This window comes from Adiantum capillus-veneris, chromosome 15 (genome assembly GCF_014529385.1).
Source record: "Adiantum capillus-veneris isolate H3 chromosome 15, ASM1452938v2, whole genome shotgun sequence".
In the NCBI taxonomy this organism is placed as follows: Eukaryota; Viridiplantae; Streptophyta; class Polypodiopsida; order Polypodiales; family Pteridaceae; genus Adiantum; species Adiantum capillus-veneris.
Window position 1 is genome coordinate 109,482,651 of NC_140945.1, and position 72,089 is coordinate 109,554,739.

The window sequence follows — 72,089 nt, forward strand, 5'->3', positions numbered from 1 at the left end:
TTAGTAGATTCAAGAATCATTAGATTAGTTATTTCACTTTGGTCACCCGTTTGTGGATGCTAGGCCGAAAGAGAAATTTAATCTACTTCTTAGATTCCAAAAGAGACCCTTCTAGAAATTACTGGTCATTCTAGGATCTTTGTCCGACACTATGGATGTTGGAAAGCCATGATGCTTGAAAATTTGAGATCTGAAGAGGGTTGCCATTTGATGTGCCTTAATAGTCTTTTTGACAGGCATAGAGTGTGTTTTCTTGTTAAGTCTGTCGACTGAAACAATCCAAGTTGCTTCCCTCGATCAAATTTCAACTTTTGGTATACCACACATTTTGAAACATACTCTTGTATGTTTACTTTTCATGATAGACCAACAGAAATACATTTCTACTCCTCGAAGAGTAGACTATGGAATCCCTCTTTGCCCCGCATAAGGAGAAGTATGGGATTCATACATGACTTTCTTATTGTATGGGTGCTTAACACATAGCCTATTGCCATTTGGAAGATAAACCATCTTTCAAGGTGAATGGTTCTTTTTTCTTCCCTATTGCAAAGGCTGTAGTTACATACTTAAAGTCTCGCTCAATAGAATACTCATCTATCATAAAGATAGATTATTGTGAGTTGCTATAAACACCACATTTACCTTTGGTCATTGTGAAAGTGCATTGACCACTTGATTGTGCTTGCCAGCAATGTGAGTAATATGAAATTTAAATTGCAAAAGAAAATTTTTCCACCTCATTTGTTTGTCGAAGAGCTTGGTTTGCATCATGAAGTTCTTGAGACTTTGTGATCCATTTGTAGGATGAATAGAGTCCCCAAGAGATAGTGTTTCCACATGTTTAGGGCATATAGAATAGCTAGTAGCTCTTTTCGTATTTGCCCAATACTCACTTATCGAAGTTGAGTCTTGGACTCTCATATGCTATGGCATGCCCTTCTTGAAGCAAAATAGCTCCAAGGCAATTACCACAAGCATCACATTGGACCTCAAAAGGCTTTGAGAGATCTAGTAGTGTGAGCACACTTTGAGAGATAAGATTCTCCTTAAGCTTTTTCAAAAGCTTCTTGCACTTTTGCAGCCCATGAATACTTAACGTTCTTTTTTGTTAAGTCATGTAATGGGCTTGCTATTAGCGAGAATTTTTTTAATGAAGCTTCTATAGTATGCACACATACCTATAAAGCTTCGTACCTCTTGTAGATTCCTTGGATTAGGCCATCCTTTTATTATCTCTAACTTTGTTGGATCCATACGGGTGCCATCTTTAGAGATAACGTGACCTAAATATTGAATCTCTTGTAGGCAAAAATCACTTTTCTTTTGATTAATGAAAAGCTTATTCTCTCTCACAACTTGAAAGATTACCTGGAGGTGTCGCTTGTACTCCTCACGAGAATTTGAATGGCTTAAAGATTTTTGTCCATCATGAGTTTGAATGCGTCTGGAGCATTTGTTAGGCCAAAACTTGTAAATTATCAAATAGATCTTCTACCCGCGACTCTAATTCCTCTTGATTCCCTTTATTGCAAGGATATGGTGTTCCCCGACTCATTAGCATCTATGTACATGCTCTTTTCCCTATAGGTGGAGTAGATTCTCCTTTCAAGGAAATTCGTATTGGAAGCCATGCGGTTAAACCATGGTGCCCCAATAATAACATTCTCATGTTTGAGAGGGGAGATGAAGAAATCCTTTTTGTCCACATAGATTTGGAAATGAAGCCTTAATTTTCCCATTAAGAAAGTAATTGAGACGTTTTGTCCCTCGATAGCTCCATTGGCTTTGAATGCATCTCACATCTCGTGGGCTTGTATGCCTAGCTTGGTGGTCAACTCCGTGGATATGAAGTTGTGAGTTGAAACAAAATAAAGGAATCATGCTCTTGCATCTTTCCCCAAGCATAGGAAAGGAGAAATCCTTGGCAATCAGCATCCTCTTTTGGAGCTTCAAACATAGAGGCTCTAGGAGTCTCATTGCGGGCAATTCTCTTGTGGCAAGGATGATAACCATGGCCTTGCTTCCCACACTTAAAACATATGTGGTCCTTACGAAAAGCTTCTAGCTCTTTAGGAGAGAGTTTATATTTACCTTTGTAAACTCCCTTCTCCTTGGACCGATTGTTGTTGTTGTTGGAATAGCCTTGGTAAGAATTTTGGGCATTGGTTTTCCTCTTGGCACCCCTTTTGTCTTTTATTTTCCATGTGCTTGACATTCTGTCTAGCCCCTTGTTGGAAATTGATGCGCGAAGCAACCATGGTGTGGTGGATTACTTCAGTGATAGAACCAGGCGGTTGAGAGTTGACTTATTCGGCCATCTCTTTGGGTAATCCCACATAGAATTGTTGCTTTTGCTTGGCAAGTCTATCTTTTGAAAGATAGTAGCCTTGAGATGTAAATCCCAAAGCTTGTTCACATATTTGTGGATAGACTCATGAGAGAGAAGCTTTAAACTTCACCATTTGGTAAGCACTTTGTCCTTTGCATCACTTGCAAGGAATTGCTTCATGATGGAAACTCATAGATTTTTCAATGTCTTTGGGGCTTTGTCGTTGCCACGAAGGCTAGCCCACCATTGAAGAGCCGATTTTTGGAAGTGCATAGCTACATGGCATAGCTTGGAGGGCTCCTTGAAGACCTCGTTTCCAAAGGCCGCATCAAATTGTTGGATGAAGGCCAATACTTTGTCAGTAGCACCAAAGGTGCCATCATAGGTGAGAAAAGAGATACTCTTTTCTCCCTCTTTGAACTTCTTGAGCTTTTGGGACCTTCGGCATGCAAAGTAAGCTTTGCAATGTCCTCCCTCTTGTATTCTCTAGGAGATTAACCATAGCTTTCATCGGTAGAGGAGGAAGGTGAAGAAGAAGGAGAAGAGGGTGACCTCTTTCTTGCCATTTTCTTCCTTTGTTTCCTCTCTTCCTTTTTGAAGTGAACGAGGAGAAGGACTATGGGTTAACCGTTTCCTCTTGGGAGGAGTTCCCTATCGTTTAGTCCGCCTTCTTCATGGAGCCACATCTTCGGAGGAATTTAGGGACTTTCTTGATCTTTGGATTCCTCCTCTCGTATGGGAGAGAGTCTTCTTTTGGGGGGTCTCATCAAGAGGCCTCCTAAGCTCTCTCTCCTCTTGGAGAGGAAAGGAAATCCCATAAGCACAAATTTGTTGAGTCACTTCGGCTTACAAAGCGGGGTTTCCCATAGCTTGTTGCAACCTAGTGACAAGATAATTAACAAACATGGGGGCATCATCATTCGCACCTTCATGTGCAAAATCAAAGTTATCAATGTTCATTCTACTCTCTTGGTTATTGTCAACCATGTTAATTAAACTTATGTGTTTACTTAGTGTATGCTTTGGCAATTCAAAACCTTAGTTTCTACTCCTCTTAGCCTTTGAAAATAGGCACTTAAGTATCTACACCCACGGCTCGAATTGGTTAATTATAGAGAGTAAAGTGAGTCTAACATAGTGAAGTTGCTGAAGGATAGCTCATTTCGGACTTCTTATGGCTCAATAATGGTAAAGCCATAGGCAAGTTTAAAAAGACTCCATTGTTAAGACCAAAGCTCCCGATGTGTGCACCATATCCCACATAGTGGGCTCAACAAAACCGATAATAGATCCCAGTTCCACTTACCCTAATATAATTAACAAAAAAAACCATAAATAGGCTACTTAACGACCTCTCTTCTTAAGCAAAAAAAGAGAAACCAAATGCTCTGATACCAATGTAATGTAAATGGCCTATGAACTTTGAGAGTAGCGGAATTAGGAAATTAGATGAAGCACTTTTGTGAGATTACTTTGTGAGCATAGCGAGTGAACTTAATTGATGGTAGCAACATAAACATGGTTCTTAGTTAACTTGGCATGAACAATACTTTTGCAAGAGAGAGAGAGAGAGAGAGTATAGAGAACATGACAATAGTTGAGGACCGAATTCATATGGAGCTGGTCCCCCCTCCAATAGGCATTTGTATTATAGTTTCTCCCATCAAGAGAGACTTGGTACAATACAATCATTGTGTTCCTTGTGACCTATGTGATGCAATGAAGATGGAAAGCTTCATGCATCACAAGCATAACATAAAATTTGTAGAAAGCATTAACTATCCCAAGCCTCAGTCCCAAGGCCTCAAACACCTTCAAAGGTGGAAAGAGCTAGCGGGGAATGAGGATAGGGAAGAGGAAGAAGAAACATTCCATAGGAGAAAGAAAGAATTCCTCACTTATCATCACTCTTCTTGCTAGCATACATAATAGCATAGTAATGAAGATGGAGAAGATGGCAAGCTTAAGCATTGAAGCATGGCCCTTGGTTGGATTTGCATCCCATAGCCAAGACTATTGGTGTAGGCTCTCACTTCTCACAATCTTGAAGAAGAAGGTGGAGTTCCTCAACTTTCACCAAGTGAGAATTAATCCACAAAATGAGTGTGTATGTGGTGTATATCCCCCTAGCACCCCCGTTGCTTGCTTGGGGCGAGTTGTGACTTTTCCACATGTTGCAAGCTCATTGGACCCCTCTCCTCCTAGCCAATCACATGCAGCATGCAGTCAAATACATGGGTAGTCTTTTGACAAGTGTCCTCCTTACCCCTTAGAGAGAGAGCTTGAAAATATATAGATATTTGTTGGATGGAACTAGAAGCTCATTGGACCCCTCTTTAGCCCAACCAATAGCATTCAAGCACACCATGTGCTTAAGCTTAGGGAGAGTTTGACATGTGTCCCATGTGCCCTTTGAGAAAAGGGGTGCCCTTTGGGTGAGTGGAAGATTAGGTCAAAGACTACCCTAACTTTGGGACTTTCATGTATAGGAAGCTTCTCTTCTCAAGCACCTTCCTCATTAAGTTTGTAGGATCTCTTTTTGACTCAATCACCTTACCCCCCATGCATGGGAAGCTTCTCAAGCAGCTTCCTCATTAAGTATGACAAGTACCTCAAGTAGCTTAGTCATCAAGCATGAAAAGCACCTTAGTGGGAGTTCCCACCTGAAGCTCAGCCCTAGCTTGCCTAAGGTCAAAGGTAAGTTCAGGTCGGGTTCCCACCTCAAGCTTCATTGGAGGTCTTTAATGAAGCTAACCCTGAGGTCTTTTAAGCTCCATTAGATGCACATTGCTCTTTGATAGACTACCTCCTTTTGGACCCCTAATGATATGTAACCATCTCTCCTCTTGGTCCCCTGCTAAGGTAAGTCTAGAAGCACTTATTGCACATTGCTCTTTAATAGACCATCTCCTTTTGGACCCCTATTGAGATGCAACTATCTCTCCTTTTGGTCCCGTGTTGAGATAGATCTAGAAGCACATGTCTCTATTCTAACTCTTGTTCTCGTTTATTCTCCCACATTAAATGATCAGTTTAATATGAGAAAATCATTTGGTAAAGTTAGATATTATATTTTATGACATTAATCTTTCTTGGATAATAACTTTGTTAATAAAAAATAAGAGTGCCTGATGATCCACATAAAAATGAAATAATGTGCCCAGTAAGTAATGCCGAAACTTAGTGGCAACCATTTCCAGGGCTTCTCTCTCCATGGTAGTATATCCTTGTTCAGCTTGACTGAATCTTCGACTGGCAAAATACATTGGATAATCAGTCCTCCCATCTGGTTGAGCCAGTATTGCCTCCATTGCCAGTCACGAAGCATCGACATGCAAGTGGAATATAACATCCCAATCTGGTTTGTCGGAGTACTGGCTTACTTATAATGGCATTTTTAAGACATTGGAAGCTTTCCTCACATTCAGAAGTCCATATGAACTTACTAGTTTTCTTGGTAAGCTCATATAAAGGTAATGCCTTGGAAGCAAACATGAGAAAAAATCTTATATAAAAAATTATAAATCCCAAGAATGAACTTAGTTCTGATGCTGTGCGGGGTGCCTTGGCCTGTTGGACACACTGGATTTTATCATTGGCCATCTCTATGCCATTCCTGGAGACTATATGCCCCAGTAATTGTCCCTTCTAGACCAGAAAAACAGAATTGAATGGATTCAAACAAATCCTCTTCTCCTTACATCGCTGGAAGACCATTTCCAAAAATAATAAATGCTTCTCCTCAATTGAGAATACAGTGAAGTCATCCATAAATATAGCTAGGAATTGATGCAAGTATTCACTGAATATCTCCATCATGCAACGCTGGAATGTTGTTGGAGCATCGCAGAGACCAAATGGTATGACTAAATACATGAATGCACCCCATTCAATAATAAAAGTGGTTTTGCTCTGATCTTCAGGAGCAATCTTTAACTGGTTATAACCATTGTAGCCATCCATAAAACTATACATAGCAATCTCATCAAGAAGCATGTCAATAAAGGGTAATGGAAAAGGGTCTTTGATAGTTTGAGCATTCAATTTTTGATAATCCACAAGACTCTGAGTTCTCCATTCTTCTTTGGTACCACTACTGTAGGGAATAGCCAGTCATTGCTGGCGACTTCTGTGATGAATCCGGCTTTCAGAAGGTTATCGATTTCCTCTTTGACCTTCTTCGCATAGTTTGGATTCATTCTGTACCTTTGCAGACGTACTGGTATGGCATCTGGTTTCAGAGGTATTTTGCGTTGGCAAACCTTTGGGTCTACAACTTTTAAATTAGTATGTTCCCATGCAAATATATCTTTGTATTTTTGGAACATAAGTCGGGCTTTTTCTTTCATTTCTGGGTTCAGATGCTTATTCACTTTGATCAATCGAGGACTTTCTTCAGAACCCATATTCCATTCTTCAATTTCTTGATCATCTGGAAGCAACCAATTCGGCCCACCTCCTTTCCTTTTAGTTGACTCCTCAGCATAATCCCAGGACGGACCTGTTAGTTCTGGATTCTCATTCTGAACTCGAGTAACCTCTTCAGTGTGCACCTCTTCAATGTGCGCTGGTGTATTAGAATCTAAACATTCTTCTTTGGAGTCAGCTTGTTTCTCTAGCCGTCCAGTTAACTGAATTGGTCTTTCTCCAGGATTCAATTCAATGAACTGATCTGGAAATTGCCTCCTCTATTTCTCAGCCTGATCCTTGTCGAATAATACTGCATTTAAGTCTATTTCAGCCAATGGAAAAATGTTCATTGTTGCTAGCATCCTTTCAATCTTCTTAATCCCATACTTTTGGCAAAGCTCTTCTGGTCGAAGTGCCTTCTTCCAGCTTCTGATGTTATTTGTCTGGATCTGGATTCTCCTACTGGTTCCTTGTATTGTTAGGGTCTGATTGGCATAATCATGAATAGCATGCACTGTCCGTAGCCATGGGTGCCCCAGTAGCATACCATATGCTCCTTGAACCTCCAGTACCAGAAAGCTAGTTTTGAACTTTTCTTTACCCACCCTAATCTACGTATTCTCGATCATACGAGTTGCTTGAACAACTCTATGATCGGCCATTCAAACCTTAAAGGGTGATGGTTTCAAATTTGTGATACCAAGCCTTTGCTGAAGATGTGCCCCCAGGATATTCACACCTGCCCCTCCATCCAGTATAACACCGGATAGCGGCTCCCATTGTTTCTTGACTTTGTGGTCCACCTGGATTACCAGCACTTGATCATCTTTGACAGCTGCCAATTCAACTGCTTTGGCATCAGCTTCAGTCTTTCTCCGCTGTCTAATGAATTTTGTTGCTTCAAGCAAAGTCTTCCTGATATCTTCTGATTCAACTGTCAATTTCTGAATTTGTTCACAGATTTTGACATGAATTTCTTCTCTTTCTTAGTCAGAATTATTATCAGAACTCGAGGAATCAGGATTATCTTCACAATGCCAATCCTCTGTTCTGGTGTCTACTTTCCCCAGTTGAGTGTTGTCTTGCCCTAAATCATCTATCAGTCCTTGCACTGCAGCAAGCATGGTCTCAGAGATTCCAGATCCTGACTGATCTGGCTGCCTTTTCTTAGAAGACTAGGTTGGTATCTTTTGAATAACTAGAGCATCAAAACTCTCTGGCTGCTCTGGTAGCTTCTTAGCTAGATCCTGTGTGATCTTAGCTGCCATTTCTCGCTGCTCTTGCCATTCATCAACTACCTTCTCCTTGCCCGTAGCCTTTCAGACTTCTCTCTGCTGAGTCCATTTGCTGGTTTCGAACTCACTGGTTTCACACGCTTGTTTGGAATTTCTTCAATAATCACCCCTTTACTGCGAGTGACTGCCCGTATTGGAATTGGTTATGGGGCTTTCGCCTCAGTAGCCACAATACTGGGTGCTTTTGAACAATGTGCTGCAAAGTGCCCATATTTACCACAGGTATAACAACTAAGGCTTCGGTTTTGGAAATTACCACGACCTTGGCCTCAGCCAGTACCCCCTTGTGTATTTGCTGCGCCCAGTACCATTCCCACTGGTACCTGAATTTTCCTCTTGAGGTACACTGGTCATATCTACCTTGGCTGATTCAACATTTGTAAATGCAACTAGAGACAGATCCTTACCCTTCTTGAAATGATGGATTCGAATGCCACAGTTGTCCCACAGATGGCCATACGCTTTGCAGTATGTGCACCGTGGGCATTCATTGCAAACATGATCTTTGGATTTGCATTTTGAGCACCTGATTGATTGTCTAGTTTGGCTGATTTCAGCAATTTGTATGGCTATTTCATCAAGTTTCCTGGACCAAGACCCTTTCTTAGCCTTGTCCTTGCTCTTTTCGTCAGCACTGGTATCAGAGCTGTTGGAAGTCTCACTAGAATTGGATTTCTCAGTAGTACAACTGCTACTGCTAGACCTCCGCTTCTTATGGCTTCTCTCCTTCTTGGCTTGCTGCTCGAGCTTTAGAGCTCGCTGCACCAGGTCATTGAACTTCTTCGTGGGTGCAAGGACCTCTTGATCTCTCAGCTTCTTGTTGCGGACCCCATTCAGAAACCATGCACGCGGTCTTTTTTCTGAAGGTGGTTCTTGCAATTGTCTGGTTAACTCCTTGATCTTCTCCACATAGCTTCTTACAGACAATTTCCCTTGTCTGATCTTGTCCAGCTCATAGAGAATGTCTTCATCCCCTTTGTTGTCTGAGTATTCAAGCTTGAAAGCCTTGATCAGCTTGTTGTAAGACCTGAGCTAGCAAGTTGGATAATGGTAATACCATTTCCTTGCCGTGTTGTCCTTCAGTGTTTTGAGAAAAATATTCTCCCCAATCATCTTCATCAATATTCTTCAATTCATCATATTGCTCAGAGGCTTAAATATGGACATCAGGGTCATCTTTCTTTCCGCCTTTGAACACTGGAAAAGATATCTTTAATGAGGCAGAGTAATCATGCCTGTCTGAATCATCTCTAGTTCCTCTGGACGTGGTTGCCCGACTGCGTCTGGATGACTTTCTGTGATGATCAGTGTCGGCATCCCAGTGGCCATCTTCTTCAGTTTCAGTCTCAGTCTCTTCTCTGGCCTTCCTGCTTGTAGTGTGACGGCTACCTTTGCTACCCTTGGCCTCAGCTGCCTCGTGTGTGGATCGAGAACCTGAAGTCCTGGTTTTGTGTTCCTCACGCTCAGTCCTTCTACTCCTCGAGTGACTGGAATGCTGAGAGTCTCTGGCCTCTTCAACATTACTCTGCTCCTCATGAGCCTCAGTCTCACTATTGGGGTCCTTCTTAGTATCAGACTCTCTTTTTGGCACTTCTGGAATAGGGTCAACTTGGTTTTTGGTTGCAATCTCTAATCTCTTACTTTAAATATTCTTTAGGCAGGAATTTGGCCAAAGCTCTTGGAGACAATGCTTCACATGGAGATCAATATAGTGGATTGTGCCATGTTGAAACAAATATAAGTTACAATGATGCAAGGAAGAATCTTATTTAGAGACCTTTAATTTGCATCTAGCCACTCCACAAGCTTCCGTTGTGGGCTTCCTTTGTTTCTTATCTCAACACTTTCAGAAGTCATAAACTTTTCCTTTGCTTTTGTAGGTAAAGTTACATGCAAATCTGACACATACAAAGGGAGGATTCATATGCACACTATCTCAAGGCAAATTTGTTAGATAGAGAGTCAAGAATGTTGTAACTTTTGTTGATGCAAAAGGTTACAACCCTCAATTTATTGACTTATTTGCGATGAACACTAGAAGAGGCACGCGCGACAAAAATAGTGCACAATGATGGGGGTATCTCTAAATGAGCTCTACATGTTGACACAACAACAACACTTATTAAGGCTGAATCTCTTGAATGCCCTTATCTCTCTACCGTGGGAATCAAGAGTGATCGAAATGAATCTTATGGTTCTTTTGCGAGGTACACGGCTCAAAATTGTTGCATCACGATCATAGGGTACTTGAGATGGTACCAATTAAGAAACATCAAAACTTGCTTTGATGAAAGGTAACAAGCTCTCTCTCTCTCTCTCTCTCTCTCTCTCTCTCTCTCTCTCTCTCCATCTTCTTCTCTAGGAATATATACACTTGTTGAATATTCGAATGACACAACCACACTTGCATAGATGACAAGAATGGATGGAATAGAGCAAGATTGAATAAAATAATTTAAAAGCTAAGGACATATTTAAACATATCAAAATTGAGACATCAAGATCGTGGCATTGTAAACACAAGACCGTGTCACCTTAAGGTAATAGAACTTGTGGAAAACAAAGCACAAGCTTTTTCTCTCTCTCTCCCTCTCTCCCCAAGCTTTTCTCTTCTAGGTTCTTGTTTTCTCTTTACCCTTGGACTCCGAAGCACTCTCGTTCTTCTTTGGTTGATAGTGCCAAAGAAGGCTTGAATTGCCTAGATCCTTAAAGAAGACATTGTTCTGTTGTAGAGAACTTTGAACGCTTGTTTGTGGTAAATGGACAAGATATGACCATTGAAGTTATGGATGTGGTAGTGCATTGCCTCATTTCTTGGAGACATGATAAGTGGGAAGTAGTAAATATTGAATCTTGGGTGATGTATCCTCAGGACTATATAACACATAGCATTTAAAGAGGGGGGGTAAGGGGATCAATGGCAGGGAACTGGATTGGGGCTTATCGAAGGGATCTGGACCATGCATACCTGTAAAAACTAAACCTGGACAGCGGGGGGGGCTGGACATGCTGGCCAAATTCAAGCGGGATAAGGCTGAGGGAAGTGCCATGTCATCAGGGTGGAAATTTGAATTTGGGACGCTTTTCAGGGGGGTCGACAGGCGGGGAGGCCACGCTGTTGGGGTTTGGGCAGAGAGGCCACGCATTATCTCTGAGAGGCAGGAGGGTAGAGGGAAGAAGCCGCAACAGGTATGGAGAGCAGACAAATGCTGGACCTCAATGTACCTTGGGAGGCAAAACAAGTTATGCAGTCCATTGACCTAAACGTAACCTGGAAGGCAGAGGGAGATCGAGGGATGCCGGGCAGGATGGAGGCACGATTGGATGCTTTCGAGGATGGGGAGAAACAAAAGCAATATCGTATATTTGATTTGAATGAGGAGTTGGAGGAAGGCAGCTCGTCATCAACAGGCTCAAGTAGTGCTTCCATGGAATCAGGATCCCATTCTAGTGGTGGTGACCAAGTAAAGGAGTTTACCGAATTCCCTTCAACCTTCCTTGCAGATTCAATCCATAGGAGGAAACCCGTGACCCAATCTTTTGACCCAGAGTTGCATGCTTCTCACCATTTCTTTAGCTTTTATCGGGAGAGCTATGACCTTATGCTATTAGATCTTCAAGGGATTTGTAAGCCAACATTGGGTATGCTGCACAATGTCGGCATGCATGATGTAAAACGGTGGAACAAGATGAAGGACAATCTTGTGATCCGAGGATCCCCTCAGCATGGATCAGTTAGGATCTTCTTGAAGGGTCTCCCTCCCAGAGCCATTGCACCAAAGGAGGAGTGGACAACCATTACAGAACAATGTCATGTCGACCAGCAAGGGGCTCATTTGAGCATGTTGGAAACTATGAATCAGATGAAAACTGCATAGTGCACAGATATCAAAAGGCATGGCATACCTACTTCATTCATTAGAGATGCGGTCAAAAATTGTCAGGTATGTAAGAAGGATCCTATCCTCCAATCTCAATCGTTTATGTTTCAGAAGGTTGGAGGGAAGGGCAATGCCGGTGAGAAAACTCCAAGTGAAAAAATTATTACAGATAGATTTCATGTGTGTGATGTGCTGGAGAGTATTATGATAAACCATAAAGTCAGGCTTGTTAAGATAAGATCAGCCAAGGTAGGCGAAGGAAAGGTAGAGGACTACTATGTCTGTCATCGTGGTGGTTCAAGAAGGCATCATGGAGAAAACAAGCGTGGAGAGAGGAAAACGAAGAAGTGCGGTTGTCCTTTCAAGGCACAGGTGCAATTCAGTGAGGGAGTTCATGAGGTCACGATTTTGCTTCGTGCTACGCATGAGGGCCATGTTCCTGGCTCTCGGGCTGACTTATATCATCTACCTGTTCATCCAAGTGTGCTTCAATGTTGCATGGAGGATTATTTTGATGTTGGAACATGTCGCCATGTTGCCAAAATGTCAGTTTCAAAAGAAAACTTCCACAAGCAACGAGCATCCTTGTTAGATCGCACAACTTTTCGATTCTTCATGATCTCAAAGGAGGTCCAACAGTTGGCATATAGCCTACGGCATGAAGGTAGCAAGATAATTTTCTTTTCCTGTCACCCCTTTAATTACTTAACCATTTTGTTTTCTCTAGGTCGTGCATCTGGGAATGATTGGTCTGCAATGTACATGGAGGCTCTAAAGTTACAAGCCGCAGGGAAGGTACTTTGGAGTGCCCTATCTTCATTTTTATGTTTTCCTTTTTCTTATGTCCTTATTTAGTTGCTTATTGCTTTTGAAAGGTCGCATATGTGCAACCATACAATCCAAATGCTCTGCAAGACGTCAACAAGCCGTTTGTCGTCATCATTCAAGATGATTGGATGCTTCAGATGTGTATTCGATTCTCACAACATAATGCATGGGCCGTGGACATCACATTCAAGACAAACGTTTATGGGTTGCCATTGTATGCAGCTATTTTGCCAAATCAAAATGGTACAGGGATTCCTTTGTGGTTGATGATGTGCACAAGTGACCCTGGGACATGTCAGGAGAGCGTTGCCCTTGAATTGACCATCCGGATGATATTCTCGAGAATATGCAGCATACGACCGAATGCAATTGTGATAGACAAATGTCCCCAAGAATTGAATGCCATCTTGAGTGCCGTCAAAGATGATCCTGCTTGTTGGGCTGAACACAGTGAAGGACAACGAGTCCAAGTAGCATGTCATGTCCTGGTTTGTTGGTTTCATGTCAAAAAGGCTTGGGTGGAGAACCTTTTGCCGCAAGTGCCAAGACACATGCAAGACCATGTTTATTCTTCAATGTGTAACTTGATGCACTCCAGCTCCGAGGACGACTTTGAAGATCGCTTTCAGCGCCTCTTGCTAGACTACTCCAATCATGCAAATATTCAACGTTATGTCTCCAATGGATGGTGCTCGAAGTCATGCGTATGGCGTGAACGCTGGCCGAAGTTTGGACGTCTTTTTCCCCATGGCAATGTGGACACAACGAATTTGGTGGAAAGACTATGGCAATATGTCAAGTATACTCTCTTGGATGCGAGGATAAATAGGCCAGCCTTGGATCTACTACATGCACTTGTTGGCAATGCGAGGAGTGGAAGCTGGATGGGAGGAACTCTCTTGGAGTTCTTCAAGCAAAAGCAAGAGCTAGGTGAGCTATTGTCCCACTCCTTGGACTTTCTCTTCGATCTACCTCTTAGTAAAGTTCATGGCATGTTCATTGACAACGGATTCTGGACAATTTGTTGTGTATGGTTCAAGCAAGAGTGCAACAAAGGCACTAGCTGCTGGGGAGAAGCTATGTCAACGATACAAGACTAATCCTGAAACTCTTCAGGTGGTGAACGAATCTACATTACTCTTCAAGATTCAAAGCATGACATCAGACTCTTGGTACCATGTGAGCATGCAATCCTCGTACTGTGATTGCCCAGAGTGGTCCTCCCAATGCAAGCATCTATATGGGCTTCGGTTAATACTTCAAAGCTATTTTCCAATGCTTCATGAAATTTTACCTATTGTGGATAGCGTGCATGCAATGGCTGACCTTGCAACCAGCGATGGAATGCAACAATGTACCCAAGTCTTTGAAACAGGGAGTGGATGTGATGACAAAGCACTGGATACCGATATGAATGGTATTGGACCATACTTGCAACAGGTTGACATGGAGATAGTCAATTGTATCGACAAATCTAGGGAGTTCTTGCGACAATTGGCTGATGTATTACCGCAGTGGACATTGCAGCAAAAGGAGGTTGCTCTGAAGAAATTAAAGATCTCTATGGAGAACTTGGAGAATCTCCATGAGCCAGAGGAGATCAGCTTGCCAAGAAAGGGTAGCATCAAACAAATCCAGGCAAATGTCACACAAACACGGCTTGGGCATGGCAGGCTATCGTGTATCATTGATGGCATAGGTGAGGTGGTTGAAGGTTGTCCAGAACCAGCAAAAAAAACCAGAAACGCAGGTTCCTTGAAACGTAAGCACCAGCGAGGGCGAAATCGAGTGCGCTTTGAGAAATGGCGACGTGTTAATTGCCGGCATTGTTGTAGTAAAACCCTTCTTGTTGATGGCTCAAATATAGTATGTTGCCATACATGCCATGCTTTGCTCCCTCTATCTCAGAAGCACTTGTCTGCAAATTCAACTTCCCAGATCATGAACCACCTTGTACAGTTATGGGATGGTGAGAACCCGGCCAATGGTTCTATCATAGCATGTGACCACGAGGTATCGCATATTGATTGTGAACGACATCTCACTGTGAAGCTTGATGATGGTCGGATATATGAGAAGATCTATGCCTCGCAGACACGAATTACTTTTATATGAATTGCGTGCGGTTTAGGGTCATCCTCATATGTCATGCCTCATTGGAACTTTGCAAGCTATGTATGTTTTGTGAACATGACTTGGACAATTGCAATATATTTGTTTTTGGAACAATTAGATTGATATGATGTGGTCCCCAAGAAGCTAGGCTAGTTTGTAGATATCCTAAAGTTCATTTGGGTTGTCTTAATCTGGTTGTTTGTTTTTTATCACTCGTAAGTGGTCGCAACAATGAAGTGTTGTCTCTTTGATATCACCAGCAAAATGAAACCATAATGCATCAACACAGGCCTTTTGCCAGGTGGTTGACAACAAGCTCATGGGCCGAGTTTTCTCTGGCTTTTCCCAGGTCTTTCATCTCTATATAGGGCTATAGGTTGAGCCCAAAAGGGTCATGCTTAAGCTGATCTTGATGGCGATTTTGCTAGGTTTAGGATGCGTGCACATCAGCCATGTACATATGCTTTTACCAATTCTGGGATTCTAATTTTTGCTCTCGCTCTTGCTAGGTCTTGCATCTTCCAGATTAGCCTTAGAAGAAGGGTCCTTATAGTTTCCATCCATACACAATGGGACCTTGCCATAATCTCGGGCATGACCATAAATTGATTGCCAAAAGCTCACACACCCAGCATGACTTCACCATAAACACACACACATTCAGCATGACACTAAAAACAAACCTCGCCATAATCTGGGACATGACTGAAAGCTCACACAAATTCAGCATGACACTAAAAACAAACCTCGCCATAATGCCCTAAACGTAGGGTCGGCACAAACAACACCAATCGAACCTCGCCATACTCTGGGACATGACTAAAAGCTCACACACATTCAGCATGACACTAAAAACAAACCTCGCCATAATGCCCTAAACGTAGGGTCGACACAAACAACACCAATCGAACCTCGCCATAATGCCCTAGACGTAGGGTCGGCACAAACAACACCAATCGAACCTCGCCATACTCTAGGACATGACTGAAAGCTCACACACATTCAACATGACACTAAAAACAAACCTCGCCATAATGCCCTAAACGTAGGGTCGGCACAAACACCAATCGAACCTCGCCAGACTCTGGGACATGACTGAAAGCTCACACACATTCAGCATGACACTAAAAACAAACCTCACCATAATGCCCTAAACGTAGTGTCGACACAAACACCGATCGAACCTCGCCATACTCTGGGACATGACTGAAAGCTCACACACATTCAGCATGACACTAAAAACAAACCTCGCCATAATGCCCTAAACGTAGGGTCGGCACAAACACCAATCGAACCTCGCCATACTCTAGGACATGACTGAAAGCTCACACACATTCAACATGACACTAAAAACAAACCTCGCCATAATGCCCTAAACGTAGGGTCGGCACAAACACCACCAATCGGACCTCGCCATAATCTCGGACATGACCATAAACTGATTGTCAAACACACCCAGCTGGCATGACTTCACCATAAACACACACAAAAACAAATCTCGCCATAATGCCATAAATGTAGAGTCAGCACAAACCATAACATCAAATTGATCAAGCCGGTTTAGGGTTACATGATCAGTTATAGGAGACTCGAAATAGACTGCAACGGTACAAACACCAATCGGACCATAATGCCATAAACCTAGAGTCGCTCGGCACAAACACCAATTGGACCTCGCCATAATGCCATAAACCTAGAGTCACCATAATGTCAAATTGATCGAGCCATTTGTATTACATGATCACTAATATACACATAAACATTGGCTTATCAGAGAGTACATATAATAACTAAACCCGGACGAAGCCATAAACTTGCATACAGAAATAAAAATGTCCCAACAACCATACATCCGATCACTAAACCCGGACGAAGCCATAAACCTGCGTACAAAAATAAAAATGGCCCAACAACCATAGATCCGATCACTAAACCCGGACGAAGCCATAAACCTGCATATAGAAATAAAAATGGCCCAACAACCATACATCCGATCACTAAACCCGGACGAAGCCATAAAACATACATGGCTCTCAGACATAGCCATAAACCAACCCAAACCCGAGCACCTATTATAGATCCAGATATAAACGTGAAACATTGCACCAAAAGCTCGTCACAAAGGACAATGCACCACAAACTGGGAACACATTACAAAACCTCGCCATAAACATACATAATCGGGGAGTCGCCTTAGACAGAATCGGACCTTGCCATAAATTTTACTCAACAGGAAATAAAAATCAAACATCACCATAAATAATAATTTAGCTGGACTAGATGCATGTCCAGAAATGGATGAGGAATCGGGGTTCGATCGAGCTCAAGCATAAAACTCTGATACATGCCGCTTACACCATAAACACTAAACCCAGACGTGGAAATAAACCTGCAAACAGAAATAAAAATGGCCACTAGCCCCACATGAAACTAAACCCGGACGTAGCCAAAAACCTGCAAACATAAATAAACCCAGACATAACCATAAACCTGCTTGTATACATAAACATGGCCACTTCCCACATACATCAAACATAGTCCTGAACCTACACATAGACAAAATATGGATCTCGGACGTGGCTAGCCGCCATAAACAAGCCCACATAAACATAGTCAGTAGCCAATGATTTGCTTTCTTTGAACCAATATTGCAGCATAAAACTCGCCATACATACTTTATCGACACAAACCCTGGACATTACATGTAGGCTGACACAAAACCTCGCCCTAAACCCGATCATACATAAAGTGTCATGGGTTGTTTTACAAAACGGCCATAGACCTGGCTCCCTTTAGCGCAAAATGCAACACATGTGGTGACCAGCCATAATCTCATTCCTCCCCCACTATATCTAAGCACCAACTATGGAGGCTTTGCCTCAATGCCAATACATCATCGTGTATGAACCATGTCTTCTTCACCTGCACAACATCGACAAACACAAGAGGATTGAAGGAAATTAGAAAGGAGATTAATATCCAGATGCATATGGTAGAAAGCTAGCACTCGACACACACTCTAAGCATACCCAGCTTTTGCTCTTCTCCTGCAAGCAAGACCGAATTATGTAGCGAATGGCAGCCATGACATAAAACCCACAGTCAATCACATTTGGTTGAATTGGGCCCTGCAGCATCAAACCATTAACATTACTAACATGCCCTAAATTTTCCAAGCATGAGAGGAGCACAAGGAGACATACTTTCAACACTTTTAACTCAAATTTGGTGGCAGGTTCAAGTAATGCATGTTGGACATCATGAGATTTAACTCCTTGGGCCATCGCCTCCATAGCACTGCATATTCATAACCAGCAAGATAAAAAACCATTGATAGCCATATCAACTTGTTTCATATACCGACCTCCCCAAGCTCTGATGAACAAAGTCAACCCATGTACCTGTGCAAAACAGGTACAATATCCATCATGGTCGTGCACCCAAGTGGGTCATAGTAGAGAATGTGGTTCTTTCTCCAACGTAGCCCAGCAATCTTTGCATGTGTGGCAAGATACATAACACAACATGTCCAATGCTCCCTGTTGCAAAGAGAGACAACATCATCATATCAATGAGAAGCCACAATGTAGCATACCTAGCAGTCCTTTGTCCTCTCCTTACAAACCACCTGTAAATGATTGGAAAAAATGTAAGCACGCATTCACCAAAGTCCCTCTCCCCGAAGAAGTTATGTAAAACCTGCATGGAATCTTGCTTGGCCAAAGTCACATCCACAACAGGATACCACATAGAGTCCACAAGCATCACTTGCATGAGGACATCTGAGCCTAGTGTGTACTCCATCCACCTGTAAAAGTGAGTATGTTAAGCACATGTTTGCTCACCATAATGCATACCACTCAATAACAAAAACATGGCGGTGATTACATTGCAAATAGATTCATCGTGCGCGTGGATGCTTTATTTGATAAGATGAAGCGTAGAGCCTGATCATCAATGTCCACTCGTAGGCCAAAGCGAAGAGAGTTAAGCGACATAGGCACATGTGAAGAGAATCTACATCCAACATGCCACAATCATGAACATAGTGAGTATCAAACAATTAGAAAACTGTGAACATAGGGATGGTTGACAAAAGCCACCTGTACAAGGCCCGATTACTACGTGTCGGAGTGGCAGGGCTGATTTCATGGCCTATTTTTTCAATTGTCAGCTGGTTATTACCGACATAAAATAGGAGAGCCGACAAAGATGCATCATCAGGAGAGCCTATTTCAATAGCTTTCTCTTGTGTCTTCCCTCTTTGAATCGGAAGCTTTTTCTTTGTTGGAGTTGCAAGCAATGTAGGCTAGAAAGGAATGCACATTTATTAGAACACATCAGCATGCTGGATTTTTTTTCACCGCTCTCAACACCTAAACAAAATTACTTATGCACAAAAAAGCAAAAGTTACAAATCCTAGACACATACATCCTCATCGAGCTTAATATTGCTTAATGTCTCTGCAAGTCCTGGGCCCTCTTCTCTCTTGTCTTCATAATTCTCATTGTCATCCTCTCCTTCGGGAGCATACTGGAAAGGGTCCTCATTGTCAGTGTCCTCCAAGGCTGCCTCAAGCCAAGGAGGAATATCATGCATCCTCTTTTGTGAATGTCCATAGCATGGTAGTTAGAGAATTAGTAGAAATGAATGAACTAATCAAACATGGTGTGCAAACATACTATGAAAATTGATGACAAAAGAAAATTAAATTAGACAAATCGGAAACTTACATGTGTGTTGTAACCTTCATCAATGCGCTTTTGAATTTTTGCCAGCCGGAGAGCCTTGACTGCCATGTAGTCTCGCATCTTCCCAGCCACAAATTCCTCAATAAAAGCGGCCTCTGACATGTGCTTGTACTGATTTCCAAGGTCCTTCCATACTTGGTGAGCCCGTATGCGCGTGATGCGCTGATACCTTTTACAATTTTGCCTAAACTTCCTATCCTTGTCGCCAAATCTCTTTAAAGCTGCTTTATGCCAAGATTTCACTTCCGGATTAGGCATGAGGTTTGCTCTTCTCTCAGCTTCTTTGTGGAGGGGGCGACCTCCAGGGCGCTTTTCAATCTCTACAGTGATTCCATGGAAAGTCTTGAGGTGAGACATCATCCGTAGTCTTTTGAAGATGAAGGCCGATCGCTTTGGGCAATCAGCACTTGCGCGGCATTGGCGTGCTAGCCGTCCATCAGGGAGCTCAATCTCTAGATAGACTTTTGGATCTTGGATGCCGGCTGCCTCTTCTTGCTTTGGCAGATCCTCAAATACCTCCTGTGCTTCTCCCTTTGCTACATCCTCTGTCTCAACTCCACATCCCCTTGAGCCCACCAACCTCTTTCGCGGACGGATGTTTAGGCTCGAGGGTGTGCCCATCTCAGGCAAGGTGTGCTTCCGTGGACTTCTCCTTGGTTGAGAAGTAGCCCCTTCTACATGAGGAGATGTGGGAGGAGTAGTGAATCTCTCCTCATGACACAAGGGTTCCTCTTCTTGCTCTTTAGCTATGTCCACCTTCTCGGACTTCTCCGTAGGCTGGACCTCCTCCCCATTCTTTGCCTTTGGTGAGACATCGGCCTTTCCTCTTGTGATGCGAGAGCAACCACCCCTTTGCCATGTTCTTTTCCCCTTTCTAGCAGGTGAACGAGCCATCCCCTAGCCACAACCTCAAGCCAAATTAGCTCATGAAAAGCATGACAATAATTCCCTCTATTTCTCTCTCTCTCTCTCTCTCACACACACACACACACACACACAGTCAGCCACACAACGCACTCCCTTTCTTCACATGGCCAAGCTCGTGCATAACCCCATGGGCGAGCCCTGAGATGCTTGCAGAAAGCATGCATGGAACCCACGCATCCAACCCTTCAGCGAGAAAAAAAATTGTGCTCACCTTCAATGCTGCCCACACAGAACGCATGCATCCCAACCTTCACAGCCAGCGAGAAAAGGAGATGCCCTCACCTTACTTGCTGCTCCTCCGCTTCGCTCTCAAACGATGCTGGGCCTGAGCGATGACCGGATAGCGATGACCGGATTATCCACCAATAGCGCAAAATCCTGTAAGGACCTTCCCCCTGCCAAACCCCCGTACCCCCCCACTCGCGGGCTCACCATGCAACCAATCAGTAGTCGCCACGTGTCCCATGCCCCATGTTTTGAATTTGGCCAGCATGCCCAGCCCCCCCCGCTGTCCAGGTTTAGTTTTTACAGGTATGCACGGTCCAGATCCCCTCGATAAACCCCAATCCAGTTCCCTGCCATTGATCCCCTTACCCCCCCTCTTTAAATGCTATGTGTTATATAGTCCTGAGGGTGATACTTTGAGCATATGCTTGCAAAGGAACCACTTTCATTGATTGTATAATGTAGAGTGTGTGCGCAAGCTCAAGAGGAGGAACACACACTCACTGCCCGCCCCATCAAAGGGGGTAGGAACACCACTCCATCATCATTACACCCCTTTAGTGAATTCATCCATTGGACTTCATTTTTGTAGCAACACACAAAACATGCCCAGAACGCTCATTGCTTAGGCTGACGCTGTTTTAAAATGAACGCAAAGTAGGATCCGAAGGCTCAGATCTGTACTTGATGGGGAGGCAGAGATGGGCAGCGCGCGCCTTGGCTGTCCTGCAGCAGGCGGCCATGACTTTCTCCTCTTCCAAGATCGCTCTACATATTCGCAAGCCAAGTCCTTCTCTGGCGTTCGCGGTTACAGCAGTTGCGGGTTTCGTAGTTGCAGCTGCCCTGGGAGGGACCCTTTTCTTCAGTCTCAGGTACTTCCTTTTTCTGCCTGCTCCGCTCTTCTATCTCAAATAAGAGCATCCTACAGCCTCTAGTATTCCATCTGGCGAAGTAAGCTAAATGAGGCACTCGTCGTCGCCATTGTGTTTCGAAGTGAACAGCCAATTTTGGGACGATCATGAAATGTCAACGAATGTAAATCCAGAATCAATCCTCTGAACATGGATAAATTTATTGAGAGATGGCCATAGATTATAATAGGACGTGCTTAAATTTGAAGAGATCTATACTGTCTTGGCAAAAGATTCAAATAGCAAGTAATTTGAAGTTAGAATGTCACGATTCTTGTGGTCCATCAAGTAGAGGATAGGTGCAACCTTGTCTAACATGCTATAACTGAATCTAATCATGGAAAGTTGATGTCATGTCACATACAGTGGATATTCCATGTGACAGATTCCTGATCTCATTGCGCACATGCACCTTGTCTGTGGCAACACAAGATGGTTAGAAACATTGGCACCAGGCGCTAAATTACTTCTCTCAAAACAAGCAGCTAGACCTCCCTTTCAAGTATCACCCCATTGCACAAGGGAGAAGCCCCAAATCTTTGGCAGCCACACACTGCACACTGGTCCAGCATCCTCTGCTCCCAACAAAGGCCAGTGCCCTCTCAAAGAGGCCCCTCAAGCACAAGGATAGAGAACGCAAGGGGGTCAGAAAGGACAAGGTGGGCAACCGATATGGAGAGATTTCAAGAGAGGAGATCGAAATCGCCCAATACAATTTGCAATGTATCATTCTCTACAAAGTGCCGAAGCTGAGGCAAATGTTAGAGACCCTATGAGCACATGCAAGTCCACAAGCTAGACCTATATCGCTAGACATACCTAGTATGAGAAAATTGGCAGCCACACACTACATGCTGGTCGAGTGTCTTCTGCTCTCTGACAGAGGCTAGAGCCCTCTCAAAGAGGCCACTCATGGACAAGGATAGAGAATGCAAGGGGGTTAGAAAGGACATGGTGGGCAATGGATAGTGAGGGAGAGATTGCCAGAGCGAAGGAGAGAGGAGCCCAATACAATTTGCAATGGATTATTCTCTACAAGGTGCCTAAGCTGAGGCAAATGCTAGGGACCCTATGGGCACATGCAAGTCCACAGGCTTTGTAATGTGCAGCGGAAGTGATTGATGGTGAATGCTTAGGATGAGTGCTCAGTGCGTACAAGGTTCCTTTTACTTCATGGGATATGCAAAGACTAGAGAGAGAAGAGAGTGATACTGTGAAGGCTGAGAGAGAGAGAGAGAGAGAGAGAGAGAGAGAGAGAGAGAGAGAGAGAGAGAGAGAGAGAGAGAGTCGTTACAATTGGCTAAATCAGCCCTTCAGAGATGTGTGCAATGTGACATGAAACGTTTCGGGGTTTTGTGCGTTTCAGGGTTTCGAGGTTTCTGAAACGTTTCGTTTCGGAGCTCTGAGAAAGCGAAACACATTTTCGTTTTACATGTATGTACTTATAATTATACATTGAATATACATACAAATTCACTTGTCAAGACGTGAAATACCAAAATCTAGTTGTGAGACTTGAGTCATGAGTGAACAAGGTAAGAGCTGAAATTGAAATACCTAGCCAAGCCAAAACCATGTTAAATTACAACGGCAAAACAAATAACAATGTCTAAACTCATGTTCTCATAACAAGAATCATGACTCAAATCACACCAGCAGTTACTAACACATGATCTGAATCTTGAGTCCTAACCAAGAGACCAATAATACATGAGTTGAGTTTTGGCCAGAGTTTTGGCCATACTACATAAACTGCCCACATATCAATAAGAAACTAGCTAGAGTCCTCCTCATAAGCTTTGTAATGGGTTTAAAAATCCTCAAACACCCGTTTTGGGTAAGCAGGTCAAAAGGGGAGGAAAAAAAAAACATCGTCTCGTTTCGCCTGTTTCGTCGAAACGTTTCGGAGTTTCGGAGGGCCGAAATGCGTTTTTATGTCACATTGGATGTGTGTGTAGATTCCCAACCAAGTGAGTGTTTACATAGAGTCCCAAGTGCCAAGTGTGTGCACGCACTTCTTTTGTCCGAGTCTCTAATGGGTTGTTTTGGACAAGTGGCCGGGGCTCGGTTGCTCATCTGTATGTGTGGGCACCTCGACTAAAAATGGCAGCTTTTGTGTTGTCATGCACCTGTCGTGCTTGAACTGCCTAGTATTTGCCGTGCTTGAATTGCAACTTCCCATGCATGCACTCCAATTGCCTTGCATGGAGTTTGGAGTGCCACCTACCATGCATGGACTTCAATTGACTAGTATGAGGGCTACCTACCATGCATGGACTCCAGTTGACTCGCATGGACTACTACCTACTAAGACAACGAAGGCTAATTGATTGTAAATCTCAATTTGATTATCGGATTGTGGATGAAAAGTAGATGAAAAATTTAACTTAATGCCAATGCCAAAATTTTCCAAGAGTACTTGGCAAAAAGTGAACTTAACATCTCTATGTACACAATTGACTTTGGCAAACCACAAAGGGGATACCGGTGCTTAATGAACAAGTGTGCTACATCTTGTGCTGACTGTGGCCTTACAAGGAATCAACACATAGAACTTGTTGAAACAATTAAATACTGTGTTTTCTTTGATTGCAAACTAGATGGAAGATTAGTCACAAAATCCATAGAAATGTCGTGAAATGGGCCTTTGGAAATAGACATAGACAACCTATCAAAAGACCTCGCTGCTTACTCCTAGGGGCTTTGATTTTTTGACAAATGGAAGACTGTGATATACCTAAACACATCTTTTATTTATGCCTCTGTGTCTACCTGTGAGTCTATCATGTGAATTGTGCAATATGGCTTGCCTAAGAGAGGGTAACACATAGACGGTGATGAAAATACAAGAGAGCCTCATGAATAAGATAGTTGCTGGGCCCTTGGGCACCAAGAGCCTGCAACCATTGCTTGCGAAACTCGGAATCCGCATACTGATTTTTCATGTTGTCAAAAGATACCTTTTGAATGGAGATTGTGAAACTCGATTCAAGAGCCAAAATCTATCCTTTCGACTCAACACATCTGCAACGTGGTTAGCTTTACCCACCAAATTGCTAAAAAAACGGACCACCTTGCCTGGCAATCACTTTAATGTGCACTAAACATAGACTAGGTCCTCTTGAGGGCTTGTTGATCGTACGAACAATAAAATCTCTACCGTTCAAAAAATGCATCCAATACTTTAGAGAATGAATGACAGAGAGAAGTTTCTTACCGTACATTGAGTAATTCTTTTCTGCACACGTTTAACTCTCTACCGAGAAATGCAACTAGACGGCCATGCTGCTGAAGCACAAGTGCTATGATGACGTTGCTCGCATTTGTCCATATCTCAAAGGGATCATCCCAAGAGCCAAGGATGAGACGCGGAGCCTGTCACAAGACAGACACCACGTGCCAATAGAAAAGAACAGACTGAAGAGACTTTTAGCACTTCAATAACAACTGAACTGAAAGAGAGAGACGACACGCGACATGGAGTGGCGGAATTTCACACCAGAGACTTGGCAGAGAGTATTGGCCCCAAACCTTGGCGCCCCTTTCGATCAACACAGTGCAAGCCGGTCCAGACTCTGCATCTTCTCGAGGAAGCATACCAGAGAATGAGTCCTTAGCACATATTTAAAGGCCCTTGGTCTATGAAAAGCAATTTACATGAAAAGCCTTCAAACTCAAAAGCTTCTGGCCCAAAAAGCAATGCCAAAAGCGAATATCATGAATTTCTGTACAACTGCCACGTCAGCAGTCAACGCAAAACGCGGAAATCTGTACGGCTCGCCACGTCAGCACTGTTAGCGTATTTTCGAAAATTTGACACATCATCAGTTCCTACGCAATTCTTTCTCTCTGTGTGTGGATCTTGCTTTATTTTAATCTTTTATGTCACTTGGGGCCCCATCGGACGGGGTCCCCATAAGTTGGTAGGGCTTCTTCTGTTACTTGTTCTTCTTAGGGTTTAGGCCCCTTGGCTGACATGTGCAAGTTGGCTCCCTTCTTCAGGGTTTTGACACGTCCGCAGTTTGTGACATCTCCCCTTCTTGAAAGAGAGTAATTGTCCGTGATTACAGCATATCTGCAAAACAACTCAGAACCCTCAGAATGGTAAGAACGATAACTCTTCTAACCAATCTTCCAATAGTCTCTTAGAAAAGAATTCTTCCAATGAACCTAAGGGTAAGGCTAACACAGTTGCTAAACCTAAGCTCACTCCGGATGAAAAGGTAGCACAAGGAATTTTAGGAGGATACATCACGTCGGAAGAGCAAAGCACTTATTCTAAGGAAGGTCGTTGTTTTCATTGTGACATTAAGGATCACATAAAAAGAACATGTCCTAAGCTTGACTCTAATGAATCTAAAGAATCCACAGAATCCACTTTCTTTGTCAATTCAATTAATGATAACATGAGTGTGCCCCAAGTTTCTCCTGACCCTCCCATTGAGAGTCTCTCATTAAACGTTATGGTCATATGACGGAGCAACGTTTTGTCATATTGTTCGACCCAGACAGTATGCATGATGTGATCAGTCCCTCTCTTGTTGAGAGAGCCTGCTTAGAGGTTAGTCAGAAATCTCCTCTCGAGGTCTCTGGCTTTGCTTCCGGTATGGACTCTCTCATCACGAAAGAGTGTCTTGGTGTGTTGTTTACAGTTCAACAAGCTGCTTTCCGTAGAAATTTTTCGTCTCTCCTCTCTTAGGATGTGATATGATTTTGGGCATTCGATGGTTTCGTGAGCATAACCCTCTCATTGATTGGGCGGAAAATACGTTCACTTTCAATGCCAAAAGTGACTCTCCCATTGTCATTCGTGGAGAGGAAGTTGTTCATTCTCCCTCTTTCACTGTAAATGTGCAAGTGAAGATTGAACGGATTGAGGAGAAGGAGACTCTCTCAGTCTCTTCTTCTCCCAAGCATGCTACACAGGATTTGCATGATGATTTGAATGATGATGATAAGCATGATGATTTGGATGACAATGATGAGCACGATGATTTGCATGATCAAGATGTGATTTCTCACAAGCATGATGAATTGCATGATCAAGATGTGATTTCTCACAAGCATGATGAGTTGCATGAAGATGATGTGATTGTTCACAAGGATGATGTGTTAGTTGAGACTTTCTCTAGTGAAGCTAACCTCATTGCAGATTCGATCAGTTACGAAGGATCGATCTTGGCTCTCGAGCCTAGGTCCAAAGAACCCCCTCAGGAAGAACCGATCTTGGCTCTCGAGCCTAGGTCCAAAGAACCCTCACAGGAAGTATTATGTGTTCGCATGATTCATACACACGCATTGTTCGAGTGTTTCATTCGTGATCGTTTCCTGTATTTTAGTCAGCGTCTTTATGTGATCCCTTTTCCTAGGCATGGCATATTGTACGTTGAGCACGTCTCACTCGTGAATGAGGACGAATGTATGCGGATTGTTCATGAAAAGCTGAAAAGTATGCATTCAAGGAAGTCACATTCCATGTCTCTTCCTTGGCACGACCTAGTTGTACAACGAGCACATGAAAGAATGAGCATCAAGTATAGGCATTTCCGTTGTGAATTGCAAGAGTTGATTGATTTGGATCAGAATGACAAGATTCGATCTCATTGTTTGCGTGTGTGTGGTGAACGGTTTGACACTCCGTCTATTGGTTCATCTAATTGCATGCACAGTCTTTTAGGAAGACAATATTTTTTCTAGTCACTTTACATGGAATGGGTATGTTCATGTTTTTGTGTTGGAAATGGTTTCAGGAATTTTCAGCCATGGAGATTCTTGAAGAAGAAAGAAGCACAACTCTCGACGAAGTTGAAGCATCGAAGGAGCCACAGAAGACTTTGTGTCCGACGGCCCAAAGAAGCAAGCTTTGCAGACCTTTATCAAGTTCAAGTATCGCACGACCCACGCATCAGAGTGGGCCAGCGAAGAGTCCCTTCCAGGATTCCGGATGCTATTGGCGATCTCCCTCGACGCCATACAGTTCGGTACCAGTACCTCACTTTGAAAAGGAGGGGATGTCACGTGACACATCCAACCCTATGTGTCCGTGGACAAGCTACAATACGACAAGGATTCAGTCAGTCCAGTCAATGTAGATTAGCGAGTGTTCTGGCACTTTTGTGAGTCTGTTCGTAGACCGTGCATGTCCAGACACTGAATGTAGATGCATATCCTCTGGTTGCACACAGCATGATCATAAGCATTCTCATCAGAATCCATCAGAATCCTTCAGGGGAAATTTTCAGTGCATTTAGTCTATTTTCCCTATTTTTGACATTTTTCACTTATTATTTTTAAGTGACTTTTGTTGGAAAGTAGGTAGGGCAAATTGAGTAAGTACTAAGTTTGTATAGAAGCAAACCTAGACTAGCACTAATTGATAGAAGAGGCAGCAGGAGCACCAGTGCTCAACATGCAACTTCTTAGCAAGACCTCCCTTGGTGGCGTTTTCCCTCCAAGCAGAAGACTCTCCATGCTAGCGTTTTTCATCAAGCATCGCCAGCAAAGACTTCCTCAGCCTTGGCGTTTTCCTTAGCAAGCATCATCGACAGACAATCCCAGCCCTAACGTTTTTGATCCAAGCATTGTTGCAACAGATCCCAGCCTTGGGCGATTCCTTCAGGCCTTTGTTCCCCCTTGCATGGCGTTTTTCAGCATCACATGATCGCCTTCATCCATGGCGTTTTTCAGCAGGTAAAGACCAACAGATTTCAGCAATGAAGACCAGTCATATCAGCGTTTTTAGGAGCAGAAATTCAGCAATGAAGAACCAGCCCTATCAGCGCTTTTAGGAGCAGATTTCAGCCAGTAGAATTCAGCCTATCAGTGTTTTTGGACAGCAGATAGAAAGCCTCAGTTTTCAGCCCTTAGATCGGTCTCGCCATCCCCGTCGTCGTCATCGATCTAGCCTAGACTTGCATCAGTCACATGCATTCAATTTGTACCAGTTTGTGCAATCAATAGTAGACCACTCTCGCCGACGAGAGTGGGGCCTTCGGAGGAGGGTTTTACAACGTCTTTGGTGTCGTATTCTCTTCTCTCTCTATCTCTCAGTCTCATGCACTTGCACACACAATGTCCATTCACTTTGTTATGATCATTGCACTCTCTCATTAAGAATGAAAGGCTCTCCCTTTCATAAGAACAAAAAAGGAACCTTGAGCACAGATCGGAGCACTCATCTTGAGCAAAGTTCAAACATGAATTCCACTGCACCTTACAAATTCTCTGGCATGCTTCCTGGAGAAGGTGCAGAGTCTGGAGTACCGGCTTGTACTATGTTGATGCAATATAAAGAAATACCGAAAGGGACACCAAGGTTTGGGGCCAATACTCTCTGGGGTGGAATTCGGTCACTCTGTGTCGCATGTCGTCTCCCTCTTTCAGTTTAGTTGTTATTGAAGTGCTAAAAGTTTGTTCAATCTGTTCTTTTCTATTGGCACGTGGTGCCCGTCTTGTGACAGTGGTATCAGAGCATCGGGTGTATGCTTTTCTGAAAGCATACCGGTCCTACAAAAGAGTAGACTGATCTTTTGGAAATCTATTCGAGGTATCTTCGCCCTCCAACCCGGACCTATTAGCCATTCCCACCCTTACTTCATCGCGCATCGGGCGCGCTCCCATCTACATCGTTGTGCCTTACAGGGCACAAGCCATAAAGAACCCAAGACTTGGAATTCATGGATTCAACAGAATATTTGCAGTTTTTGCTCAACGAGCTTCACGACATTCTTTCGCGGCATCCTCAGCAGCATCTTCCGATGTTGCAAAGTTTTCAACAATTTTTGAGCTACATGTTACCCTAGCGTTTTACAGATAAACCTCTAGCGTTTTTGGTCCCAACTTCAGCCTTTGCAGATTCAGCATGCAGCGTTTTAAAGAACCTACAAGATCAGCCCCTTAAGAAGTAGCAGATTCAGCCCGGAAAGACCATCAGTTTTCAGCCTAAAGAAACCTCAGCTTTTAGCCCTAAACTTGCAGATTTTCAGCAACAAAGACCCACAGAAACAGCCCCCCAAATCAGCGTTTTTGGATTGTAGCAGATTTCAGCCCATAGCGTTTTTGGACAGCAAATACCAGATTGCAGATTTCAGCCCTTATGTCGTTGTCGTCATCCCCGTCGTTGTCGTCAACATAGCCTAGACTTGCATCAGTCACATGCATTCAGTTTGTACCAGTTTGTGCAATCATAAGTAGACCATTCTCGCTGACGAGAGTGGGGCCTTCGGAGGAGGGTTTTACAACGTCTTTGGTGTCGTATCTCTCTTCTCTCTCTCTCTCACAGTCTCATACACTTGCACGCACAGTGTCCGTTCACTTGTTTGTGATCATATTATTCTCTCATTAAGAACGGAAGGCTCTACCTTCCATAAGAACAAAAGGAACCTTGAGCACAGTTCGGAGCACTCATCTTGAGCAAAGCGCAAACATTCATTCCACTGCACCTAACATTAGTACTAGTAAAACCGGAGAACAGTAAGGTGAAGTACTGGGTGTGATGAGTTGGATGAGACCCTTTTCAAGAAGGTCTTTCACTTGTTTCATGATTTCGTCATTTTGGGCTCGGCTAACACGGTAAGGTAGCTGGTTCGGTGGTGTGGTGCCAGGGATCAAATCAATAGTATGGTCCTCAGGACTAGATGGAAGCAACTCGCCTGGTAGGCCTTTTGAGAAACAATCAGCATGTGTATGCAGAAATTCTTGTCATTCTTTGTCCAATTCAGATATGTTCGTTCGTTGTTCATCATTCAATTCTTTCAAATAAATCGAGTAAACAAAAAGACTGGATTTCATTAATTTTGAAATGGCTGAAGCCGATACAATAGGGACGGACTTGCCCTTCAATTTTACATCAAGTACATTTTTCTTGCCCTTCTCATTGGTCAAAATCACTTTCTTGGCTCGATAGTCAACCACGGCGTTGTTCTTATGGTATCAAGGGATTCCTAGGAGGACGTCACACCCTTCCAAAGGTATGATGTAAAAGTCCTCGTGCCCTAAGTACCTCTGACAATGCAAATGAAGTTTGCCAACGACAGGTGTAATGGCTACATCCCATCCAAGCATCGCTAGAACTGCCTCCATCGGTGGCCCCATCTTGGCGGGCGTAATCTCAAGTCGAGTCGCCAATTCAGGTGAAATGAAGTTGGCCTTGGCTTCTCCATCAAAGAAAACGAGGGCTTCTTGATCTTTTACTTTGCCCCATGCGCGGCAAAGTCCCGTACTTTCATTTATCTGACTTGGGCCGGTTCCAATGCAATCCGGTACCACTTCTGCTTTCATCTTGTCTTTTCTGTCACGTTCTTCCGCTGCTCTAGAACTCTCAGGCCTTTCTTCAGTTTGTTCTCGTTGTGCCTTTTTGGGGCACTTTGTGGAGATGTGCCCTTGTTCCCCGCAACCAAGACACTTCCCCTCTTTGAGATGGTTGGCTCTCTGTTCCGCAGTCAGACGGGGTCGCATCCTTCTTTTTTTGGGAGTTCTTCTTCTTTCTATTGTCGTTTGTCGATGTTTGTTTGGTCCTCTGAGTCAAAACTTCATTAGTGGGTAGGTCAACCTACTTGAATGTATCGAGAATCCCCGCTCAGCATGTCCCATTAGTTGTTGTATGGACTCAGACTCTTGCTCAAGGTAGTAATCTTGGATCTCTGTAGGGAGTCTACAACAAAACCGCTCAATTTGTTCTTCGAAAGTGACCTTCTTAAACGAAGAGGTTGGTAGAAAAGAATCCGATAGAAAAGAATCCCAAAATCTTTCACAATATGCGTCCAAAATGTCACCCTTGGTCATCCGAAGTTGGTTCCAAGCAGTTTTCACATCTCGTTCGTACTCTTGGGTCAACCGAGAAGAAATAAAGAGCCGTTTGAACTTCAACCACTTGGTCGGGGCTTCTTTCCTCAGAAGAAGAGTGGACCACCATGTTTGTGCATTTGCCTTCAAAACGATGCTGCCCTCCTGATCTTGGAGTGTTCTGAGTAATGTCCTCCGGAGAAGGCTATATCAAATTGTTGAATGAATGCCAAAGCCTTTGGAGCATCTCGGGACTGTCCACCCTCTTTAAATTCCTTTGTCTTTTTGTTCTTGTCTTTGAGGAAATCATACTGGTTGGCTTTGTAAAAGTGTTTCTTCTTTGCATAAAACATATGATTGTCGGAGTCCGAATTGTCAGAATATGACTCCTTCGTAGAACTATCAGAAACTGGTTGGAATCTGATCTTCTTTGCCCTTTTCTTGTTCTTTCCAAAACTTTGTTTCTTGCTTCGCTTCTTGCTCTTTTTGTTCTCCTCGCTTGAGTCGGAAGAGGAAGAGCTAGAAGAAGTGTCGGAGGAAGAACTGGGTAGTCCTTCGAAACGCACAAGCTTCTTCTGTTTTCATGCAGTTGCAAAAGAAGGTTGACGGCCCAAGTAACCGGGGTAGTCAGTCCCCTTGTTGCGCCTCTTCAATTGCTTCTTCGATGGCTTCTTTGTGTCTAGAAGCTGATTGATTCGGGTCTCGACAACATCATGAAGTTCTTCTTTAGTGAACATCCTCGGAGTAGGAGGTTCCTTGATTGCGTGTTTGATTGGTGTCTCAATGGCTTTCTGCCAGTGAGTATGCACTTCATCCATCGAGTGCTGGGTAAAAAAAATTGCATACTGGGGATCCTTGGCAAACTGAAGCATTTGCTTTGCGCACTCGCCAACCCGCTGTTGACGTTGCATCTCCATGAGTTCATATTGTGAGGACCGAGGTGGCCTGTACTCATTCTCCGCTAATTCGCTTGAATTTCCCGCACTGCCTCCCCCTTCACGGGTGGTAGATGGAGTCGTCTGATTCTTTTCGGAATCCATAGGTTCCGTGAGAAGAAGGATCGGATTTCCCGGTAGAAGAGAAATCAGCCGTGCTATGACACCTCTGTAACAAACTTGGGCACCCCAAGTCTAGGTTTTGTCGTGACACAAGAGAGATTCACTTAAAACACTTCACGATTTATTGAGTCGACACGACCCGGCGTAGTTTCGTGCCAAGAGAGATTGGCCGCAAAGACTAGCGCCCCTTTTGGTATTTCTTTTTGTTTTAATCTTTGAGCAAAGTACAACTCCCGCGGGTCCTCAGCTCTCAGACTATGCTTCCAGATGCCCTGAGAAGTGAGGCCCTTGGGCCCTTTTTATTCTTACAAAGGGATGCTAAAAGCAGAGCCCCCAAAAGCAGTGAAACTTAAAAACAAACTGCCCCAAAAGCAACTAGCTTAAAATCTGTCAGCGCAAAAAGTGGAATTTTGTACAGTAGGCCACGTCAACATGTCAATGAAAAAAGAGAAAAATCCGTACACTGTGCAACATCAGCCTGCCAGTGCGATTTACGGGATTTGTATGGCGTTCCACGTCAGCATTCGTATAGTCTGCCACGTCACTATTCGTAGTCTGCCTGTGTGCGTGTGTGTCCGAGCAGAACTGCCACGTCATCAATTTGTGACACAACGAACAACACCGCTAAGCACTCCCCTGAGACAAGTAGTTTGCGGTATGAAGCTGTCACAAACTGCTGATGTGGCAAGCCATGGAAGAACGGAGCCAACCTATATACCTCGTCCGATGGGACCCAAGTCACTAGAAGTAAACCCGACATACATACGCACTCAAAGATGCTGATGTGGCAGATCCATGGAACTTCGCAATTTCCATTGACATGCTGACATGACATCGTGTACAGACAGTCCCGCATTTTCCACTGACAGTGCCATGTGGCAATTGTACGGATTCTAAAAGAACGCGCTGGTTGATTTTGGGCGCTAGCTTTTAGGCCAGATGCGTTTAGAGTTTGATGCTTTTCATGTAAAATGCTTTTGAGAGGCCAAGGGCCTTTAAATATGTGCAAAGAGCTCAGTCTTTGGCACTCTTCCGGGTGAAGGTGCAGAGCGCGAGTATCGGCATTGCACTGAGTTCAAGCAATATAAAGAAATACCAAAAGGGGCGCCAAGGTTTGGGGCCAATGCTCTCTTGGGGTGGAGCTCTGTCACTGCGTGTCTCGTGTATCGTGCTTCTCTTGCAATTCAATTGTTATTTGAAGTACCTAAAGCTGTTCAGTCTATTCTTTTTCGTTGGCACGTGATGCCCGTCCCCGTGACAATGGTATCATAGCTTCAGACTTGTGCTTTTCTGAAAGCATACCGGTTCTACCAAAGAGCAGACAGAGCAATGTAGGGCTTTCAAAGTTTACTGGAAATTTCATCGAAGAATCTTTGTGCCCCGACCTTGGACTTATTAATCGCCATGAAAAATTTCATTGAAGAATCTCTGTGTCCCGACCCCGAACTTATTAGTCACCATTGGAAGTTTGATTGAAGAATCTCCGTGCCTCGACCTCGGACTTATTAGTCACCGTTGAAAATTTGATTGAAGAATCTCCATGCCCTGACCCCGGACTTATTAGCCGCTCCCACCCTTACTTCATTGTGCATCGGGCGCGCCCCCATCTTTAGCATGGTTCATGATGCTCAAAGGAGTAGTGCAACAATTGTATCTACTCTTTCTATATAGACTTCGGCTAGAGAAGTTTGTACTTGAGAGTACACCAGAAAAATTCTATGCTTGATACATGTGTGGTAGCTAGGTTGGTGGGATACGCTACATTTCCGGAAGCATGTATATCTTTGATTCACATCATAGAATAAATGCTATATCAGGAGATATCAGCATGTATTATTGGTATGCAAGCGAGGTCGCTTGTAGTATTTCAAGGGTGGGTATGTCACCGGGAAGTGTATTTTTCCTGTTGCTTTCTAGGTATATGTACTACATATTTTTATTTATTTTATTTTTACTTGTTTTCCTTGAAACTTTTAAAAACGTGCAAGTGGACATTGCATGGCTAGTGTGAAATGTCTACGGTTGAACGGGTTTCTCACATCAAAAATCTAGGTCGGTCAGTCTAAAACTGGTCAGGCCAATTAACATTGAATTCTAATGAGTATGGAAGCTTGTATGTGCCAAAATGGAATTTAGGCCACTTGGCAAGTCACTTGCAACGTTATAGGTCGGTGGGTACTAGGAAATTAAACCAAAGAGGCAAACTGGACACACGGCTGTAGGAGAGAAACTTACAAGCCAACACACTCTCCAGAAGCTCTTCCAAAGAGGGGGGGGGGCCCAAAATTGAGTGTTGATTCTGATTTTACTCATTGTGAATTACAGTGTGTGTGTGAGTGGCTGATGCAAGTGATCACAGCTTTAATGGAAAGCTTGCCTTTTCCCTTGTCTCATGTAGTGCGACGATTTGCTCTCGCGCATCTCTCTCTCCTGTGCACATATGGTAATGCCCCGCTAGTTGGGCTTCTGAGTTGACCATGTACAGTTCTGGGGGTTTTATGTGCGTTTGTGTCACGTGACACATCCCAACCCTATGTGTCCGTGGACAAGCTACACCACAACAGGGTTCAGTCAGTTCAGTCAAGTCTAGATTAGCAGTGATATGGCACTTTTGTGAGTCTATTCGTAGATCGTGCATGCCCAGTCACTTAGCATAGATGCATATCCTCCGGTTGCACACAGCATGATCATCGGAATTCCCATCAGAATCCATTAGCATCAGTTAGGGGAATTTTCCAGTGCATTTAGTCTATTTTCCTATTTTTGGTTATTTTCACTTATTATTTTTAAGTGACTTTCCAACAAAAGTAGGTAGGGCAATTTTGCTAAGTTAATATATAAGCAAACCCAAGTTAGCACTTTCTGGCAGAAGAGGCAGCAGGAGCTTCCCGCTCAACAGGCAACTTCTCAGCAGTACCCCCCCTCAGCACGTAGCCTCGCCATACCTCTCACCCCATCCTTGGCGTTTTTCCCAGATCAAGCCATCGCCATCAAACCCCATTGTCTGGCGTTTTCTCCCTTAGCTACCTCAGCCCTGTAGCGGTTCTGGCTCAGCAACTTCAGCGTTTTTGTTGCAACTACTAACGCTAGGGCATGCTGGCCATTCCAGCGTTTTGGGATTGCAGAAACCTTAGCAGATCAGCGTTTTCCTTGCAAGTCATCAGCGTTTCCAACCCCAGCAGAGCAGAAGGGAATTCAGCCAAAAACGTTAGCATTGCACCAGCCATCTCAGCGTTTTTGGGATCAGCAATTCAGCAGTCAGAATACACACAGTTTCAGCCATGACACCGTAGCAGATCCCCCCCAAGTTGGTTGTAGATGTTCCCCCATTTTCAGCCATAAAAACGCAGCCAAAACAGTCATTTTCAGCCACCGAAACAGTCCCGAAATTCAGCGATTAGAAGATCTCAGATTTCAGCCACACCGTCGTCGTCGTCATCACCGTCGTCCCATTGCATCAGTCCATTGCATACGCATTGTACACCTTTGTGCAATCAAAGTAGACCACTCTCGCCGACGAGAGTGGGGCCTTCGGAGGAGGGTTTTACAACCTCTCGGGTGTCGTATCTCTTCTCTCTCCTTCTCTCAGTCTCATTCACTTGCACGCACAATATCCACTCACTTTGTTCGTGATCATAGCACTCTACAAGACGGAAGGCTCTCTCCTTCTCCTAAGAACTAAAAGGAACCTTGAGCAATAAAGATCACTAATCTTGAGAAAATACAACATTCATTCCGCTGCACCTTACATTGGTATCAGAGCTTTGGAAGTGTTCTGCATTACTCAAGGAAAGAACCACAAGAACCACAAGAACCACAATAAATTTTTTTGATTGTTGCAATCGCACAAACCCAAGTTCGCTTGGGCGTGTCGTTTCCTAATCGTGTTTTGTTGAAGAGTGACAGGAATCCCAAGAAAGAAGGGCTTGTCCAACCTCCCCTTGGGTCTCTTTTCACTCATTGAGAGCGGACCGTGCACTTAGCGGCGGCCAATCGACGTGAGGTGGGAAAAAGAAACCTTGGTGGAGCGCAAGGCCGCCAAGGGGTGCGCCCGCAGAAAGGAGTAGAACTCCGGTGAAGAGAAGATCCTTCTTCAACGCGATTTGCAAGCGAAAGAAAACCCCAAGAACCCAAGACCCTTAAGACTCAAGAACCTCAAGATCCTCAAGAACCCAAGATTCTCACGAATCAAGGACCTCAAGAACCTCAAGACCCTCAAGAACCCAAGTTCCTCGCGAGCTTAAGACCCCAAGATTATAGTGGATGGTCGTCACCCGAAGCGGAATGGATACTTCGCATACAGGTGATGAGCATGAGAGAGGCGACGAAGACTCGTCGCCACTTGGAGATGATTTCCCGGAGATGATTTCTTCAACCCTCCCCCTTCGCCATCTACGCCACCAAACCCTATGGAGGAAATGGTCAAGTAGATGATGGCCATGATGGATAGACAAGAAGCAAGTCGCCTTGCTCAGGAACGTGAGCTCATTGCTCTTGCCGCAAAACAAGAAGAAAATCGACTTGCTCAGGAACGTGAGCGCATTGCTCTTGCAGCAAAACAAGAAGAACATCGACTTGCTTTCGAACGCGAGCGCGATGAACGAGAGGCTCAAAGGGAGATTCGTCATCAAGAATTTATTTCCCACATCGTAGCCTCGAAGATCGAACCACCCAAAGATCGTGGGAGTTCATCAAGTGGCGCAAGCCACGATGTGGATTCCAACCTTCCAGTCACAGAAAAGTTGACTTTCAGTAAGTATGACGGTAAGACGGATGCTGTATCAATTTAATGCTTATTTTGCGACAACTAAGAAGACAGGAAATATTAAAGTTTTGACGGCAGCTATGGACCTTGCCGGTGATGCCATCAATTGGTACCATGCATAGCAAGAGGCACACCTAGCCGCGCACCTAGAGGCAGCCGACGATTTCACGCCTCTCTCTTTTAGTTGGGCCGATTTCCAAGACAAGCTCAAGGCACGGTTTATGCCACCTCAGTACCTCGCACGATTGAAGGACGATTGGCGAGCTCTCAAGTAAAATGGTATGCCGGTTATTTCTTTTTCTAATCGTGTTTTGCAGCTAGGTACCCAATTACGCATGTTGGATGATGAGCGCAAAGAGGCTTTTCTCTTTGGATTGAACGAGTATATCAAGTACGATGTCGAGGTATTCGATCCAATCGATCTCAACAAGGCGGTAGCGATTGCTCTCACACAGGAGATGAAGCACAACAAGGGAAAGCCTAAGGAGACAGGACTTTCACAAGTACCTCGCAAACTTCTCAGAACCCGCAGAACGGTAAGACGGTAAGAATGATAACTCTTCTAACCAATCTTCCAACAGTCTCTCATCAAAGAATTCTTCCAATGAATCTAAGGGTAAGGCTGACACAACTGCTAAACCTAAGCTTACTCCAGATGAAAAGGTAGCACAAGGGATTGTAGGAGGACACATCACGTCGGTAGAACAAAGCACGTATTCTAAGGAAGGTCGTTGTTTTCATTGTCACATTAAGGGTCACATAAAAAGAACATGTCCTAAGCTTGAATCGAATGAATCTAAAGAACCCACAACACCCACTACATCTGTCAATGCAATGAATGATAACACGGGTGTGCCCAAAGTTTCTCAGGACCCTCCCATTGATGATTCTCTCATTAAATGTTATGGTCGTACGTCGGGGCACCGTTTTGTCATATTGTTTGACCCAGGTAGTATGCATGATGTGATCAGTTCCTCTCTTGTTGAGAGAGCCCGCCTCGAAGTTCGTCCGAGATCTCCTATCGAGGTCTCTGGCTTTCGTCTCGGTATGGACGCTCTCATCACGAAGGAGTGCCTTGATGTGTTGTTTGCAATTCAGCAGATTGGCTTCATTAGAAAATTTGTTGTTTCTCGTCTGTCAGGATGTGATTTTATGATTTTAGGCATTAAATGGTTTCGTGAAATTGATGCTTTCATAAATTTTGCGGCTAACACTATAACTCTCAATGCCGACAGTGATTCTCCTACTGTCTTTCATGGAGTGGACGCTGCTCCTTCTCCATCTCTCATTGTTAATATGCAGGACAAGGTTGAAAGGATTCGGAATAAGGAGATTCTCTCAATCTCTTTTTCTCCACAGCATGACACACAGGATTTGCATGATTATGAGAAGCATGATGATTTGCAGGATAATGATTTGCATGATGGTTTGGATGACAAAGATAAGCATGATGATTTGTATGATCAAGATGTGATTTCTCACAAGCATGATGCGTTGCATGAAGAAGATGTGATTGTTCACAAGGATGATGTGTTAGTTGATGCTTTTTCTAGCGAAGCTAACCTCGTTGTAGATTCGATCAATCACCAAGAATTGATCTTGGCTTTCGGTCCACAGATCCCCCACAAGAAGATTCGATAGATCTCGAAGAACCGATCTTGGCTCTCGAGCATTGGTCCACAGAACCCTCACAGGAAGTATTATGTGCTCGCATGATTGATACGCACGCATTGTTCGAGTGTTTCATTCGTGAAGGTTTCCTGTATTTTAGTCAGCATGTGATCCCTTTTACTAGGCATGACATATTGTATGTTGAGCACGTTTCTCTCATGGATGAGCACGAAGGTATGCGGATTGTTCATAAAAAGCTGAAAAGTTTGTATGTCAAGAAGTTACATTCCATGTCTCTTCCTTGCTATGACATAGTTTCCGAATGAGCACATGAAAGTATGAGCACCACGCATGGGCATTTCCATTGTGATTTGCCACAGTTGATTGATTTCGATCAAACAGAAAAGATTCGACCTCATTGTTTGCATGTGTTTGATGAACGAGTTGTCACTCCGTCTATTTGTTTATCTACATTGCATGCATAGTCTTTAGAAAAGCCAAGATTTATTTCCTTCACTTTACATGGAATGGGTATTTCATGGTTTTGTGTTGGAGATGGTTTCAGGAATTTTCAGCCATGGAGATTCTTGAAGACGAAAGACGCAGGACTCTAGACGAAGTTGAAGTATCAAAGGAGCCACAGAAAACTTTGAGTCGCTTTCGGCGCGGCCCAAAGAAGGAAGTGTTGCAGACCTTTATGAAGTTCAAGTACCGCACGACCCACACAGCAGAGTGGGCCGACAAAGAGTCCTTTCCAGGATTCTGGATGCTGTTGGCGATCTCCCTCGACGCCATACAGTTCGGTACCAGTACCTCACTTTGAAAAGGAGGGGATGTCACGTGACACATCCCAACCCTATGTGTCCGTGGACAAGCTACACCACAGCAGGGTTCAGTCAGTTTAGTGAAGTCTAGATTAGCAGTGATATGGTACTTTTGTGAGTCTATTCGTAGACCGTGCATGCCCAATCACTTAGCATAGATGCATATCCTCCGGTTGCACACAACATGATCATCGGAATTCCCATCAGAATCCATTAGTATCAGTTAGGGGAATTTTCCAGTGCATTTAGCCTATTTTCCTATTTTTGGTTATTTTCACTGATTATTTTTAAGTGACTTTCCAACAAAAGTAGGTAGGGCAATTTTGCTAAGTTAATATATAAGCAAACCCAAGTTAGCACTTTCTGGCAGAAGAGGCAGCAGGAGCTTCCCGCTCAACAGGCAACTTCTCAGTAGTACCCCCCCTCAGCACGTAGCCTCGCCATACCTCTCACCCCATCCTTGGCGTTTTTCCCAGATCAAGCCATCGCCATCAAACCCCATTGTCTGGCGTTTTCTCCCTTGGCTACCTCAGCCCTGTAGCAGTTCTGGCTCAGCAACTTCAGCGTTTTTGTTGCAACTACTAACGCTAGGGCATGCTGGCCATTCCAGCGTTTTGGGATTGCAGAAACCTTAGCAGATCAGCGTTTTCCTTGCAAGTCATCAGCGTTTCCAACCCCAGCAGAGCAGAAGGGAATTCAGCCAAAAACGCTAGCATTGCACCAGCCATCTCAGCGTTTTTGGGATCAGCAATTCAGCAGTCAGAATACACACAGTTTCAGCCATGACACTGTAGCAGATCCCCCCAAGTTGGTTGCAGATGTTCCCCCATTTTCAGCCATAAAAACGCAGCCAAAACAGTCATTTTTAGCCACATGCGTGTACAAGGTTTTGGGCTCCCGAGAGTGGCAAAACAGAGAATTACAGATGCTGAAATTGACCTGCAGCTCACCGGAAAGCCAAGGGAAAGTGTCCTTGATGTGTATTTTTAACCTACAGGGTTTTGGCACCGTTATGTTACCGAAATCAGGCCAGAAACCTGCGATTTCAGCCCTTGGCAGGTTTCGACAGCTTGGTGAGAGTTTTACATAAGTGTCCGGATTGTCTATTTTCAATCGATAAAGAAATACCGAAAGGGGTGCTAGTCTTTGGGGCCTACAGGGTGTCGGTCTTCGCGTGCGCAGTGATGATCTAGTTGTTAGACGCATCGATGCTCTCTTTTCTTCTCAGTGCTGTGTGTGAAGTTAGTAGATAATTGAATTAGTACCTCTACATACAGGCCGTTTTTAAGCACCCGTGACCCCTTTCAGTACTTCTTTATTTTATTGATCATGTGTAGGCAACAACTGCCAGTGTGAGCCTTAAAATCTGAGTGCTATTGCACAATTGGCCTCATATGTAAAGGCACTAGGCCCCAAACATTGGCTTTACAAGTTTTTTTCACAAAGTGCTGAAAAGCACCGAAAATCATCTGAATCAATAATTAGCACTAGAAAGCTCCTTCTATGTAAAACAAAGTGCCACATCAACAAATCCATACGCTACCTACATCAGCTGCCAGATCACACGGGATATGGCACATCAGCACCTAGTCATAGAACATGCGATGGGTGTTGTGTTTTTTGGGCTTGCTGTTGCTAGGTTTGGGCACAAGGTTTTTCTCAAAGTTACCCGGAACGCAAAATGGGAATTGCAACGGGATCCCCAGGGAACGACAGAGGGATCCGGAACGGGAACAGGAACGACAAAGAACGAGAGGCATTAAAAACACCCAAATAATGCAATTTCTAGCTCCATGTGATTGAATAGAAGTAGTATTAGAGTCCTTTGACTCTTAAGACTCACAAAAAACTCGATTTAAGGACCATTCAACCGTACTATGACGAAATCGTCTCGTGTAGACTTGAGAGCTTGAGAGGGAGATAGATAGATAGATTCATTATCGTCCGTTGAGGTCATATATGACCCATGGGACCAAAAACGCATACAAAACCATTTCTCCTCTCTAGAAGGAGAGGGTGGAAAGTGTCTCCACTTCACATGAGAGAGGGCGGTGTCCATGATCTAGAATGGAGAGGTCTTACCACTAGCCGTCTCCTGGAGGGACTTAGTGGCAGTGTCTAACTCCATTTCTACAAGCAAAAGAAAAACTACTAGTTATGTGGTATCATTGGGGGCTGCCTTGGTAGACCGAAAGTCCTCAACGATTGCACGTCCTTCACGATAGACTGCCCATTTTCCAGCTGCTCTAGGGAGAGAGAGGGAGAGGGAGAGAGCTCGAGAAAGAGGGGCAAGAGAGAGCTTTTAGCCTTGTAGAGTCTAGACTTGAAACCTTGAAAGAGGCTAGAGCTTGAGAGTCGAGCTTGGGAGGGTAGAGCTTGAGCCTTGGCCCTTGAGAGCTTCTGTGTATTGTAAAGGGAAGGGGCTGGGGGAGGGGCATTTAATAAGGGGGAGGCTCACAAGATAAAAACACTGTTCCGAGACGTTCCGTTCCAGTATCACCTGCCTCTCCTGAAAGGCTGGCCGTTCTGGGCCATTGTAGGCTATGAGCACCCCCGGAACGCCTTTCCGGCTTTCCCTGCCCATGAGATGATGTTCTCCAGTAACACCCGTTTTACTCCAGTCGGCTCTTCCTTCTGCCCTTCTCTTTGAAGTTGGGTAAGGTGATCCCATGTCACCCAGTTGTGACAGTAGTTTAATGGATGATGACTATCATGAGTTAATGACTTGCACGTCTTTTAAAAAAGTGAAATGCCATGCTCTTGGATGCATCTTGTATATGTTGCAATCCCCATATCTCTCTTTTACTTTTAGCAAATAATAGTGTGTTTCTGTCCCATTTTACCCTTTACGCAGTTCAGAAGCTCAGTCTAATGACGATGTATGCATTCTTTAGGCAGCTAAAGTCTTCCCTTTTTAATCTCGGATTGCCTTTCAGATCTTACCCTTTTTCTTTTCATATAGACTAGTACATCAAGGCATTTTGAAAATACAACTTTAGGTGAGCAATGAAAATGCACTTGCAGTGTGCATTGTGTATTTTCACTCTTGCTTACATATGCTCATTGTGTATCTGTAGAAAGCAACAGAAAAGAAGTCCACTCACATCAAAGCAATGGGGTTCTGCGTTTGATGCCGTGTCTGGTCGCCTTATTGATAAGCAGAAAGTGCTGCATAAAGTCCGCTTTGGGGTAGGTCTGGTTTTTGTGGGGAATTTGAAGCAAAGCATGACAGTACTCGGTTGTTTATGGGCTTCATTTATATGGTTCCAGGGGATTGAGCCTCATATCCGGGCAGAAGTTTGGCCATTTCTCTTGGGCTTGTACGTATTTTCTGCCCTTTTTGACTTTGGAAGTGTCAGTGATATTTTTTGATACTTTATTCCTGATTCCAGAAGCTGATAGTTTGATTTTGGTCTTTTTCTGCCAGTTATGACTTGGACAGCACACAAGAAGAGAGAGAATCTGAAAGATATCGCAAAAGGTTTCCTTTTCCCAAAGTACACTGACTTTGCCTTTCTGTTCCCATTGTGAAAGTTTTCAAGTCTAATAAAAGTGCTGTTTAAAAAACAGCTCATCTTTCATGGTGGTGGGTCCTTCAAGGGGTTTAATCAGGTTTCTTGACAGGGAATTGTATATGGGTCTCAAAATGCGCTGCAATGCCTTGAGAATCAAGCTCTTTGAAGTAACGCAAGAGTGTGACGAAGGGAATACAAGCACAGAAGTGAGCTACGAGGATTCCAATTCTTCACAAGGTGGGCCAAGGGTTTCAGTTTTAGCCTCACAAGATTCTTCTTTCACCGGGAACGACGACAAGGAAATAAATGATAGCTGTAAGAGGCAATCACCAGAAGTGGACGATAGAGCTTCGGTCGCACAGGAGACGAATGCAGACTTGACAGAGGATGTTCTGTCATCTGGAAGCAGCAATACCGAGGATGTGGAAGATGAACAGCTTGTAAAGACGGTGTGTGAATCTGTTTTCAGCGGAAAGGTACACTCAGATATGGAGAATGATTGCTTGATAGCAACAGAAGAGTTTATTAACTGCCAGCGTATTATTCGCGTGGATGCAGTTCGAATGAATGCTGAGTGGGTACCTTACTCTCCTAGTCAAGCTAATGTAACTGAACAGCTAGCATTTCAGCTTGCAAGAAGCGTTGGTCTTCAAGATGATGAACATCTTGAACCGTGCCGGCAGCACCACGCTGCACGCCTTGTAGCTGTACTTGAAGCCTATGCTTTACATGATCCAGAGACCGGATACTGTCAGGGTATGAGTGATCTCCTCTCTCCTTTTGTGGCTCTTTTTGACGAAGATTATGAGGCCTTCTGGTGTTTTGTGCAATTTATGAGTATGGCCCGTTTCAATTTTCGGTCAGATGAAGTTGGTATTCGGAGGCAGCTAAACAAAATTTCGAGTATTTTCAAAGCAGGGGACCCTCATTTATATTCGCATCTGGAGAGTATAGATGCAGAGAATTGCTTTTTTGTGTACCGTATGGTGGTAGTATTGCTGAGAAGAGAGCTTACTTTTGAGCAGACGATATCCTTATGGGAGGTGCTGTGGGCTGAAAAAAAAGCATTGAGTTTAAGCAATACAAAGCAGAGGAAGGTTAGAAGGAGGGATTTTGTAACAGAGGACTTGATTTTGTTTGTGATTGCCGCCGCGATTCGTCGAAGGCGGAAGGTGATAATTGAGAAGTGTAGAGGGCTTGATGAAGTCCTGAGGGAGTGCAACAGTATGGCAGGTCATTTGGACGTATGGAAGCTTTTGAAAGATGCACATGATTTGGCGTATGCAGTCGAGGGAAAACTCTGACATTCATGGTCACTGCATTACGCTAATAGAATGATTAAAGTGAGAGGTCGAATGGTGGTTACTATGTTCTTGTCTTGAGGTTGATGCCTGACCTTCCACTGTCCTAATTTTTTATTACGTTTGGTGGGAAGAACTTGAAATTGATCCAAATGGGACTTCAACTCCGGTATCCTACACAAATACCTTGAGTCTGACTTAAGATCTCTCTGGCGTCTTGCATTGTTCTCTCGTTATAGATAGCATGCTTCATGCTGCAAAATGCCCTGGGCGATGAGATCGTTGAAGGTAAGACAGTATGTTTATATGAGATGAAAGCAACAGCAGGAATGCTGCCATGGGTGCCTTGAATTGCACATCCTCATGATGTCCTTCAATTCTTATCAATGATCAAAATACTCTTGGAGAAGTAGAGTGAAGATCATACAAATGAGTAGTAGTTCGAACCTTCCTAGTTCAAAGAGCTTAATATCTCTTATTAAAAGCTCTTTGATTCTTGTGGGAATTTACTCTTGCAAGATGCATGGATTGATAAAAGTTTGTTTTGGCTTGAAGTACGCCCAACATTTTTTCTAGGTGTACATTCTTTTGTAATTATGTGCTTTATAGCGAAAACATAAAATGCTGATTGTGGGAAGGCATGCTTGAAATTGAGTGGCATCTTTGTGCTAGTATTTTAGCTGATCCTTGGTACAAATTGCAGAGTGAGGAACTAAGGCATAGACATTTTTTTTTCAAAAACTCGCACCAAGGATGGTTAGAACATCAAGGTTAAGCAATGGAAATTGAAGAGGTGGTGAAATAGCCAAGTTCTTCACCTTTGCACCACAAAGAAGATAAAGGTGGCATATAGAAGCTCCTTGATTTCATTCAATTTTAAGTGTTAGGTTGTCAAACAGACAAAGTCAGGATGAGCTGCTTGCAAAATTGTTATGAGCTATGGTGACGATTTACGAAATACAGAACCAAAGCTAATGTAGTGTGCAATCCTACGCGTGCCTCGCAAAATCTTAGGAGTGAGCATTCTGTGGCCATCTGAAAGGAATTTGCCATGGCTTTAGGTACCATATCACTCGATCACTTGGAATGCCATATTGTGAGCATTGTTAAGAAAGCAGGACCACATAAGATACATATCAGTACAATCATATGTGGCAAGTCATTATGTGTTTGAGTAAGACTTCGTCCTTCGATCGATGTACATCTCCAACCTTATGAAAATTGAAAAGGCTTACTATACTTGCAAACATAAACGCATTACACTTAAGTGAGCATCCAAAAGTTGATCACAAGCTTGAGTTGAGAAACATGTGCATAAGAATCTGAACACATGCACCATGATACATCAAAAGATGTGATCAAACATTTGTGGCCCTACTCTTTGTGTAGAGCATGCTTTGTGACCGTCATGCCTCAAATGTCCACAATGTCGGTTTTCATGTTTAGCAATAGGTTTCTCAATGTTCAAACATAATAATACCATCAAACTTTGTGTGAATTCAATAATCTAATTTCTTGATTCAAGCTCACATGGAATTGTCTTCTCCGTCACATTTGTTCATCCTCAACTAATCCTACGAAGGTGACGGTCTAGCAATGATTATTCCTTAACATTACTCTCGCTACATTACTAGGAATTCAAGTATGCTTCGACATGTGTGCTTGCCTTTCTCGTTTGCAATATTTGGTATTTGCATTTTATGCGAGGATGAAGTACTTACTTTTAAACATTCTTTACGACATTCTAATGATTTTACTTTGTCTGCCATTGCAATTGGTGTATGAACATGTGTGATAAAGGAGGGAGAGCACATTTTTTAGCATTTATATTTTCTGTAAATGCAAGATATTTTGTGAGCATAATGTGGGCAAAACAAGAAGGGCGCACCCTTGAATGCAAGGATATAAAGAACACAAGAGAAATTTCAAATGGAGACACATAAGTGATACAACCAAACTTCTTGTGCACATGCTTCATTGCAAGTTGGGGGAAGAACAAGAAAAACTCAAGAATAATGAGTCCAATGTTATTTATGTGGTCATCCCTTAAAAAGCCTATCATTCAAGGGGCAAACCAAAGGACCGAATGGATGAATGAGCTTGTGAAAGTAGAGTTAGAGTTGTATGCAGTGCTTTCACTTCAGTACTGAGATAGCTATATAGAATAGTAAATAGCTATAAGTTTCTTTCAATTTTTTTAATCCCCCTTTTGATGATCTCACCTGGTTTACCTTATAATTGTCTATGTTGGCTCATTAAACCTATTTTGAGTTTGTAGTTCTATGCCTTGTCCTAAATTAGGATACCTCTTTCTAATGGGCTCAAATAGTATGCCTATTGTTGATGAGGCCCCTAAGGTGCCAAAGGTCATTCATATTGCTAAAAGGAAAGTTCCACCTTGGGAGGTTGTACCTCGCGCGCGCCGGGGTGTGGGGGGGGTTTGGGTTCCCCAATTACGCAATCATGTTAATATACCATGTGAGTTCAACAAGAGGGTTTTGTTATTTTTGAGAATTTAAGCAATTTAACATAGATACATTAACAAGAGGGGGTTTTCAATTCCTTTTTGGAAAAAAGAAACCATTTGATTCATAAAAAAGAGGGGTCAATCTATTCATGCCCGTATTTCAATAGATTAAAAAAAAAATCCCCTATGAACTCAAACCCCGAGGGTTGTGCTGTTACTTCTACATGGACAGGGTATAGTTCACTAAGCTAGCGACATCCTCCATATGTGTAGTCTCAACTTATTTGTTCACCTCATCACTTCTGCATGCAAGAGCCAACAAGACTTGTGTCATAGGTGGTAATTCCTTGATTGGGAAGGCAACATGAGGAATAATGGCGAAATTTCTTGCTTTCTTGATGAGATGTTAAAATAGCTATTTTGAATAGCTAAATAAAATAAGACCATCAAATCAAAATGGAACTGATTTGATATTTTAGTTCTTTTGGTTCTATTCTTTTGAAACATCGGAGTGTCACTTTGAATGGAAAGTAACCTTTTGATGTGGATCTTTTCATTGTATGTTTTTTAAAGCCAAGTTTCATTTCTCCCTTTTAATTGATGACAAAAACATTACTCCTAAAAAAACGTTTTTTTTTTGGGGGGGGGGGGGGGGGGGGTTTGAGGGCAAAGTAAGCGATAAACTATGATTAGTTACAGAGCTAGACATTAGTTAATATGGTGGGAATTATAGCAATTTACCCAAATTTTTCCTTTGAAAAATCATTAGGTCAAATTAAAGTTATCTTTTGGCTACGAGAAGCATAGTTATTAGCAAGATCTTACTGATGAAACTATGCCAAAATCGGCATAGTTACAAAAGGCCTTGGATAGTTGCATAAAAGACAAATTACTGATGCACGTGGGGCATGCATGAGGCTCAGTTATTTGTTGAAAAAATAACTGATAATCATGCATGGCGTGAATACTTGCTTACATAGAAGAGCTTTTACATTTTCAATGGGGGAAGTCACACTACAAGATGGGGTATGAGAGCAATGGTGTGATAGTTCAAAGAAAGACGTAGGTATGGCTCTTTGTGGTGGTTGGCATTGAGTGCATGTACTAGTAGTCTTATCCACAACAACATTGAGGAGATGAGAGTAGAAAGGAGTACTAGAGTTGTGATGCCCACCAAGGTGAGGGACGTTTTCAAGTACCACTGTCGAGCACTAGAAGAAGGAGAAGAGGAGATGGTGGTGGGCTTCACAAATCATTAAAAGGGGCCTTTTGCATAGCTAGAAATTGATGTTGTACAAGACTATGCCCCATATATATATATATATATATATAAGGGGAGAGAGAGAGAGAGAGAGAGAGAGAGAGAGAGATCTCCCCTTATAAATAAATAAATAAATAAATAAATATAAGGGGAGAGAGAGAGAGAGAGAGAGAGAGAGAGAGAGTATAGGAGAGAGAGAGAGAGATCTCCCCTTATAAATAAATAAATAAATAAATAAATAAATATATATATAAGGGGAGAGAGAGAGAGAGAGAGTATATCATCCTTTTATATATATATATATATATATATATATATATAGAGAGAGAGACAGAGAGAGAGAGAGAGAGAGAGAGAGAGAGAGTATCATCCTGACTTTGGCCGGTTAAAAGTACACTAAACCCCGGTTATGTAATCTCTCTCTCTCTCTCTCTCTCTCTCTCTCTCTCTCTCACACACACACACACACACACACACACACAAATTTATTGGCTCAAGCAAAAGAAGAAAAGGGCACACTTAAAATTTCCTCGGTTTTCCGTTTAAAATTTTACGCAATTGTTCGTATTTACACCAAAAATACTTAAATTTTATCGATTTTCTTCAAGGAAAGCTCAAAATCTAGCTAGGGTTTTCTCTATATTACACTATTACATGTGTTACATTTTAGAAAACATATAAAATTTTACAAACTTCACTGTAGGTCAAGTCAAATTTTAACCTAAAACCAGGGAAAATAAGTGTTAAGTGTGCCCCTTTTTTTATTTTTTATTTGGCTAGCAGAAATGATTATTGGCCTGGCTGTGTGTGTGTGTGTGAGAGAGAGAGAGAGAGAGAGAGAGAGAGAGAGCGACTCGTCCTTCTTCCTTTTTCTGACACCAGGGCACTAGGACTATAATATCGGGCAAAGCTGGTGCTGAGGAAGGGGAGAGAGGGTGCGTGTTGGGATGTGATTGGCCCAGCTTGCGCGAGCGTCTGCGTAGCATTTGCTGCCGGGAGGGCAGCCGACATCTCCCATCTGCATGAAAGCCTCACGACTCTTGCTTCGAGCTGGGTTGCAGCGACATTGATGTGCCTTGCCCCCCCCCCCCTCTCCGCCCCTCCCTTCCTTCTCTCTCTCTCGCTCTCTGCGCTGCATCCTTGTCAGCTACTCTCATGCACGTTGTCTCTCTCTCTCTCTCTCTCTCTCTCTCTCTCTCTCTCTCTCTCAAACACAATTCAAGTAAACCTCTTAATTGTTATCGTGGGGATTTTTTTTTCCTTTGCTTAATCACAAGAAGATATAAAAAATTTCTCATGTAGGAAAATGGAGTCTTTTTCAGTGTTTTTCACACAATGCATAACATCATGAGCTTATGCTCGAGAGGCACCACATACCTAGCTAGGTACGATTAGGGGCAAGGGACCACCGGCCCGGTGGGGCGATGAGGGGCAAGGGACCATCGGCCCCCCCATCGGGCCGGTGGTCCCTTGCCCCTAATCGTACCTAGCTAGGTATGTGGTCCCTCCCTCGCAGAAGCTCATGATGTTGAGGTAAGTCACAATGTGAGAATTATTGTGAGAATCTGTCCAAAACTTCTTGTAAAGATTGAGCCTTAGGAATGCAAATAAGAGTAAAAGAGAAAGATCTACCCTAGATGTGAAATCTTGTCAAGATATTAAAAAAAAATGGGTCTCTTGTTTGACATTTCCTTTAAAACAAGGCGACCAAGAGACGATGGCACTACTGGAGGAGAGACAATGTTCAATAGAACTATCGCGCAAGAACTCACAAGAGATGAAGAGATTCTCTTCACATACGAGGAGTCTTCTTCTATAGCATATAGCATGATAGAAGGGACCATAGAAGAAGAGAAACAAGCTTTGAGAGGAGACCCAAAGATGATCGAGCATCCAAATTCACTCTCTCTAAAAAAGTAATTTCCACGCGATAATCAAGGCCACATTCTTGTAGTAAAACATCGAATCATTGCATTAGCAACTGGCTTCAACAGTGCCAACGTAGAATTTTCCACGTTTAGAAATTTGGGTCGGCAAATACTAGATTTTGTAATTATAACTTACCTTCTTTTCAGATACAAAATCCATGTCTATCTCCAAAAGAAAAATGAAAACCCTACGATGAATTTGACCTTAACTATTTAGTTTACAACGAACTATTTAGTTTACAACGTGGTTTCAACTAAAATTTGAATGCACATTTTTAAGTTCACTAGTAAACAACCTTAAAGCCTTATTGCTCATGTATTTTAGCAAATCCCCACATGTTGCAATACCTATTCAAGAATTCTCTTACATGTACTTGCAAACGTCCTTAGGGTTTATAATGATCATTTCAAAGGGGGCACCCATACGAGGAGGGGTAATTGTTTTCAAGTTATCTCCTCCAACTGGATACAGTTGCATTCGCAAAAGTTACCCCGCCTTTCATCTCGCATGTGCTTGAAGGAACGCCCATCAAATGTCTTGTCCATCAAGTATTACCTTTTCTCACCTTCTCCTATGTGGGTAGCTTCTAATAGCCCTATGTGAATTGGGATTTGGGTGACTTTGAGTCCCTCTACCTTCATGATGCTCCCTTCTATGCTATTCCGGGCAATCATTCTTGGAGCTTGTGTTTGGGTATGGTTGTTGGAGCTTCTTACATGTCATTGATTTTGTTGGCATTTATGATCCACTAGAAACGTTCAATTCAAGCTAGAATGTGCGCTTGCTTAGCTTGATGAGACTCTTTGCAAGCAAATGGCCAAATTGTTGAGCTTTACATTCAAGGTCAAAGTCTAAGGTCCACTTTATGATATGACTCCTTGCATGTGGGCAATTTATGGTCTTAAAATATTAGTTGCTTGGATTTCTTGAATATGGAAAACTTGGTAAAATTGATTACAAGGTTAGTCCACATCTTGAAAAAGACATAACAACAGTCTAAATCAATTAAACAAACATGCATGTTGGCCTTGCTTCTTGCAAATATTTGCAAATCTCTTAGGTCTAAGTAGTAGGTACATGTCTTGATGAAAACACAATTTTGTAGGCTCCATGTTGGCCACATGCTATGGAATGCATATGCTAAGTCTAAATTTTAGGCTTCCTTAAGGTATAGATTTTAATCAAGATGTCTACTCTCTCTCTCTCTCTCTCTCTCTCTCTCTCTCTCAATCAAAGGTGGTGCGTAATCCGCGTTATTACCACAATCCGTGTTGTTACCATGGTGGTAATGAATGTTGGTTCTCATTACCAAGCTAAGTCCTCAACAAAATAGGTCTCTAAATTCTACTAAATTTACTTTAATTTTCTGTGCTTATTGCATTTCTCTCCTAGATGTTGAGAGTATGTGCATGGCTAGCTCAATTCCAATCAACTAGACTTAAATCAAGGATAGTTGACCTCCTACTAGTTGTGAGGAAATGTGCTTGTTTGGTTGTTGATCAACAAGGCAAATTGGTGAGATTCATCACAAGACACAATTGTAGCTTTGTTGAGATTAAGTAGGCAAAATTGTGGGTTTTATGATAAGGTGGCAAGGTTTGTAGCTTTTTTTTGAGTATGTGTGCTGAAGGGGTACCATATTGTTGTCAAAACCTATGGGACTTGAAGAGATTCTTCAAGAGCTCAAAAAAAGTTGCAAATGTGGTACCAAAGGAGGACCCCAAGAGCAAAGAATGAAAAGGAAACAAGGAATGCAAGAAAGTTGAGCACAAATACAAATACAAGAAGAGAAAATTAAGCACAAAAGCACAAAGGGAAAGCAAGTGAGGGCAAGAGAACAAAAGGGGGAGGTTAATGTGGTTAAGCACAAGGAGCTAGAGCTCCAAGAGGAAGAAGGACGTGGAAAAAGCAAGGGCCCTAGCTCGAGAAGGGGGTGTGCCTACATGCTTGCCTACATGTTTGCACTCATACTACTAAGATATATGGGGTTTCCAAGGCTATGCTTATGAGAAGAGTGCAAGTCCCTAGAGAGAAAGGGAGGAGCTTTGCCCCTCTTCTTTTTTCTTCTTACTTAAATTGAAACTCATTCACAAACTTTTGCATGGACTCCACCAATAAGGGAAGTGGGACATCTCCAAGTTCTCAAAAAGCTTGGAACTTGAAAGCTACTCACTCTATTTTTTGCTCCCTTGCTTTAGGAAGACCCCTTTGCTTTCATCTTTTCTATGCCATTCACGAGGCACTTGTTGTATTGATTGTTGCCCTCTTCTAAACTCATCCTCCACAGCCTGGCCCTGCCCTTGGGAGTCTCCCCTCTTCCTTCCAAACTACTAGAGATCGTGCTCCCCATCTTTTTAATACACTACATTAGGATCATCCTAATGATTTGCATGGATCTACTCTTCAAAAAGCAATGCACTTCTGTTGCTCACTTTATCGTTTTCCATATTATGCCCTTCCAACACTCGCAAAATCTATTCCCTTCCTCCATTTCCAAAGCAAGCCTTCCCATCATAAATTCACCTCCCCTTTTTGACCAACTCCATCATCAAATCTCCCCCATTGGCCCTTTGACCTTAATACTTTTACAAACCAAGACTTAGGGTACGCCCTAAAGCTTCCAAACTTTGGCCTTTGACTTCAATCCCCGCCCCCCCCCCCCCTCCCCAAACAAGTGACAAGCTTCCACAAGATGAAGATTTTTGCTTGCTTCACAAGGCGAGCATACCAGTCGTGCACCACACACACACACACACACACACACATATATATGTGTGTGTGTGTGTGTGTGTGTGTGTGTGTGTGTGTGTGTGTACACACACACACACACACACACAAAATTACATGAGATCTTTCACTTGACTCATCTCTGAAATTTGACAAAAAAAAGCCTGGCAGTTTAGTATGTTGGGATCTCTTCATCTACATCTCGATTAAGCCACCCATTACATGGTCACACAAACAGCTATCGCAGTAAAAACAAGTGTTCGGATGCTCAGCTAAAGGTAAGATACGAGTCGCCAAGACTACCCCATACTCCCGGGTGCGTGGAGTACTGTTAAAATATCCTCCTAGTGGATGACCATAACTACGATACAAGAAAATCTTATGAGGTGGTAGGAACTGGGCTAGCAGGTATAACCGCTCAGAAAAACCTGGCTTCAGTGAATGTTCTATAAAATAATACTGGGGCCCTAGGCCCAGAGCCTCAGTTACCATTGCCAGTCTGATATTGTTCCTAAAATGTTCGCGACCCCAAAGGGTCACACGAGTCACTCGGGCCTGATAGGTCCACCATTTAGTTTGGGATACAGAGGTTCCCAATTGGGGAAATAGATGAAGTTCATAACGGAGTAAAGTTGCTCTCCGGGTAGATTCACCTGACTGATGAAGATCAGCGGTAGCTATGGCAAAAACCAGTTCTTGACTCTAAGCCATAATAAGATAGTTACTCCTGAAGAGCAAATAAACTGAAATTTTAACTCGGGTAATGTTACTCCATACTAATATTATGGACTTGGTTATGTAAAAATGCCTTCTGTCTTTTATAGGCCCACCTTATGACTTTGAGACAAAATTGGAAATAATATATAAAATTGCCGGCTCTAAGTAATGTAACTCACACCATTAAGATCGAGGCTTGGATACCTTACCCTAGTGGGTAGCTGTATAACATAATCTCAGTGAAGTGTTCAGTGGTATGGCTAACGGGTTGTATATAATCAACCGTTGCTAGGTACATTAAGCAGGTAATTGATTACGGACCGGGTTTTCCACTGTATGAGCGGTTTTTTTTATCGGTTGATAGGTTGTAAATTGGGACAAGGTGACTGGACCCGGCTTTTTACTTAAATAGCTATGAGGTATACACATTTCTATGTAGCGTTTATAATCTTCACTTCATTTAATAATCATGCGTACTGCTGCACGTTACCGCCTGTGTGCAAGGGTTTGGTCTGCAGGTTTATGTAGCAGCGAAGGTTGTGCGACTGGGTCTGAGCAACTGGATCTTTAGCTGGGGACAATCCCTAAGAATCTGACCGTATGCGTAACCTCGGGTGTGGGTAAACCTGTCTGAGTTTGTGGCGTACCCTCGTCTGATAGGCTTCAACCAGTATAAAGGCATCTTAAGGTGAGTACTCATACTCACTAGCATGGAGCTGTGTTATCACCTGTGTGTGCATTCTATACTGTGTGAGTAAAAAGGCTATTTACTACTGAGTGCTCAACATGCCGAAAAAGAATGGGAAGAAAATTGTCGATGAGTCTTCGTCTCCTAATCTACAGGTTAACAAAAAATCCTTCTAACTCTCAAGACTGTCAAAAGATAATGAGATGCTTTGATGTAAGTGGTTTGAAATGCTTTGAAAAACCAGTAATTAGATGTTTTTTTTTTAAAACCTGTTCCGGTAATTGATCTTTCTAGTTTATTTGTGGAATGAGAGTGGTAATATTTGTTTGCTTCAGGACTATTGGAAGATGTGATTCTCTTTGACTAAAGGTAGAGGTTTTCATAAAATAAAAAGGATTATGGTAACAATATCCAGGTTATATTATCTGGTTGTTTTGGATGTAATAAATCTGGCCCTAAAGGCTAAGAAAAGCCAGGTCTCTAGTAGATCTATCTGTATGGTTGTATTGAGTATTGGAAGGCATTATGGCTAATAGGAGAGGGTGGGTCTGTCTGGTTGATGATGCTAATCGTTAGGAAGAAGGTACTTATGAAGGTGATTCTGCAGGGATTTGAATCGAACCAGTAATTCACAAATAATAATATATATAGCTCAAAACTGTGAGCAGTAATTGTTGGATTTCTTGGTAAGTCGTAAAACTAGTAGGTCGGACTACTCTGGTTACACTGGCTGACCACCACAGATTGATTCGGTCCTTAGTACAGATACCTAATTTTTTATTAGTCTAAAGAGACCTTGACTGAACTGAAAACTTTTTTCTCTTGTATTGCCAAATTGGTTGGTGATCTGAAGGAGGTAAATGGCATCTCATACCCTATTATGGTGGCTAATAGCTTTGTTTCTCGCTTGGTTTTACCATATTACATCACAAGGGGGAAGTTTAGTGAAAGGAGTGTTTTCACTGATTCAGCTTATCGACTGATTTATTCTTGCTGTTGTTGTTGGTATGATCAATAATTAGACTTTTTGATTAAAAAACCTGTTCCGATAACTGATCTTTCTGGTTTATTTGGTGAAATGGGAATGGTAATATTTGTTTTCTTCAGGACTATTGGAAGATGTGATTCTCTTTGACTAAAGAAAGGTATAGGTTTCCGTAAAATAAAACGGATTATGGTAACAATATCCAGGTTATATTATTTGGTTGTTTTAGATGTGATAAATCTGGCCCTAGCGGCTAAGAAAAGCCAGGTCTCTAGTAGATCTATCTGTACGGCTGTATTGAGTATTGGAAGGCATTATGGCTAATAGGATAGGGTAGGTCTGTCTGGTTGATGATGCTAATCTTTAGGAAGAAGGTCCTTATGAAGGTGATTCTGCAGGGATTTGACTCGAACCGGAAATTCACAAATAATAATATATATAGGTCAAAACTATGAGTAGTAATTGTTGGATTCCTTGGTCAGTCGTAAAACTAGTAGGTCGGATTACTCTGGTTACACTAGCTGACCACAAACTGATTCGGTCCTTAGTACAGATACCTAATTTTTTAATAGTCTAAAGAGACTTTGACTGAACTGAAAACTTTTTTCTGTTGTATTGCCAAATTGGTTGGTGATCTGAAGGCGGTAAATGGCATCACATACCCTATTATGGTGGCTAATAGCTTTGTTTCTCGCTCGGTTTTACCATATTACATCACAAGGTGGGAAGTTTAGTGAAAGGAGTGTTTTCACTGATTCAGCTTATCGACTGATTTCGTCTTGCTGTGGCTGGTATGACCTTGGGTTATGCAAAGAAGATAAACTTGACATCTTTTTACTCGCTGCGTATTCTCTCTCATATGTATATGAACTTTTCTGGTTACTTTGGCTGACCTCAGACTAACTCGGTCCTTACTATAGGTACCTAATTTTTTGAATAGTGTAAAGAGACTTTGACTGAACTGAAAGATTTTTTCTGATGTGTTGCCAAATCGGCTGATGCTCTGAAGGCGGTTAATGGCATCACATACCCTATTATGGTGGCAATTAGCTTTCTTTCTCGTTTGTTTTTACCATATTACATCACAAGCTGGGAAGTTTAATGAATGGTTTGTTTACTAATCACTGTTTCAGCTTATCGACTGAGTTCTGCAGGCTGTGGCTGGTTTGACCTTGGGTAATGCAAATAAGATAAATTTGACATCATTTTACTCGCTTTGTATTCTCTCTCGTATGTATTTGAACTTTTCTTTACCTACTATCATGCAATATATACAGCGGAAAGTTTGTAGGCTGGTTACATTTACTTCTATTCTATCTCGGAAGAAGTATGGGCTTGCTCTATTGACGGAGTTGTGTAGAATATTATGGTATAATATGTGGTTTATAACCGGCTTGGACAAAAATATGTCAGTCATGGTATAATGACAGAGGCAGGTTTTTTTTTTGGGCTTTGGTTTGAAAATTAGGTAACCAGATGTTGGGATATCTCAGTTTTTTTAAAAAAAGGAAATATATATATTTTGGAATAGGAACTGGTCCGAAAGTTTGTTTTTTCTATATTTCGAATTACGAAGGAGGATTTGTCCTTAACAGAAATCTGGCCCGTGATGGCGTATAGAATGTAATTTTCTCTTATCTGATTAAGGTTGTAGTTCTTTTCAGCTTTGATTATCTTCCTAAAAAACCTACTTAAACCTAAGGTTAGGCAAAAAAAGTAAATAAAATTTTTTCAACTGCTCTATGGGGATTTCACTTATTGGATTGGCAATGATCCTAGAATCTTTTTTCATAAAAAACATGATACAAGTTAAGACTGTGTTTTTTATAATGTGACATGGATAACAACTGGGATGCCCAGCATCACCTGCATATAGTCACGTGCTAACGAAGTGTTTTCTTGTGGCTATGGGTGCAGGTGAGGGCTACCTTCTTTGATTAAAACATTCTGTTCTTAACTTATGGCGGATCTCTTACCATGATGCAAAATTTCCCAGACTGTGGGATTGTGGGTTCTCGCACTGTATTCTGTTATCTTCATTACCTTGTACAAAGTTTATTTTCAACTGCAAATAAATTATTGTACAAATCCATTGTCTTATTCTAGAATTGTTGGTCTGTGAACAGGCAGTGTTCGTTTGTGTATATTTATAGATTTAGAACTGTTACACACACAATAAACGCAAAGAGAGATTTACTTTATTGTTTATCTCTCTCAGACAATAACTGTAGAAATAAAAACGCCTATTACAGTATAATTTATTATACTCTAGTAGGCTGCGGTGCTATCACACAGTCTTAGTGGTTCTTTTTGACCTGACTGGTGAAAGGCTGCTAGCACGACCAGTCCACTCTATATTCACGATTCTTGTTCTCACTTTACTTTTATTACTATCATTTCACTAGTTATTACATATGTTTTACCAGGTTGTGGGAAAGCTCATTGCAAGAATTAAAGTCTGCTATGACCCAGAAAAGAGAGCTATGATTTCGGAGAAGTTACGACTTGCTAAAGAAATAGAAAAGACCTTCCCTAATATCTCTCTTAGGATTAGGCCTTATCTACATAGGGCTGTAAAATTCAAAAAGATGTAACTCTATGTATTAGATCCTCAGATCTTCTCATCTCTTCCAAAAATACGGAAATCTAACTACTGTTATTTTTGCAGATTGTTTCCCTTTCCCAAGGGCTCTTCCTATGGAACCCCTTTCCCTTGCTACTCTTCTTGTACTGAAATGTATACAAGACAAGGATGCCTCTTCCTTGATTTTTGATGCTTCGAAGGAGTCTAGTATGTCTCTAGTCCATCTTATTCCTTTTGACCTCTGGGTTAAAGTTCTAGCTCTCCTCGTTAAGAATAAATCTGATGGTATCAACCTTCTGATGGAATTTACTTCTAACTTGGATGGTCTTTCCAAAGCCCATATTAAGGACTTAGCATCTTTCTCCTCCAAAGGCTCTGAATTATCCAATCTTCTTAGAAAATTCTGCGGGCTTAGTCCCATCTTTGTTACAGCTCCCTCGACACCTATTGTCCCTCCACCTAATAGCCTCTTTTGCAGAGATGCAGTTGCATTGGAAGCTGTAAAAGAATTTCAGAAGGACCTTTGTGCACTCAGTGAAGCTTCGCTTTTGGATATGGTACCGAAAGTGTCTAGGGCCTTTCCTTTTTTACCATCACAGCAGATTGAAGTAGAATCCTTGGGGGTAGAGCGCAAGCTATGGATGTTCCCAAATAAAGGGTTTCTGGCACTTATTTCTATGGAGACTTGGGTGTTCCTTGCCAACCTGGCCCTTGCAACTATTGAAGAATGCAAACTTAAAGTTCTTAAAGGGATTCAACTCTTGGATAAAGGGGATCTGATTAAAGCTCCCTTCAATATGAGTTTCCTTGATGATAAAAAATGTAGTTCGAATACAGGTTTATATGCAAGAACCAAAGGAGTTATGACCTTTAGTAAAAATAATGCTGAGTACTACACTGAGACAGTGTGGAATGTGTTCAGACCTTACCTTAAATGTGCGTGTAGATTTTTAGACCCCAAAGCTGCCTATGAGTCAAGCATCATTTGGTTTGATCATGCTATTTGGTACGCCCTCAACAATCTGCCAAGTATCTTTCCTCACAAAGCAGAAGAATTTCACCTTTCTCTCTTTTGCTCATGGCTTGGTGGACAAGCTAAGGATCTAGTCTTAGCTCAAATCGCGTTTATTCAGTACAGATCAATTATGTGCGACACACTTGAAGAGCTTGGTTCTGATGGGTGTGGTACTCTGCTAACTACATATGGCGGCTTTAAAGGAATCAAAAGTATGGTTGGGCAAATCAAGCCTAATATTGGTATGATGAATCTCAAGTTTCCAAACGACCTAACACTCTTGTCTCTCCAGGGGCCTCTTACACCTCTTTCTTAACTCCCTCCTCGAGTGAATCTGTTTTTGGGAGAGGGAGAGGTAGAAGTTATGTGAGAGGAAGAGGTAGAAGTTATGTGAGAGGAAGAGGTAGAAATCTACCAATCAGAAACCTTTTAAATATGTGATGTGCAGGAACGAAGGAACGCATGTGGAAGACTTCACCTACCTCCAAAGGAAGAAACGTGTAATAAGATATTCTCACATATTTGCTTGTTTACTAGCAAGATTTTGGACTTCTTTACTCCCCAAGCTATTTTCTCAGAATGTTTTGGACATATTTTTGGATCTAATCTATTACTTAATGATGTGATGTTTGGATGGAAGTACTCACCACCTATCAATAATCTTTTTTACTCAACTGATTTTCTCCATAATAAAGTGATTCCTATCTGCTCTTGTCATCTATTTCAGAAATTCTGTAAAAGTTTCACTAACTTTGGATTACATGTTTGTACTTCTAACTTAGAAATCATTTCTGGTCCACAAGTAAGGAGCCTCTTGATTAAAGGCTTGAATCATATACCTCCCTTTCCACTAAATCCTCAAATTGCCTTATTGGCTTTACTTGAATGCCTGGCCGACTTGGCCTTAAAACTCCAACCGAAGGAGAATGTTCACATTCAACTAACCGCAACACTCAAAGAAATATTCTGGAAAAAGATCACTCTTATGCCGCAAGTATGGCTAAGTACTGATACTACCTGGCTTACGCCTAAAATTAAGACCTCTATTTCTGACTCTAAGGACAAATGGCTTATTGTTGGGCTAGATAAAGCCTCAAATATTGCGTCCTTTATATGTAAAAAATTAGCATATGAGGCCGCCTATTCAAGAATTAATAGTAAGGATTTTCTTAAACTTGAGACCTCTCCGCTGCTGAATACAACTACACTGTTAAATAATGAATTATCGGGACTTGGTTATTGTGCTAACCTTCTAAAAATTCCTATACTATTCCCAACTTATAAGAATCATAAGCATAAATTTAGATGGATTTCTGACTCATCCAATAGCCTGTTCTTGTGTGTTACGAACGACATCACCTACTGCTTAAACTTTGTTCTACTAGAAATTGAAGCTATATGTGCCATCAAGCATTGTGATATGAAAAGATTCAGAAATATAAATTAATACCCATTTTGGGTTATAAAAAATGCAGTTGAGGTGTCTATCAACCTCCCAGTAAACATTTTCTCTATCTTTACGGCAGACATAACTCAATGTTATGAAAATATCCCACTAAATGGACCTTATGGGCTTTTTGATACCTTATCTAATCTTATAAGGATTGCCTTTGCTGACAGAAAAAAACTAGGGTATACATGCATCTCACTTAAAAGGAATAAAGGATGGGTGAAAAATCTAATAAGTCTACACCTTTAGTCTTTAAAGAGGATGATTTATGTAAATATATCTTTTGGCTACTTAATAATTGTTGTATCCAAGTAGGTGATACCTGCTACAAACAAATTTTTGGGATCCCAATGGGATTTGCATGCTCTCCGATTATGTGTAATCTCTATCTTTGTTACTTCGAATACCAGTGGCTCTTAAAAATTATAAATAACCCTGATAGTACTTTGTTACTCACACAATTTGAACATTCGTTTAGATTTATGGATGACCTGTGTAGCCGGCCTTAACAATCCCATGTTTGAGGCTAATCTTAAAGATATATATCCACCTTGCCTTAATATTGAACCGACATTCTCCGATAGAGTTCTATGGAAAGATAAATGGGTAATTACTAGGACTCATTTCCTGAATATTGAATTTGTGTTGTCTCCCCCTTTCTTGGGAAATTTTTGTACTCGCTCTTATTGGAAAAGGGAAAAACTCAAACTTGTATCCTCAAAATTTACCAAAAGGAAAAGTAATAGACCCTTCAAGAATTCGCTACACACCTATCTAGGAATGCTTTTCCTTATAATGTATGCCTCGATTGACAGTTTTATGCATATGAAGAAATCAATACTCTGATTACCAAGTTCATTAATAATGGGTTTTCTAAAAAAGACCTCGTTGCGTGTATCTGCCATTCCCTAAAAAAACATGACTGGACTTACCTTAAGTTTAACTTACAAAATTTAATAGATCTCCTTAAATTAGAATAAATTTAACTATTGCATCGCATGTCACAAACACTTCTTGAGGTAGTAGGCCCCTATTCTTTGGGGTCTACTGCCTCATAGAATACGGTGCCTGGGTATGGGTGGGCACGCACACACACACACACACACACACACACACACACACACACACACACACACACACACACACACACACACACAAAATTACATGAGATCTTTCACTTGACTCATCTCTGAAATTTGACAAAAAAAATCCTGGTAGTTTAGTATGTTGGGATCCCTTCATCTACATCTCGATTAAGCCACCCATTACATAATCACACAAATAGCTATCGCAGTAAAAAAAGGTGTTTGGACGCTCAGCTAAAGGTAAGATACAAGTCGCCAAGACTACTCCATACTCCCGGGTGCGTGGATTACTGTTAAAATATCCTCCTAGTGGATGACCATAACTACGATACAAGAAAATCTTATGAGGTGGTAGGAACTGGGCTAGCAGGTATAACCGCTCAGAAAAACCTGGCATCAGTGAATGTTCTATGTAATAATACTGGGGCCCTAGGCCCAGAGCCTCAGTTACCATCGCCAGTCTGATATTGTTCCTAAAATGTTCGCCACCCCAAAGGGTCACACGAGTCACTCGGGCATGATAGGTCCACCATTTAGTTTGGGATACAGAGGTTCCCAATTGGGGAAATAGATGAAGTTCATAACGGAGTAAAGTTGCTCTCCAGGTAGATTCACCTGACTGATGAAGATCAGTGGTAGCTATGGCAAAAACCAGTTCTTGACTGTAAGCCATAATAAGATAGTTACTCCTGAAGAGCAAATAAATTGAAATTTTAACTCGGGTAATGTTACTCCATACTAATACTATGGACTTGGTTATGTAAAAATGCCTTCTGTCTTTTATAGGCCCACCTTATGACTTTGAGACAAAATTGGAAATAATATATAAAATTGCCGGCTCTAAGTAATGTAACTCACACCGTTAAGATCGGGGCTTGGATACCTTACCCTAGTGGGTAGCTGTATAACATAATCTCAGTGAAGTGTTCAGTGGTATGGCTAACGGGTTGTATATAATCAACCGTTGCTAGGTACATTAAGCAGGTAATGGATTACGGACCGGGTTTTCAACTGTATGAGCGGTTTTTTTATCGGTTGATAGGTTGTAAATTGGGACAAGGTGACTTGACCTGGCTTTTTAATTAAATTAGCTCTGAGGTATACACATTTCTGTGTAGTGTTTATAATCTTCACTTCATTTAATAATCATGCGTACTGCTCCACGTTACCGCCTGTGTGCAATGGTTCGGTTTGCAGGTTTATGTAGCAGCGAAGGTTGTGCGACTAGGTTTGAGCAACCGGATCTTTAGCTGGGGACAATCCCTAAGAATCTGACCGTATGCGCGACATCGGGTGTGGGTAAACCTGTCTGAGTTTGTGGCGTACCCTCGTGTGATAGGCTTCAACCAGTATAAAGGCATCTTAAGGTGAGTACTCATACTCACTAGCATCGAGCTGTGTTATCACCTGTGTGTGCATTCTATACTGTGTGAGTAAAAAGGCTATTTACTACCGAGTGCTCAACATGCCGAAAAAGAATGGGAAGGAAATTGTCGACGAGTCTTCATCTCCTAATCTACACGTTAAGAAAACATCCTTCTAACTCTCAAGACTATCAAAAGATAATGAGATGCTTTGATGTAAGTGGTTTGAAATGCTTTGAAACACCAGTAATTAGACGTTTTTATTAAAAAACTTGTTCCGGTAACTGATATTTCTGGTTTATTTGGTGGAGTGGGAGTGGTAATATTTGTTTGCTTCAGGACTATTGGAAGATGTGATTCTCTTTGACTAAAGGTAGAGGTTTCCGTAAAATAAAAAGGATTATGGTAACAATATCCAGGTTATATTATCTGGTTGTTTTGGATGTAATAAATCTGGCCCTAAAGGCTAAGAAAAGCGAGGTCTCTAGTAGATCTATCTATATGGTTGTATTGAATATTGGAAGGCATTATGGCTAATAGGAGAGGGTGGGTTTGTCTGGTTGATGATGCTAATTGTTAGGAAGAAGGTACTTATGAAGGTGATTCTGCAGGGATTTGAATCAAACCGGTAATTCACAAATAATAATATATATAGCTCAAAACTATGAGCAGTAATTGTTGGATTCCTTGGTAAGTCGTAAAACTAGTAGGTCGGACTACTCTGGTTACACTGGCTGACCACAGACTGATTCGGTCCTTAGTACATATACCTAATTTTTTATTAGTCTAAAGAGACCATGATTGAACTAAAAACTTTTTTCTGTTGTATTGCCATATTGGTTGGTGATCTGAAGGTGGTAAATGGCATCTCATACCCTATTATGGTGGCTAATAGCTTTGTTTCTCGCTTGGTTTTACCATATTACATCACAAGGGGGAAGTTTAGTGAAAGGAGTGTTTTCACTGATTCAGCTTATCGACTGATTTATTCTTGCTGTGGGGGCTGGTATGACCAGTAATTAGAATTTTTTATTAAAATACCTGTTCCAGTAACTGATCTTTCTGGTTTATTTGGTGAAATGGGAGTGGTAATATTTGTTTGCTTCAGGACTATTGGAAGATGTGATTCTCTTTGACTAAAGAAAGGTATAGGTTTCCGTAAATAAAATAGATTATGGTAACAATATCCAGGTTATATTATCTGGTTGTTTTGGATGTGATAAATCTAGCGGCTAAGAAAATCCAGGTCTCCAGTAGATCTATCTGTATGGCTGTATTGAGTATTGGAAGGCATTATGGCTAATAGGATAGGGTAGGTCTGTCTGGTTGATGATGCTAATCTTTAGGAAGAAGGTACTTATGAAGGGATTCTGTAGGGATTTGAATCGAACCGATAATTCACAAATAATAATATATATAGCTCAAAACTGTGAGCAGTAATTGTTGGATTCCTTGGTAAGTCGTAAAATAGTAGGTCGGATTACTCTGGTTACACTAGCTGACCACAGACTGATTCGGTCCTTAGTACAGATACCTAATTTTTTAATAGTCTAAAGAGACTTTGACTGAACTGAATTTTTTTTTCTGTTGTATTGCCAAATTGGTTGGTGATCTGAAGGCGGTAAATGGCATCACATACCATATTATGGTGGCTAATAGCTTTGTTTCTCGCTTGGTTTTACCATATTGCCAAATCGGTTGATGCTCTGAAGGCGGTAAATGGCATCACATACCCTATTCTGGTGGAAATTAGCTTTATTTCTCGTTTGTTTTTACCATATTACATCACAAGATGGGAAGTTAATTGAATGGTTTGTTTACTAATCACTGTTTCAGCTTATCGACTGAGTTCTGCTGGCTGTGGCTGGTTTGACCTTGGGTAATGTAAATAAGATAAACTTGACATCATTTTACTCGCTTCGTATTCTCTCTCGTATGTATTTGAACTTTTCTTTGCCTACTATCATGCAATATATACAGCAGAAAGTTTGTAGGCTTGTTACGTTTACTTGCAATATATACATATACACATATATACATATACATATACACATATACATATACACATATATAGATATACATATACACATATATACATATACATATATACACATATATACATATACATATACATATACATATACATATACATATACATATACATATACATATACATATACACACATATACATATACATATACATATACATACATACATACATATATATATATATATATATATATATATATATATATATATATATATATATATATATATATATATATATATATATATATATATATATATACGTACAGGTAGTCTAGATTTGCAGGCAAGCCAATTAACTTACCCACCAATATATATATATATTTCAATATTAGTGGCATGGTTACTTGTCTTGACTACAAATCCACACTGCATATCCTAATATATTGTAGGTGTTCAAGCAATTTTCTAATTTGTGTTTCTCCTATATGAAATTGTTGTCTTAAAGTTGGTGTGTCGATCCATAAGTGTACCGATGGTGTTGAATCCAAAGAGAGAAAAAACAGATGGGAATAATATAGTCACATCCTATAAGAAAAGAAGTCCATAATAGCAGCTACAAATTAAGAAAGTAGAAGAAAAAGTATCGCGCACAATAATGACTTAACAATTTTCACAACTTTTAGGCTGAAAATCTGTAATGGTGGAAGCTATTTGTGCTACCAAATAGCATACATGAAAATGGGCATGTGGTAAAAATTAAAGAAGTTTTATCAAAATTTATCAACAATTCTAATTTTAGATTGACTGTCAAAAAGCTATTCAAGAATATAATATGATACAAAATGAATGTAGCCTCATATAGAAAATGCAACATCATGTCTTGATAGAAGGTTTCCATAGACACCAACTATTCACACACCACTAGATGCTTTTACCTTTCATCTAGTTGCATTAAACATGACTAGAAGCACATGCACATATCGATGCCCATAACTACACTTATTACTATTGGTATATTTGCACATTATCTGCATGTTTTTTAATTAATGAATAAGAATACCCATGTAGATGGTCCATTAGGGGGATTATCCAAATATGTATTTTTATTTCATAAAAAAACATAAAAGATGAGCACAAACCAATGTTCCTTAAAATGAAAGTCAAGAAGATTGGTACTACAAATGTTAGAAAATTATCGTCTAAAGAGTCTTTGGCAAGAAATCTCACACTACTTGATAAAGACAAACAGCCATGCCCGGGATGTGTACTCTAGATGCCTTGCTCTGTACTTCACTAATTCCCTTTTGAAAGGCCCATGCCAGGGATACTTTCTTAGGTGTAAAGAATTGAAAGAATACATTGTGCCATGGGTTATAAATTGAAATGGGGTGGGGGGCACATGAAAAGGGTGAGTTGTTCTTACTTACAAATTAATTCTTGCATGCAGACTTAGCCCTAGCCATATTATGCGGAGATTGGGCTTGTCTCTTCACATGCGGTTGCATATTGCTAGCACACGTGGGCACATTCTCTCTCTTTTGACAAGGGCAACATCCTAGTATATGTCATGACCATTGCTTGGTTGATAGTTTTTATTTGGCTCTGTCAATTGTAGGTTGTCTAATGCTAGACCACTTATCTTTCATGAGTGTTTTGATGGAGTCACTCAACCATTGGCTAGTGATGTAGTTTTTCTTTTGGGCTAAGGAAGCAACCATACATTGGCCAGTCACATAGAAAGCATGATCTAGGTCTTGGTCCTTGAATGCTCAAAACATCTATAGCAGGTGGAGTGGATGAGTGTCCACTGAGACAAGAAGCACTTCTCCTAATTAGTGCCAAATACACCAATTGATTATGCTTCACATGAGAGTATAACATCATGGTTCGATGACTTTATTAAGGATGTGGGGTGTTCACTGCTCATTGAATTGATCCCTGACACATGGAAGCATCCCAACAAGTATCCATAAATTGTAGAATCATAAAGAAGGTCAAGGTGTCCCCCATTAGTCCTTAGGAATGTGGGCTGAACCTAAAAGAGTGGGAATGCTCTTTGCTTGTAGTAGAATCCATAAAAGGCAAGCGGGTTGCACATGTGTAGGTTCATGAGCATGGTAGATGGGGGCAAACATCAAAAAATTCATGTAAGAAAAGGTTTAGGACCACATGCTAAAGAGAAATTTTGAATGATCCTCCTCTTTGGATTTAGACTATGAAAAAAGGGAACACAAGATACTCATATGCCAATGCTTGCCCCCTGGTTTCATCCTCGCCTCTGCTTCCCCCTAACTCCCTCAACAATCGCATGTAGTCCACTACCCTGAGCCTTGCATGCAGACCTCATGGCTCGAATGCAGAGCACACACAAACAGACGCAACATCCGCCTCTAGCTCGACTGCACGAGAGAGACAAAACTCTCCGCCTTTGATACTTGCAAAAAAATTTATCACTGGCTGTCAAGACCTGCTGAAACGCGGCCTCTCTCTCTCTCTCTCTCTCTCTCTCTCTCTCTATTTCTCCATGTCACTGGCACTTTCCTTTTATTTCAGTTTTTGGAGGGTATCTCATGAGATACCCTATAATTTGACTTGCTTACAAACTTAGACGGACATAGTGGCCCTCCTAAGTACTTCCTTCGAAACAAAGCTCATGGTAAAGAACAAGATCTCCTAGGCTATATGAGAAATGATGCAATGAAAAAGAGAAAAGTACATATCATATTGTGCTTGTTTAAGAAATTTTCAAAATCTATTTCATGGGATAACATTGTTTTTGCCTTTTTCATTGTTGTCTTGTTACCCATCTAATATTTGAGCTGTAGGCTATCTTCTTATTGTTGTTGTTGGTACCAATGCTATTGATGTTGAGCTGCTCTTTGGCCTATTTTTGAACGTAACACCTTGTTATAGGATGTCCCTTCTTGCTACAAGGATGACATTTATTGTTTTGATATCATGTGAAACACTTGTTCATATTTGATGAAGAAGCTATGTGAGCTCCTCCCCTTTGAGTTGATTGTGTATCCTCTTTTGTTTCTATTCTTAAAATTCAAGTGAATTTATGACATCTTGTAGATCAAGGGTTGGATCTTTTTCTCCAATGATATTTGCAAGGTTGTTGTAAAGCTCCTAAGAGTACATCAATCTTGTATTCTTTAGGTACTTCACATTGTACATAGATAAGTACGATGATCATTCTCTTTAAGTGGTTAACACAACTTGCTATATCCTCTTCTTTCTCCATTTTGAGTTTTCACAATACTCTCTCTAGGATGACTTTTCTTTTCTTTCTTCTTGCCCAAAATTATTTTTTAGAACTTCCCTAGCCTATGAGGACGTGTCACATCTATGAAGTGGATATGATTATTGTCAAAGTGTTCCTTGTTGGTTCTAAGGGATGTCCATATTTAGATACATTTTGTGCGCTCATGGAATGGGTTTGTGCACCTCTTCGGCAGTTCACTGTATGTCAACCCTCTACATCACGTGCATTCAAGGGGTATTTAAAAAACCCCCTCAATAAATATATATTTTTGTTTTAAAACACCCCCTTATGTAACACTTTTTTTTAATAAAAGTATCTCTTATGGATCAATTTTTACTATATCAAATAAAATTCCCTTCATGCAGTATGTATGTTTCTAGTAACTCTACGAAAATAAATTATGCTGAACTCGCGTGTTATCTTACACAAGGAGAGAAAATCATGAAGAAGAAGGAAAAAATGCAAAAAAAATTGTGCTCTATAGACTAATTTGCACATAATGGTAATATACAATCAACCACAAACGCAAAGTATCGACAAAATAAAAAAATTACTCTTCTAGAATTCCCAATAAAGTGTGTAGATAGGGAATTAGCCAAGTGCTTATTGGTAATGCAAATGATGGATCCAAAAATTGAACTCGAGTCTAGAGAGGCCTAAAGTTTCTTAAAACTTCTTCTAATCAAGACCAATACATCATGGAGAGTCGCGGCTCATTGGTGTGCAAAAACAGGCCCACACACAATCAACTAGATAAGTTATTAGTTAGAGGAGATTATTGGCTAAGTGATAATCTAAGTAGCTAGTGGGATTATTATGCTAATTGGATTAAAAAATACTAATATTCACCTAGCTTTGATACCACTCAATAGAACTACAATTAGGACATTTATAATTAGATGATAGACAAAAGATCAAAGCTTCCATGATTCTTGAAATATGTAGAAGATCTCTCTATTATAGATGGAGAGAGTCATCTTAATACTAGGTTGGTAACCTAACAGGACATAAAATTTTCCTTTCAGGGTTTTGAAAAAAACCTCCAAAACCATAGTAGGTCCACTAATTTTGTAAAATCCTTTCATGAGGTTATAGTTCAAGTCCTACTACACATGGAAAAAATAAGAAACTTGTGCAATTTCTGATCTTTTGGTCATAGCAAGCCTCCAAAGTTGATGGACCAGTACATTTTCATCAAAACAGTCATTTCTTAAGTTTTGTCGCCGCATAAAAATAAGATTAGGGATTTTCGTAGGACTTGAGATAAATTCCCTGGTTAACTTCAATGGGTTGGTGATCAGAACATATGATTGCTTCTCACTATTTTTTGTTTTGCCAAAAGAAATAGGTACAAAAAAGTTGATTTTTTCCATTCTGCAAACCTATCATCAAAGTTTCTATAGCCACGCTCAATACAAATAATATATGCATGTTTTCTTAGTTCCCTCTTGTCCTTTAGGTTCATAAGGAGCCATGGAGCATGTCAAAAGAATAATACATCTCTTACCAAGGGGAATCTTGGGGACAAAGATGAAGTGCTAAATACAGCAAACATGAAAAAACTGGGTTCAACATTATGAGTTGTAGAATCCCATAAAAATTATTCAATATCTAGCCAAATTTGATGCTTATGACTAGATATGGTTACTACCTACAAAATGCATATAGTTCTCACAAGAAACTAGTAATATTGAAAAAGCTATACTTGATATACTAGAATGTTTCGTTTTCTTTTATAATTGAAACAATCAACCATCGTTGTGTACTATGCAAAATAGGGTATTAGATGCCCCAAAACTCAAGGAATATTAGTTTTATGTTACAATATGGAACATACAAAATCAAAACAACATTTAGATATCATGAAACCCACCAAAAAAATCATAGAAGAGCTAAAATTGGCTAAAAGACAGGATTTGACAATTTTTGTATTTTGGTCATAACTTACAACTTTAACATTTATTTATCCCTAGAAGCACGAGGACATGTTGAGGACTACTAAAGATAGTTTTCTAGCATTATAGACCTCACAAACATGAATTCTAGAGTGGTATAGTTGCAAAAAGTTGAAAAAAGCCAAAAAGAGGACCCGTTTTTTCACACAGTTTAGGTTGTGAAATGTTGTGCAAGGACAAGGTTAAAGATGGAATTGATATTCCAAAAAAATGTCAAGTTTTTTTCAGCTCATGAGACAACTTTCTAGACAGATCGCACCTCAAAATCCATTTTGAAACTCTTGACATAATTCAAGGAAAATGGTCACTTAACAGGACATAAAAGTGTCCCATTACCAACCTAGTGTTAAAGTAGTAAAACTCAGCCAATATAATCATAAAGAAGGCCAAGATGATCCAAATCAGACCATAAGAATGTGAGTCAACCCTAGAAGAGGGGATGTATTGTCTTACAATGGAATGCATAAAAGGAAAGTGGGAGTCACATTGGTTTGGTTCATACACATGGTAGATGGGGGAATCATCTCATAGACATCATCTTATCAGGTAATCATCGTAGGAGATGATAATCTCCCCTATCTCTTTCTCACTCTCTCTATTTCAAAATCTCTCTCTCTCTCTCTCTCTCTCTCTCTCTCTCTCCCCCCCCCCCCCCCCCCCCCCCCCCCCCCCCAAACCCAACACACACACACACACACACACACACACACACACACACACACACACACACACACACACACACACACACACACACACACACACCTCTTGCCCTTATTCTAAATCTCTCTCTCTCTCTCTCTCTCTCTCTCTCTCTCTCTCTCTCTCTCTCTCTCTCTCTCTCTCGCCCTAGATCTCCCTTTCTCTCCCTCGTTTCCATCTCAAATACCTGCCTCTTTTCCTATCCTCCTTTGTCATCCCTATACATCTCTCTCTTTCTCCCAATATTTTTACCCTTCTCTCCCTATGGTTTTCTTGGGTCTCTCTCATTATTTATGTGCCTTTACCCATTCCCTATTTTTCCACCTATATCTTTTCATTACCCATCAATCTCTAGTGCTCCTACTATCTGTCCTATCTCTCCATCTTGCTCTCTCCCTTTGTCTATTGCTCTCACTTTATTTCTTTCTCTTGATCTCTCTTCTATATTTATTTCCTTCTCTTGCTTTCTTCCTCTTGTCCTTTATCTCTCTGTATCAATTCATCTTTCTCTGTATTTATTTGTATCTTTTCCTATATATATCCCCATGTTCGTCTATATTGATTTCATATACTTCTATCCCTCCATCTATAACTCCCTTTTGTCTATTACTCTCTCTCTCTCTCTCTCTCTCTCTCTCTCTCTCTCTCTCTCTCTCTCTCCCCCCCCTTGCCCCTGCCCCCCCTTCCCCTTATGTCTATCTTTCTCCATCTATCTCTATTTATTCCTTTGAATTTCCTATCTCTACTTCGTGGTTTATTAACTCCCTATTTCCCTTGCTTCAATTTCTCCCCTCCCTTCCTCATTTTTCCTCTTGATCTCTCTTCAATTTATATTTCTTTCTCTCTCTTTTTGATTTGTGTCTATTTATCCTATTAACCAATTTCTTCCTCTCCCCTTTAAATCCCTCTATCTACTAATATTTTTGTATGCATATCCATATCTTGTACTATCAAGCATGCTATGTAATTGGTTGTATTGATCCACCTCTCTACATACATCTCCCTTTGTCTCTTTTCAATGTTGCTTTGTCTCTCCCTTTCTTTGCATATCTCCCATCTCCTCATTATGGTTGCTTGCCAATATCGATAGTTTGAGTTCTTAGATGCATGATAGTTAGTCAATTATAGAAGATGAAATTTTGACTTTTTCCATGGTCATGGATGGGCGATAAAGATTTCCAGATGAATATGCATACTTGTAAGATAAGGGAGACAAAGGGTTTCGCTTTAAATTTACAACCAAAGAGGTTATGCATGTTGTGAATTTGAACTTTCAAGGGGAGAAAGAACACTTAGGAAAGTGCATGTGGATTGTGAGGTTTGGAAACTTGCAATAATTTCTTGGCAAAGATAAAGAGAAGAATGATGTGAA

General features: G+C 41.6%; 3 protein-coding genes and 1 pseudogene across 4 annotated transcripts; 3 read left to right on the forward strand and 1 right to left on the reverse strand.

Annotated features, from left to right (window-relative positions):
• The first annotated feature begins 11,228 nt into the window (after positions 1-11,228).
• LOC147441255 (uncharacterized) lies at positions 11,229-12,304 on the forward strand (annotated as a pseudogene).
• A 157-nt stretch (positions 12,305-12,461) lies between these two features.
• Positions 12,462-14,861, forward strand: LOC147441256 (uncharacterized). The gene is made up of 4 exons (XM_086483685.1): positions 12,462-12,582; positions 12,646-12,713; positions 12,794-13,676; positions 13,753-14,861. The coding sequence occupies exons 1-4, from the start codon at positions 12,462-12,464 to the stop codon at positions 14,859-14,861; spliced, it is 2,181 nt and encodes a 726-aa protein (XP_086339811.1).
• Positions 14,862-17,693: 2,832 nt separating this feature from the next.
• LOC147441257 (uncharacterized) lies at positions 17,694-20,491 on the reverse strand. Its single transcript, XM_086483687.1, has 10 exons — positions 20,370-20,491; positions 19,596-20,287; positions 19,294-19,464; positions 18,965-19,170; positions 18,750-18,878; positions 18,490-18,669; positions 18,263-18,400; positions 18,065-18,158; positions 17,891-17,989; positions 17,694-17,783 (listed from the first exon to the last, which is right to left on the reverse strand). Exons 1-10 carry the CDS (start codon positions 20,470-20,472, stop codon positions 17,694-17,696), a joined length of 1,902 nt encoding a protein of 633 aa, XP_086339813.1. The 5' UTR covers positions 20,473-20,491.
• Positions 20,492-21,371: 880 nt separating this feature from the next.
• On the forward strand, positions 21,372-45,204 carry LOC147441258 (rab GTPase-activating protein 22-like). Of its 2 annotated transcripts, none has more exons than XM_086482943.1 (5): positions 21,372-21,637; positions 42,795-42,906; positions 42,988-43,037; positions 43,145-43,198; positions 43,342-45,204. In XM_086482943.1, the coding sequence occupies exons 1-5, from the start codon at positions 21,453-21,455 to the stop codon at positions 44,534-44,536; spliced, it is 1,596 nt and encodes a 531-aa protein (XP_086339069.1). In that variant the 5' UTR covers positions 21,372-21,452; the 3' UTR covers positions 44,537-45,204. The 2 variants fall into 2 exon arrangements, with proteins under 2 accessions (XP_086339069.1, XP_086339070.1); XM_086482944.1 differs by having other exon boundaries at positions 21,499-21,637; positions 43,145-43,214.
• The last annotated feature ends 26,885 nt before the right edge of the window (positions 45,205-72,089 follow it).

Bases quoted from the DNA above. Each gene is read 5' to 3' on its own strand.
- LOC147441256 (XM_086483685.1), top strand. From the start codon at position 12,462: ATGTCAGTTTCAAAAGAAAACTTCCACAAGCAACGAGCATCCTTGTTA. The intron at 12,714-12,793 runs GTACTTTGGAGT...TGCTTTTGAAAG, and splicing joins AGTTACAAGCCGCAGGGAAG to GTCGCATATGTGCAACCATA. The intron at 13,677-13,752 runs GTGAGCTATTGT...GTTCATTGACAA, and splicing joins CAAGCAAAAGCAAGAGCTAG to CGGATTCTGGACAATTTGTT.
- LOC147441257 (XM_086483687.1), bottom strand. From the start codon at position 20,472: ATGGCAAAGGGGTGGTTGCTCTCGCATCACAAGAGGAAAGGCCGATGT. The intron at 18,670-18,749 runs GTAATCACCGCC...TCACTTTTACAG, and splicing joins ACGATGAATCTATTTGCAAT to GTGGATGGAGTACACACTAG. The intron at 17,784-17,890 runs GTATGCTTAGAG...GATGTTGTGCAG, and splicing joins AGGAGAAGAGCAAAAGCTGG to GTGAAGAAGACATGGTTCAT.
- LOC147441258 (XM_086482943.1), top strand. From the start codon at position 21,453: ATGGGGAGGCAGAGATGGGCAGCGCGCGCCTTGGCTGTCCTGCAGCAG. The intron at 21,638-42,794 runs GTACTTCCTTTT...GTGTATCTGTAG, and splicing joins ACCCTTTTCTTCAGTCTCAG to AAAGCAACAGAAAAGAAGTC. The intron at 43,199-43,341 runs GTTTCCTTTTCC...GTTTCTTGACAG, and splicing joins TCTGAAAGATATCGCAAAAG to GGAATTGTATATGGGTCTCA.